The sequence below is a fragment of the Dama dama genome, chromosome 14 (genome assembly GCF_033118175.1).
Source record: "Dama dama isolate Ldn47 chromosome 14, ASM3311817v1, whole genome shotgun sequence".
Lineage (NCBI taxonomy): Eukaryota > Metazoa > Chordata > Mammalia > Artiodactyla > Cervidae > Dama > Dama dama.
This window is the reverse complement of record NC_083694.1, coordinates 76,445,450-76,514,021: the sequence shown is the minus strand read 5'-3', so window position 1 is coordinate 76,514,021 and position 68,572 is coordinate 76,445,450. Positions and strand designations below refer to the sequence as shown.

Genomic DNA, 68,572 nt, shown 5'->3' with positions numbered 1-68,572 from the left:
TATCGCTCCTCGTCCACCACCTCCACTTTGGCGTGCAGGTCACGGCACAGGTCCTGGGGAAACAGGGAATCCGGAAGGGAGACTAGGAATGCTCAGCCCCCAGACCCTTTTCCGCCCCTCAGCCTGGGGCCCTTGGCCACCTCCCACCCTCAGCCAGACCTGAATAGGCTGCTGGACCCACCCCCCACCCCGCCACTCTGAATGGAAGCCCTTCGTTTTCCTTTCTGAATGTACTTGTTATCGCCAGAAAGTTTTCTTATGATAAAAAGAATATGTTATTTGTAAAATTTTGAAAACTGTGTATTAACCAAAAATAATAAAGTAAGAATAATTAGTACTGCCACCAGTTGGAGGGAACCATGGATGATGTCATGATTTACAGATTGCTGTTTAGTCGCTAAACAGCGACTGACTCTGACTCTGACCCCACGGACTGTAGCCCGCCAGACTCCTCTGTCCATGGGATTTCCCAGGCAAGGATGCTGGAGTGGGTTGCCACTTCATTCTCCAGGGGATCTTCCTGACCCAAGGATTGAACCCACATCTCGAGTCTCCTTCATCGGCAGGCGGATTCTCTACCACTTCACCACCTGGAAGCCCTGGTTTATGGATGGTCTCTGGTCTAAGGATGGTTCAACTTATCAGTGGTGAGGCACTGATGCACGTTCAGTAGAAACCATCCTTGGAATTCTGGATTTTTACCTTCCTCGGGCTGACATGCGGTGCCAGCAGGGCAGCCCCATGCTCACCCAGGGAACCATCAACACACTCAAAGCCATTCATATCAGACAACCACTTCTCATCATCAGTGAGTAACAGGAGATACTCAACTCTTCATCATAATATAGGCTTCCTGTGAGCTGATTTCACCCAACTGTCGGCTGCGGGAGTGCCCTGCACGTATTAAACTGGGCCAGGCGAGCTGTAATGTGCAGTGGGTGAGGTGTAGACCACGCACATTCACACTTGGATATTTCACCTGACAGTGATTTATCAGTTCACGGCCACATCCTAAGTCAAAGGAGATCTGTTTCCTTCCAGCCCCTTTGCTCTGCAGTCACTGGTATCTACCTTCTTATTAATGTTAGGAAAACTTTAAAGCCGTCTGCAGGGGAAGCAAGGCAGGTCTGGAGAAGGGGCCTCCCCAGCGTGCTGCCTACCTGCCTGCTGGGCACCATGAGCTGGTCTGCCCCCCCTCCTCCCGGTCACCTGTCGGGGCCCTCCTCCCCCCCGGACCCCCCCCCCCCGTCCCCACCCCCACCCCACCCCCGTCACCGCCCGCCCCCCACCCCCACCTGCAGGGCGCTGAGCGACAACCCGCGGGTCTGCAGCGCTGGGATGCGCTCCGCCAGGTAGCGCTTCTTCTCAGCCTCGCGCTCCTCGTGCTCCTGCTCCCAGCACTCCTTGGCTTTGGCCAGCATCAGGCTCTGTGCAGGACGGAGCGCGGATGAGCATCCGGGCACCGCCGGGGAAGGCGGGCCCCAGGCTGGGCCGGCCCTGGCCCCGCCCCCGAGGAGGCACGTGTGCACAAGGCACGTGTGCGGGCGTGTGTGCGCCACGTGAGGCCAGACCCTGGGACCGCATCTGACCACGTGGGTGCTCGGACCCTGGGCCTGACTGCCCTTCCACCTTCCTTTTATCATTTCCCATCCTTGTGGGACCCACAGTGCCTGAGAGAGAAACCCTTACCAAAACAGAGCCAACCCTTTGTCCCTACGAGGGGTCCTGCCTCCCCCCAGGCTCCGAGCTCAGGCTCTGGGCTCCACTGGCCCCCTCCGCTGCGCCTCCATTCCTCCGCCATCTCCCCCTCCCCCGTCACCCCAGTCTCAAGAGGAGCCCTGCACCCGTCTGCCTCCCAAGCTCTCTCCCCCAGGACCAGGACCCCGCTCACCTTCAGCAGGAGTTTGCGGGAGGCAGTGATCTTGGGTTTTCTCTGAGAAGAAGGAGGAAGAGAGACAGCTGAGGCGGACGGCACAGAACCAGAAATCTGGACCAGCACTGCCTGGTCACCCTCAGCACCCAGAACCCTTGCCTCGGGGTCCCTTAAGTGCCCGTCTGTGATTTAACCCCTCAGATTCAGAGACTCAGCTCCCTGACCAATGAGCTGCATCCTGCAACACACCGAGCGGCCCTGGGGTCTGCGCGCCCCTCCCTCATCTGTGAGTCGGGGTGCCGAGACACTCCCCCCGGCCAGGCCGGCAGAGGGCCTGTAGACAGAGTGAGGTCTGGGCAAGCACAGGCCTTGGGCGGCAAGGATGGCCCGCAGCTCTGGGGCAACTCCACCTCACGTCAAAGAAACAAGCTGTGAGTTCCTCAGTGAAGAAGCTTATCTCTTCAGTCGTCAAACTTTTTGTTGATGTCAACACCATCCACATAATTGCTCTCAGAAAACAGTATTTTCTCATCTTATTAAAAATCTTTGACATCTCTTGCTGACTAGATACGTTCTAATAGGTCTCAGCCCTGTAGGTGCATTCTCCAGGAAAGCGAAGGGGTCAGCTCTCCACCTCTGACTCCCAGGGCTCCTGTCCCGTCCTGGACACAGGATCACGAACCCCACTCCCGCCAGCAGCTGCTGGACTGACCCTAGACCACAGCTCGCTTTGCCATTCGTGTGCATAAGGTGGAAGTGATGGGCCATGAGCAGTCCCCATGGGAGCAAACGAATGGGCTTTGGAACCTGGAGCAAGCTTCTAATCTGCCGTTCAGTGTGGTCTGTCTCCTCTTCTGGGAAAGCCTGGGGTCTGACTGGGGTCCAGTCAGTGTGGTTGCCAGGGGTGGACTGTGGCTAAGGTCATCGCCAGCCTGAGTGTCCACTGTCCCTCACCCTTGCAAACGCTTCCCAGCAGTGCTGTCTCCCCACCACATGGGGAGCTTGGGGCCACCTTGCACTCTGTCAGTCACCAGGGACTCACATTCATACAAGCCTCAGCAACACTCAGAGATTCCCACAACTGCTGAAAGCCAGGCTCTCCAATTCTCACTGAGAACCTCTGACCAGCGCCCGTCCATCCTGCTGCTGATTTCTGTCGGCCAGCCCTGGGTCCACAGCTGCCCACTGCAGTGCCCACCCTGGCTGAACAGAGCCTGTGTCCTTAGCAGCCTGAACAGACCAGGACTGCCGCGGGGGCGGGGCAAAGACCTGAGGGGCGGGGCAAGGGCCCTGGCTCCTCCCTCAACGTCCTGTGGGTAGTGGGGGCGGGGCATGGACTAATCCGAGGAGGATCTCCTCCCACCCTGCAAGTGTGGCTTTGCTCAGGACCTGCTCTGCAGGGACAAGATGGCCCGCCAAGGTTGGAGCACTCTCAGACCCGGCGAGGCAGAACTGCTGGGTGGTCAGTGTGGGTGCAGTCACACTGGTCCCAACCTCAGGACCACCTTCAGGGAGGGGCATCATGCACAGGGCCCCCACCCCCCGACCTTGAGGCGCCCCACATCCAGTGAGTTTGCTCAGCCGCTGGACTCCCCCTCCCCAGGGGTGTCCCCAAGGGCTTCTCCCAAGCCCTCTGCTCTCCCTAAATGCCCACCCCACACCCCATCACCCAGCTGAAGATGCAACCAGGACGATGATACCCCGGGTCTCACTCACCTCGCTGCGGGCATCCGTCACAGGAAGGCCAGGGGCAGAGGGGAGCAGAAAACAGAGTGAATGTGGACAGTGCTCAGCTTCCAGGGGGACAGACCACGGGGACAAGCTGGGACAGGGCTGCTGGGACAGCGCCCCAGAGAGAAAGCAGACACCACGCAGAGGGGCCACTCCGAGGAGGAAAAGCCACAGGCTCCGTGGGCTGCTGGAGCCCCTCGTTGGGAAACACCAGTCATCTTACGGTGGGGAGAATGGGGTCCTCGAGGGGGCCCGGGCTGCAAAAGCTTCCGTCCTGGGTGCTCGGACGGAAGCTCGGCCGGAACCTCCCCAAGCTTTGTTCATCTACTGGGTGATATTGTCACGGCTTATGGTCCACCCATTTCACCAGCACAGACAGACTCTGAGATGCAGGCAACCCGGAGGAGTTCTGCTCAAACCCTGGGAGCACTTGTGGGGGCCCTGAGGACCCCAGCATGCAGCACTGTCCCTGTTTTAGGATCTGGCCTCCCGGGGAACTGCTTCAGGGACTGAACAGATGATCTGAAGTCTGAGGCAAAAGGACACGTCTTCTTGGACCCTGGGAAGGGGCGGGGGACTACTTACACTTCTGGCATGGTGATGGACGTTTGGCACCTGGGGTGGAAGGAACCACTGATGAGTGAGACGCACCATTCCTGCCCCACCCGCACTGGCTGGGCCTGGGGCTGTCAGCCGCCCAGCCTGGGAGAGAGAGTCCACAGCAGGAACAGACATACCGCGCCCCAGTGGGTCAGGAGGTGGCACACACTTGTCCATTCACTCTTTTTCTCTCTACTCATTTCCTCGTTCATACACAGGGGACAGAAAACTCATGAAGGCAATTAAGTAACAGAAGAACCGAAAGCGGTTCTGCTGGGTGGGTGTGTAGGGTCAGGATCTGCAAACCGCAGCCCACAGGTCAGGAATGGCCTGTTTTTGCTTGAAAGATTGTAAAACAAAGAATATGTGTCAGAACTATATGTAACATACAAAGCCTAAAGTGTTTCCTATCTGCTCCTTTCCAGAAAAAGTTAACTGATGCCTGTGGGGACCCGAATGGTATCCAGGGAAGAGGTGTTTGGAGGGCGCTCACTCAGGGGCCTTGGATGACAGGGTAAGACAGACTGTCCTGTGGGCAGCAGGTGGTCATGGATGGCTCAGAGAGGGAGGGTCTGCGAGAGTGACCACAGAAAACCAGAAGCTGCCGCCTGGCACATGTCCAGGGGGTGCCATTCATGTGGACAGTGATGCACCCAGCGCAGGGCTGTGGGGGGCACTGCAGGGAGAGGGGCTCAGGTCAGGAGGAAGGGCAAGCCCTGTGTCCCACTCTTGTTTCACCCTGAGCCTCTGCAGGCCCATTTTCCTCTGCAAAATCAGGGATCAGAGAAGTTATTTTCCACTCAAAGTTTAGTTCTTGAACCCATTGTTCAAGCCAAATCACTAGAGCAGCCAGCCCTGGTTGGGGGGGGCGGCGGTTAGCCCAGGACCCCCATGCTCCACAGTGGGGTCCTCTGCCTATGGAGCACAGTTTGAAGCCCCCTGACCAGTGATCCTGGAACCCCTTTTAGCCTGACAGTCAGATCAAGGAAGGAGTCCTTGAGCCATAGAAGGGGCATGTTCCAGCTGGGCTGACCACACTCGGGGCCAGCCTGAACAGAGCGAATTCGGTGCAGGGGGTGGACACTGGGCAAAAGATTCAGGGACGACCGGTGGGGGCAGCTGCGCAGGACAGGTCAGGAGTCCTGAGCTGGGTTGGAGGGGGGAGGATGGGAGGGAGGGGGGCTGCGCACAGGGTCGGGAGTTTGGATTCTGTCCAGGACCTGGAGTGAGTGGGGGAGTGCAGCGGCCATGGGATCTCCTCCAGAGCTGTCCACCTCTGCCTCAGTCCTCCCTGCTCCCCTGTGCCCGTGACACCCAGGTGGGGGCTGCCCCCCGCCGACTCCCCCATCAGAAAGTCTGTGGGCCCCCTGCCGCTGGGTTGCAGGAATGTGACCCGAAGCCTCAGCTGTCACCTTGGGGCATAGAGGGGAGTGGAGCAGTCTGCACATTCCCGAGATGCTTGGCTGAAGTTAGATTTTATCGCCAGCTGTTTATTCTGGGGCCTCTGAGGAGGTCCAGAGCGGAGGGCGGCTGGGGAGAGCACCCCCTCCCTGGCTGTCATCCATCACAGCCCCCGGTGAGCAGCCCCGGGGACACAGAGCCCCCCTGAGGTGGACATGCTGCCCTCGGGCTGTGCCCATGCCTCCCAGGGGCCCACTGCCTGCCCGGCCAGTGCCGGCCCCCTGCCCAGCCACAGCCCGCCCCCAGCCTGCCTGCTGACAAATGCCAGGCCGAGGGACCTCTGTGCTGCTCGACACCTGTGGGACGGGACTCCTTGACAGGTCCCCTGGAAAACAAGCGGGACCAGTGATAAGAACTGCGGAGGAGGCAGCTCTGCGGTGGGGGTCGCATGCCCAGCCCCCACGGTGGGGGGAGATAAGGACCGCAGGAGTGGAGGCTGAGGCCGCGTGTCTGTGGCCATGAGGCATGTGAGTTGCGTGTGCGTGGCTGTGCACGTAGGGAAAGGACTGAGCACTCCCCTCGGGTTCGTGTCCGCCCTCACCCCCGGCCTCCCTAACCTTGGACCCCAGCTCAAGGGCTCTGCAGGCCTCCAGACCCCCAGCGAGGCTTGTGCCGCTCTGTAGCCCGCAGCGCTGAGCAGGAAAGCCCGCCCTCAGGGCCTGGGGCAGGCTCCCAGCCAGTGGACTTCATGCCCCGCACCCCAGTTAGAGAGCCCACCCAGGTTCCAGTCCCCGTGCCCCCCTCCAACAGCCCCCTCGGGGCCCTCTGCCTTCGCTCTCTGCCCTGGAGCTGGCTTGGCACTCTGCCTGCTCCAGTTGTGTCCACTGTGCAGACAGCAACGGGCGCTGAGCGAGTCACCAAAGACGGAGAACAAAGAGGCGCTGGGGTTTCCCTGGTCAGCGGTTGGGGAGGGGAGGGAGTGCAGCCTTCCAGCGCCTGGGTCCTGCCCCCACCCCCACCCCGGCTTCTCTGCCTCCCACCCACAGCATCGCCCCTGCCCTTGCCCCAAGCTCTCCGTCTGCGCCCTCTGGCCCCAGAGCACCCTGCTCCTTCCTGGGACCACAGACGGGGTGACCGCGTGGAAACTAGTCCTGGAGGCTCTGCCCTGGGGCTCCCAGGGGCCTGGAAAATCCAGCTCACGGCTCCCAGCCTAGACGGCCGGCGGGCTGTCCCTGCAAAGCCATCTCGGGCAGTCCACCGATAGCCCAGCCGCGCAGGCGGGAGCCACCCTCCTCAACGTCCAGGCCCCGGCCGGCTCCAAGTCTGAAGCCCCAGTGCCGTGGCCCAGGCGGGGGACACTCACCTTCCTTGGTCTCCAGGGGTGAGTCTGGCTTGCAGCTGACTGCAGACTGTGGGGGCAGAGCGGAGGGCAGGCTATGAAAGCTGCGCTCCGCAGCCACTGGCCGGTAAAAATAGAATAGGCCTGTGCCCCTCCCCTGCCTGCTGCCCCTGCCCACCACACATGGCCTCACAGACAGGCCAGGGCAGCTCACGGCAGCCGGCAAGCTCCAAGACGCTCGTGTGCCAGCTCAGGGGCACATGGAGCCTGGGCACATGGCACCACACCCAGGAGACGAGAGCCCCGGAAAGGGGGAGCCCACAGACCAGAGGGGCTCCAAGCGGGAGTGGGGCCCTGGGGAGCTGTCTCGCTGACCCGACATCCCTTGCAGGGACGTGTGGAAACTAGGCCCCGGCTCGGGCTCCAGGAGGGCCAGAGGCTTGCTGTTTGGGCATCACCTCAGACTCAGGTATGTGCCCCAGAAGGGCGTCTGACCCTGGGGCTTAGGTCATCAGGGCTGGAGGTGCACCGAGGAGCCTGGACCCTAGCTGACCCTCGGGCTGGTGGACTTTGAGGGTCCACAGATGCTCCACACCCTCTCCTGGCAGGTTTCCCAGATGGCTCCCCACACCCGAGCCTGGAACTTGGTGGCACTAAACCCCCTCCCCTGGCCCCCCACCCCCACCCCGCTCCAGTCACATGCCAGCAGCATGGGGGGGAGTGCACCTGTTTACTGGCTATTTTTAGAATGATGGATGAACACCTAATACCCACCCTCTGGTCAGAGGAAGACAATGCCTGCTATGTTAATCCAGTGGCTATTATTGTTGGTCACCTCATGGGCCAAGAGTCCAGGCCGGGGCAAAACAAGCAGGACGCTGACCCTCACAGAGACCAGGAGAGGCTGTGCCAGCAGCAGGAGGATGGGAACAGAGCTGGTGGGCCGGAGTGTCCTTGGGGACATCCCCAAGGGCCACGGTAGGTACAGAGCCCGCCCTCTCAGGCCAGTAGAAGTGACTTTGATTTATCTTTTGTCAGGTCACCTTCAGGAAGCCTCCATGCAAGAAGGCTGCCAGGGAGAGAGCCGGGGTCTGGGAGGTTATGTGGGGTCAGGGTTCCAGGTAGAGCGGCCTGGGTGGAAAACAAAGGCAGGCGCAGCTGCGGTCGGAGAAGGAATCTGGGAACTGGGGGTGAACTTATTGTGTGGGTTTATCATGTTTATAACTTTTGCAATAACTTTCATACAAAACCTTAACATGTGCAAAGACAAAATGAATTGTCTACTTGGATTACCCTGCTTTCTGAAAAGGAAAAACAAAGAGAACAGACTGACAAATAGAAGAACGGAAACAGTCAAAGCAACCTAAAAGGTCGGCTACCAGGTGACCTCAGAAAACGTGCTAACCGCGATCCGCTACATGGTCCCTCCCTTGTGGTGCCCCGGAGGGGCTTGATTCATTCTCAGGCTTCGTGCGAACCCCTGTCCCGGGCTCCAGAGTCCCACGCCCACCCACACCCTCACCCCACCAGCCTGCAGTGTCCTCAGCCCCACAGTCTCGGGCCACCTGCCGCCCACACCGTGCTGCAGGGCCTGGCCTTAGGCCGCAGCTCCGAGGCCCCGCTCTCTGCTTCCTGTTGGCGCCTCTGCGGCCTGTCTCCTGCCCTTGCTTAGAGTTACCCTGAAAAAGCCCCCTCTTCTCAGGGTTCATCTGCCCAGACGCCAGGTCCACTGCCCCCCCCGCCCCCCACCGCCTGCACCCCGCCTGCCGACAGCACAGCTGTCCCGGGGCTGTAAGCCTGTGAGGCTCTGGTGCAGACGTGCCCCTGGCCAGGGAGGACCCTCCGCAGACACAGAGTCAGGACCGGTGCCCTGAGCCCAGGAGGGGTGCGGGCAGATTCCCTGTGTTGGCTGTGCAGCGCCCCTCCCCACCTCCTACTCCCCACCAACGGCTATACCAATGAAAATGGAAACATGCCACCTCCTCGGCCAAAGGGGCTTTGAAAATGTGATTAACCAAGGCCTTGAGTCCGGGAGATTCTACTGAATCGTCCATAGGGGCCCCACCCAATCTCATGGTCCTTGAGAGCCGGAGGGTGAGCGGCAGCTCAGGAGGAGGGGTAACAAGGAGGCAGAGGTCAGGAGGGGGACCCCCGTGAGGTTGGGACGTGCCTCCAGAGCGAGTTGCCCAGGACACCCAGTGAGGCTCAGGTGGGCTGTGGAGCTCTGCAAACGTTAGGACGCTGAATTGTGCGGCTTTGGGAGCAGCAGGTAGGCTGGGCCCTTGGCTGGGGTTCAGGTAGCCCTTGAGGCCCCCAGGACCACATGGGTTTGGGGGCTCCAAGAGCAGAGTGGCCCAGCACAGGGGCCCCAGAGCGCAGCAGGCACCCAACGCGTCCCTGGCCAGAGCCCAGCCTCAGAAGGGGGTGGTCCCGCTCCTCATCCCCCAGCGCGGACCCCAGGATAAGGTGAGGACCCCGCAGTGGGCCATCCACCCTGTGACCCCCTCTCAGCCTCCTTGCCTCCACACACTCGGCTCCTGGGGCCACAGAGGCGTCTCAGAGGCCTTTTCTCAGTCCACTTGCCTCCAAGTATCAGAGGAGCGTTGCCTCTCCCAGGAAGTTGCCTCTGACCACCCTGACTACACTTGGAGCCTCCTCCAGCCTCCACAGCCCCAATGCCTCCTTCTTTCCCTGCACGTGACCCACAACACGGAGGTCATCTACCGACTCGTCCAGAGAAAACTGAGTGTCAACTCCACCTGCTACTCCTGGTCGTATGCTCAACACCTGGCACAGTGCCTGACACACAGTAGGTGCTTAATCCATGCTCGTGGGGTCAATGAGTGGACACAGTGCCTGACACACAGTAGGTCCTTAATCCATGCTCATGGGGTCAATGAGTGGACACAGTGCCTGACACACAGTAGGTCCTTAATCCATGCTCGTGGGGTCAATGAGTGGACACAGTGCCTGACACACAGCAGGTGCTTAATCCATGCTCGTGGGGTCAATGAGTGGACACAGTGCCTGACACACAGCAGGTGCTTAATCCATGCTCCTGGGGTCAATGAGTGGACACAGTGCCTGACACACAGTAGGTCCTTAATCCATGCTCGTGGGGTCAATGAGTGGACACAGTGCCTGATACACAGTAGGTGCTTAATCCATGCTCCTGGGGTCAATGAGTGGACACAGTGCCTGATACACAGTAGGTGCTTAATCCATGCTCCTGGGGTCAATGAGTGGACACAGTGCCTAACACACAGTAGGTCCTTAATCCATGCTTCTGGCGTCAATGAGTGGACACAGTGCCTAACACACAGTAGGTCCTTAATCCATGCTCGTGAGGTCAATGAGTGGACACAGTGCCTGACACACAGTAGGTCCTTAATCCATGCTCGTGGGGTCAATGAGTGGACACAGTGCCTGACACACAGTAGGTCCTTAATCCATGCTTCTGGCGTCAATGAGTGGACACAGTGCCTAACACACAGTAGGTCCTTAATTCATGCTCCTGGGGTCAATGAGTGGACACAGTGCCTGACACACAGTAGGTCCTTAATCCATGCTCGTGGGGTCAATGAGTGGACACAGTGCCTGACACACAGCAGGTGCTTAATCAGTGCTCATGGGGTCAATGAGTGGACACAGTGCCTAACACACAGTAGGTCCTTAATCCATGCTCGTGAGGTCAATGAGTGGACACAGTGCCTGACACACAGTAGGTCCTTAATCCATGCTCGTGGGGTCAATGAGTGGACACAGTGCCTGACACACAGTAGGTCCTTAATCCATGCTTCTGGCGTCAATGAGTGGACACAGTGCCTGACACACAGCAGGTGCTTAATCCATGCTCGTGGGGTCAATGAGTGGACACAGTGCCTGACACACAGCAGGTGCTTAATCCATGCTCGTGGGGTCAATGAGTGGACACAGTGCCTGACACACAGTAGGTCCTTAATCCATGCTCGTGGGGTCAATGAGTGGACACAGTGCCTGACACACAGTAGGTCCTTAATCCATGCTCGTGGGGTCAATGAGTGGACACAGTGCCTGACACACAGTAGGTCCTTAATCCATGCTCGTGGGGTCAATGAGTGGACACAGTGCCTGATACACAGTAGGTGCTTAATCCATGCTCCTGGGGTCAATGAGTGGACACAGTGCCTAACACACAGTAGGTCCTTAATCCATGCTTCTGGCGTCAATGAGTGGACACAGTGCCTAACACACAGTAGGTCCTTAATCCATGCTCGTGAGGTCAATGAGTGGACACAGTGCCTGACACACAGCAGGTGCTTAATCCATGCTCCTGGGGTCAATGAGTGGACACAGTGCCTGACACACAGTAGGTCCTTAATCCATGCTCGTGGGGTCAATGAGTGGACACAGTGCCTGATACACAGTAGGTGCTTAATCCATGCTCCTGGGGTCAATGAGTGGACACAGTGCCTGACACACAGCAGGTGCTTAATCCATGCTCCTGGGGTCAATGAGTGGACACAGTGCCTGACACACAGTAGGTCCTTAATCCATGCTCGTGGGGTCAATGAGTGGACACAGTGCCTGACACACAGTAGGTCCTTAATCCATGCTCGTGAGGTCAATGAGTGGACACAGTGCCTGATACACAGTAGGTGCTTAATCCATGCTCATGGGGTCAATGAGTGGACACAGTGCCTGACACACAGCAGGTGCTTAATCCATGCTCCTGGGGTCAATGAGTGGACACAGTGCCTGACACACAGTAGGTCCTTAATCCATGCTCGTGGGGTCAATGAGTGGACACAGTGCCTGACACACAGCAGGTGCTTAATCAGTGCTCATGGGGTCAGTGAGTAGACAGACGCAAACTTGGAGAGGAGCCTTCTGACCAAAGACGGTGCAGGAGATCAGCTCTGGGCTCAGGAGGTCCCGCTGGTCCCTGGGGAGCCCGCGGCCCCAGGCAGGGTCGGATGGGAGCTGCTCAGTCAAGCTCTGGCTCCCAAGCATCCAGGCCGCAGCCGCCCCCTCTCCCGGGGCGGGCAGTCCTGCCTCTCACTACCCTTGACACAGGGGCGAACTGCTGTCCCTCCAACGAGGAGCTCAGAAAGGCAGAGGGGCAGCGCAGGGCAGCTGTGCCTTTGTTGATGTGGCACTGAGCTGTGCCGCCCTGCAGCCCGCACCCACGCCGAGGCCAGGAGCGCCCGCGGGACGTGGTGCCAAGGCAGACAGAGGGCCTGCCGGTGACAGGCGAGCACCTCCTCCCTGCCTGCCACGCCTCTATAACATAAATAAAATATTTTATGTTGTACAGTCTTGTTATGTAAACTTATCTGGGCTTACATAAAAAATGTCACATGGGCTTATTTGTATAATTATTATGTAAATTAATCAATATTAATTTTTTCCATTTCCATTTCTAATATGGTAAATATTGGTAATCATGACCAACAAACAAAAGGTTTTTAGAGTCCTCAGTAAATCTCATAAAGAGTTCTTGAGACCCAAAAGTGTGAGAACCACTACTCTTTTTTAAAATTTTTTATTGAAATGTAGACGATTTACAATGTTGTATGTTTCCAGTGTATAGGAAAGAGATTCAGAGAGAGAGAGAGAGATACCTATATATTCTTTTTTCACATTGTCTTCTGTTATCAGTTATTACAAAATACTGAGTATGGTTCCCTGTGTGACACAGTAGGTCCTTGTTGGCTATCCATTTTATATACAGTGTCTGCATATTTTAACCCCAAACTCCTCACTTATCCCTCCCCCTCAGAACTACTATTCTGTTTTTAGTAGATTATTAATACTATTATCTTGGCTAATTTACTTTATCTATAAAATAAAGATAAAAAAACAATATGATCAATAAAAATGTGAAGTATGGTTTTTAATCCTGTCAAGTGGCAACCAGAAGCAGGAATAATCAAGAAATTATTTTTAAAAAGTTTTTTGATGTGGACCATTTTAAAAGTCTTTATTGAATTTGTTACAACATTGCTTCTGTTTTCTGTTTTGGTTTTTGGGCCATGAGGTATGTGGGATCCCAGGTCTCCAACTAGGGATCCAACCTACATCCCCTACACTGGAAGGCAAAGTCTTAACCACTGGATCACCAGGGAAGACCCAGGAAATTCTTTAATATCCAAGTTATACAGTGTGGACTGGCCATTGGTAATCCGGGAATTTTGTGGCTTTGTGGTTTCATAAAATGCCCCTGAAATGACAAGTTAGGGAGACTTGGAGAGGAATCCTATGAAACTGGGATTTTATTTCAGATTTTTGGGTGAGAAAACTCTGTCCAAATTCTAACTCTTGGAGAGTGTGTGTGTGCCTCGTTCGTGGCCCACAGACCAGTACCTGAGCGCCTTCTCTCCATCCACCCAGCCCACCCTGCTGCTATACAGTCAGCCGTCCTCAATCCGGCCCAAACCCTTCGCCTGTGAACCTTCCCTGCTGCGAATACCTGTCCACCCAGGTGGGCTGGGCCCGTCTCAGCACTAGACCCAGAGAGGACAAACACAGCTCATCTGGCAGAAGTGCTTGCAATGCAGTCACCGTGACCCCCATGTCGCTGCTTTGACAGCGGTTTATCTTCTTTAAAGTCAGGTCCCTGAATCTCAAAGTCCTCCTAAGGCTCTAAGTGGTTAAGGGGTTCTTCACTTTGGGGGGCTTAGAACTTTCACTGAAAACTTTTGAAATCTGTAACTTGCACACACGTCGTTTGGAAGTCATCCCTTTCACATGCACAGCGAGTGGGAGGCTCTGTGACCCTCTGAAACCCACTCCAGGACACACAGGGGCTCTGAACCAGTGGCGTGTCCCCAGGGACTCCTAGTCCTTCAGGGAGTGCGGGAGCCCTGCGCCTGGCTGGGGTCAGGGGTGACGCTGAGAAAGGGCTGCAGGGGAAGCCAGCAGCAGAGGGCGATGCTGAGCAGGGCGGTGTGGGGGTCGGTTCCTGACACCCAAGGAGAAAGAAGGGGAAGAGAATTCCTGCTGCTTCTACATCGAGGATACTAAGGTTCCGGGAGCCCTCATGGAGGCCGGGGAACCATGGCATTTCAGAATCTGTGACAAAATGGTATTCATTCTCACCGACACCTTTCCCCATGGACAATCACCTCAATAATTCAGGGGGTCCACGTGAGACACACACTTGCTACAAACAGCTGTCATCCTCTCTCTGACTTCGATAAACATGAACGCATCACAATTCAGACTAAAATCTAGACAGAAGGGAAGTCTTCCCCTACTGCTTTGTTGTTCACATGAATATATTAAAAACTCCCAAAACAATTGAAATAACGTGTGTGCTTTATGAAAAAACTAACGTGGTGTGATGAATCCTGAGAGGAAACTTAGCTCATTAGGAAATATAGAAAGGAGTTCATCAGGCAGCCAAGGAGAAAGGGCATTACAGACCCAAGGTATCTGTGTCTGTGTCTGAGACAGACACAGACAGCGGCAGGAAGACTTGTGGGGCAGCTAGGACTACCGGCAGTTTGCTCTCGCTAGAGTGTAGAGGACTAGGCTGGCGCCAAGCAGGAGGTGGGCTGGGAGAGGCTGTAGGGTGATTGCAAGTCACAAAACCTGGTGTGCACCCACGTGCCAAGGAGCCTGAACTCTGTGCAGTCAGCAGAGGTCCGTCAAAGGGCTGTAACCCAGAGTAACCCAAAAGTGTAACGCAGGAAGGTGTGCATTTGAGAAAGTTCATGCAGGCTGCAGGATAAACCTGGACCCGAGGGTGGAAGAATTGGAGACCAAGGGACCAGTTCAGAGGCAGTCACAGTAATAATAATAATAAGCAAATATAGCAAAATGTGAATATAATATAAATCACATTCAATACAACATGCTCAGTTCCTCAATCGTGTCCAACTCTTTGTGACCCCACGGACTGTAGCCCCCCAGGCTCCTCTGTCCATGGGATTTCCAAGGCAAGAATACTGGAGTGGGTTGCCATTTCCTTCTCCAGGGGATCTTCCTGACCCAGGGGTCAAACCCATGTTTCCTGTGTCTTCTGCATTGCAGGCAGATTCTTTTACCTCTGAGGCACCAGGGAATCCCAACAGTACAATAATAACAGTAATAGGAAAGCAGCTACTGGGGAGGGAGCAGCTGTGCTGTGGAACAGAGGAGAGTCCAACTGAAGAGAAACACGCCACCTCTGTGTTGCGAGTTGTTTTATTTGGGGACCTTGAAAGTTGGGCTTCCCAGGTGGCTCAGTGGCAAAGAATCTGCTTGCCAATGCAGAAGATGTGGGTTCAGTCCCTGGGTCGAGAAGGTCCCCTGGAGGAGGAAATGGCAACCCACTCCAGTATTATTGCCTGGAGAATCCCATGGACAGAGGAGCCTGGCGGGCTCTGGGGTTGCAAAAGAGTCGGACACAACTTAGCGATTAAAACACAACAAACAACTGAGGGTTACAGTCCGGGAGACAGCCACTCAGAGAGTGCCAAAGAATTGCTCTGAAGAAGTAGCAGAGGAGCCAGGATACAAAGAAATGTTTCTTGGGGAAAAAACCCCAAAACCCCAAAACTTGTAGTTGAACATCAAAAGGTTCCTGCTAATCAGAGAAACCAGACATTTCAAGTCAAGGACTATTGCCTTTCTATGAATGGAAAGATATGAGCATCCTTGCTTGTTGCCATTACTCCTGAGACATGCATCTCAGCTAGCCGGGTCAGCGACCTGGGCCCTGGGGGTGCCCCATAGGAGTGACCGCTGCAGCGGCCGCTGGCTAGAGGGACATGCTGTCACAGGAATGTCAGGCAACATTTTTTGTGAGGAAGACAGACCCAAGAGGCCATCGGGAGGACGATCTCCAGCTCCAGCCGCTGACCGGTGTGCATTGGGGGTGAGGGCAGAGGCCGCAGGGAGGAAGAAAGAGTCTAGACTGATTCTCTGGCTCAGTCAACAGCACAGCTGAAAGGGTCCACCCTGGAGAGATGGCGCCTGGGACGCTCGGGGGACTGGCCGGGGCCTGTCCGGCAGCTGAGGGAGGGGTGGATGTCCTGGTGCAAAGCTCAGGGGACTCGGTGCCTGGAGATGGGCGGGGTGTGGGGACAGGAGAGGGGGAGGGGGAACCCCAAGGGTCAGGTGTGCAAAGGGAAGGGGGACAGAAATCAGAGGAGGAGAAAGAGATGGACGTGGGTAGGGTGAGGTCAGCAGGGGCCTAGACGGCAGGTGGGAGGACAGCAGTCATGGACACAGGTTCAGTCAAGAGCATGGGCGTCATACCGGAACCCAGGATGGAGCGAAGCTTACAGACAGAGGGTGACCCCCCACTTCTGTTCTGGACACGCGGGCAGCCAGCCTCAGATGGGCCCAGAAGGAGATGAAAAATTCTGACCTGGGAAAGGGGGCCATCTCCAGGAAGCACTGACGTCTGGGGGCTGCAGAGAGGCTGAGGGCCTCCAGCCCCAGCCGCAACCCCGAGCTTCCGACGGCCTTTGCATGCTTCCAGGTCCTATCTGTAAATGCACAGTGAGGACCACCACATGCCAGAGGAAAACTGAGAAACAGAATATCTCTGCCATATCAACAAACCAGGATGTCACATCACCAGGGATTGCAGCCTCCGCAGACGGCGAGCTGGCAAGCCCTGAGGGACGCAGGGAGGAAGGAACACTGCCGACCAGCAGCCACCAGCTGCAGCCACCCCACGGTGAGCCTGGAGGAAGCTCAGGATGCGAGGACACTGCGCGGAACTCCCCCGGCAGTGCAGGGGACCACAATCCACCTCTCTTCTGTCCTCAATGCAGGGACATGGGTCCGCCCCTGGTCCGAGACAGGCCCCTGTGCACCACAGCTCCCGCGCCCACGCTCCAGAGCCAGAGCTTCTCCAACAAGCAAAGTCCCGCAGTGAGACACCCTGCACAGAAACAGAGTAGCCTCTGACTTCCACAACGGGAGAAAGACTGAGCAAAGCAAGGAAGACCTGGCGCAGTCAAAAATAAATCAATAATTTTTTAATTAAAAAAATATACAAGATACTGACCCCAGATAGGTGAGGTACATATCAAAGGAGTTTCAGTGAGCCCAGTCTGCTACATCTTCCCACATGTAGAAAAGCCCTGCATTCCTTAACTTGGGATATCTGGTTTCTTTAATTAACAATAAATTTTGATGTTCAGACTACCTGCCCTTTATTGCAAAACTCCCGTATAACCTGGCTCCTACCCTCGCCTCCTCGGAGCAGTTTCTCAGAACTCTCTGAAGTGCTGTATCCAGTCCTGATTTTGCCCCAAAGGAAACTTAACTTGAAACTTTCATGTTGTGCAACTTTTTTCCAACAACATCTACTGTGAAAGAGAACTGAAACACCCAAAAGTAATCTGGAGAAAACACAAAATGCAAGGAACAGAGCAAAACTTCCAAAACTGATAGAGAGAGAGGAGATACCGTGTCCATGGAATGGGGGAGAATGCTATAGAGAGAAGAAAAGGAACATTCTGGAAATAAAAAGAACTCTCAGAAGTTAACAATACGATAGCAACAACAAAGCATTCCATAGAAGCACTGGGTGGGAAGGTTGAAGAAATCTTCCAGAGAGCACAAAGAGAAACCGGTCAGGGAAAATAAGAAAGTTGAAGGACCATCAGGGCCCAACACTTTACACCTGGGGGCCTTGGCACCTCAGAAAGCAGAAGAGTCAGTTATGAAAGACCCTGAGCCACACCTCCAGGACTCAAGCTCCCAGCTTCACAAGTACCAAAACGCTGAGGATCAGCAGCCCAGCTCCAGAGAGAAACGTTGCTGTTTATTGTTTAGCTGCTGAGTCGTGTCCGACCCTTTAGCAACCCCATGGCCCGAAAGAGTTCAGAGAGAAATGTGATCACACGCAAAAACTTTAGTCGCCTCAGGCTTCTCAGTAGCAATACCAGAAACCAGAATACAAGAGAAAATGTCTTCAAAATCCTATGGGATAATGATTTCCAACTAGAAAGACACAGGTGACCAGCCAAACTATCAACTGACTGTGAGGGTGGAGGAAAGATTTTTTTTTTAATTTATTTTTTATTGAAGGATAATTGCTTTACAGAATTTGGCTGTTTTCTGTCAAACCCCAACATGAATCAGCCATGGGTGTGCATATGTCCCCTCCCTTTTGAACCCCCCTCCCATCTCCCTCCCCACCCCACCCTCTAGGGTGATTCAGAGCCCCTGTTTGAGTTTCCTGAGCCAGACAGCAAATTCCCGTTGGCCATCTATTTTACATATGGTGATGTGAGTTTCCACGTTACTCTCTCTGTACATCTCACCCTCTCCTCCCCTCTCCCCCTGTCCATAAGTCTATTCTCTCTGTCCATTTCTCCATTGCTGCCCTGTAAGTAAATTCTTCAGTACTATTTTTCTAGATTCTGTATGTATGTGTTAGAATACAGTATTTATCTTTCTCTTTCTGACTCACTTCACTCTGTATAATAGCTTCTAGGTTCATCCTCCTCATCAGGACTAACTCAAATGTGTTCCTTTTTCTAGCTGAGTAATATTTCATTGTGTATATGTACCATAACTTCTTTATCCATCTATCTGTCGATGGACATCTAGGTTGCTTCCATGTTCTAGCTATTGTAAATAGTGCTACAGGGAACAATGGGATACATGTGTCTCTTTCGATTTTGGTTTCCTCAGGGTATATGCCTAGGAGTGGGATTGCTGGGTCATATGGTGGTTTTATTCCTATTCCTAGTTTTTTAAGGAACCTCCATACCGTCTTCCATAGCGGCTATATCAATTTACATTTCCACCAAGAGTGCTAGAGCGTTCCCTTTTCTCCATATCCGCTCCAGCATTTATTGTTTGTAGACTTTGGTGATGGCTGTTCTGACTGGTGTGAGGTGATATCTCACTGTAGTTTTCATTTGCATTCCTCTAATAATGAGCAATGTTGAGCATCTTTTCATGTGTAGGTGTGTTTAAATATGTGAAGCTTCAGAGTCTTGTGTCTCTTTTCTCAAGAAGCTTCTGGAGCCCGGGTTTCACTGAATGAACATCCTGCAGAAGGCGAGGGCTGGGTGCCAGGCAGAGGTGAAGGGTGTCTCCCGGGACAGCGAGAAAGAAGGTTCCCAGGTCCAGCAGGACCTGCGCAGGTTAGAGTGGGGGTGCTGGGGGGTGGAAGGAAAGGAAAGGGGGAGGGGAGGAAGGGACTCTGAGTTCTGATGTCCTGAGCACTCTCTGCCAACGGGAAAAACGGAGGCTCATTGCATCGTGGACACACAGGCGACCAAGCAAGCACAAACAAGGCAAACCTAAGCGTCAGAGGAAATCGAAGTGGGAGAAACAGGGAGCGCCATTCATAATACATGACTCTGGCTCAGTTGTGAAAAGTGTCTACAGAGTCCAATTACCTAAAGACTATTAATTTGACCAGATTAAACTCATCAGAGGACACAAGGCGCACAGAGGAGTGCACCGTGCCATGGGAGGGGGCTGGCGACTTGGCCCCCAGACGGCCGGCAAGGGGCAGGGTCAGCAGGTGGATGGCTGAGCCGTGAGCCCTGCCACCTGACCCGCATGGGAGCGGCTGTCCTCAGGGTTCCACAGGGACCCCGAAGCCCTCGTCTCCCCAGAGTGAGCAGGTGCGGCCCTGCATCTCGAGAGCACTGCCGTCTCTCAAAGGGAGTGAGCCCCAGCCGGCTCATGCAGCCCCTGGACTCCAAGCTCGCCTGTGAGCCGGGGTCTGGCATCTCCAGCCCCCGGAGGAGACATCCGAGGAGTGCAGGCGTCCAGGGCTCCGAGAGCCTCGCAGGGGACCAGGCAGAGCGAGTGCTGGCCAGACGCCCCAGGCCCCAACCAGTCTGGCCATGACGCCCTGTGTGTACTTTGGAGGGCACGGGTCCCACCTCAAGGCACTTGACCCTCGGGAGGCTGAGCGGTCAGGAGACAGACCTGTGGACCAGTAACAACCACCAGAGCTACCGGCCAGCTGCACACAGGTGAACTTCAGAGCCACCGGAGCCTGTGTGACGAGTGCCGCTGACTCATCATTCAAGGTTCTGTTTCATCATCAGAAAATGTGACCTGGCAAACCCAGAGCCGTGGCACACAGGACTCAGGGCTGGGGTCCCCGGGGCACCAGCTTGTCAGTACACTACCTTCTTTATGCGTGTTTCGGTTTACAGACACCCTATCCGATACGTGCCGCTGGCTCATTGACGTTGAACTCGGGGCCAACAGCCTGAGAACTCACACCCAAATGAAGCTCATGTAACACGTATTTTCTCCATCAAACATGTCCTGGCTTCTTCATGCTTAGGACAGCAGACAGCCCTACAGCACCAACTTCGGGGCCATCTTAAACGCTGGAGTCACCCACAAAAGCACAAATACGCAAGAAGCATGGCATCAAACACTTGTTTGCAGCATGAGATGGAAACCAGAAGGCAGCTGTCACCTTGCGGAAGCTCTGCGGGGAGTGGGGCCTACAGGGGTCTCGCAGTTCTCACCCACCTGGCACAAAAGCCCCACGAGTGCTGACTGGGGGTGATAACATACATTTTAGCAAGTGGGCCGCTTTGCAAATACAGATAATGAGGAGTGACTGTTACTCAGCCCATTTTATGGGTCAAGAAACAGGCTCATCAGGGTAAACAGCTGGCACCTGACCAGCGAGGGGCAGAGCCTGGATTTGGAGCTGGTCCAGAGAGGATGCTGAATCACCCAAGGCCACACAGCTACTGGGGGCAGTGCAGGGCTGAGCTCCGGCCCTGGACTGGGAACAGCACCCTCTTCACGGAGCGCCCGATCACCTGCACTGTGGACTCTCCCCTCCCCTGGTTTGCTCCACCGGGACCTGAGAACACAATGGGGAGAAGTGACTGGGTCAGAAGAGGCCCTGAGGCCGCTGCCACCCGCCCAGCCCTGGCACCTCCATGGTGCCTGCAGACTGGGGCAGCAGGGGCACCTCCCTCCCTGACGCTGGTCCCCCCCGCCTGAGAGGCCCAGGAAAGGGAAGGACAATGGGGCGATTGAGCAGGCGCCCTGAAAGACAGATTGTTCCGAGAAAGAGCATTCCGGGCACCAGCCAAGTGCTCGCGTGTGTGGAATGTCAAGGAAAAGCTGAGTAAACGCGGCCGTCTGGCTGGGGCCCTGGCCCCGCCTTGAGGTGCTGCAGGCTCAGTTAGGCCCCAGGGGTGGACTCTGGCGGGGTGGGGGTGGCAAGGAAGCAGACAGAGGTGAGCGTGGGTGGGAGGGGAGTGCTCTGGGACTCCGGCCCCACCCTCTGGCAGCTTCTGGACACACTCAGACACGCACCCCAGGTCCTGTCCCCACGCCGGCACTGCTGTGAATCCCAGGGTAGCCTCTCTGAGCTCTGCCTTCTCATCTGCAGAGTGCCCTCTGCACCCAAGGCCACGGCGAGGGCCAAGGGGGAGGGTTAGACGCTCAGCATCTCCCCCATTCAGGTCAAAAGAGGCCACCTCGAGCCCCGCCAGGAGCCAGCCCCCCGCTCCCAGCTCGCTGCCCAGTGCCACCCTGCTCCCGAGACCCCCAGGTGACCCACCAAGCGTTGGCCCCAGTGTGAGCACCCAGCCTGGTCCACCCGAGAGCTGAACTTCCGAATATCCCCAGGGCCCGGGGAGGAAGGAGCTGGCGAGGGCGCACAGGAGCTGCTCATCCGCTGGCGGTCCGTCCCAGGAGGAGTCTCTCTGGGACTCTTGTCTTCCTCTCGGGGTGCTGGGGTGGCAGGTCAGGGCCCACAGCCGCCTCACATCCCAGATCAGCCTGCAAGGCTGGGGCCAGGAATCAGCGCATGTGTACACCCCACAAGGGCCCAGGCAGTTAATGCAGCCTTCCCGCTTTATTACTGAATTATTTACAGTTCTTCCCACACACCCGGCAGAGCCCCACCCTCATCAGCCTTCAGTAAAACGCAGTGACAGCACCCCCATCACCCCAAGTCTCCCAGGCAGGGGCATAAACGCCCGAACCTTTGCTCGGGCGCCCCTCGCAATGCATGTCGCGGTCCCTCCTGCGGGCCTCCAGCCCCGCCCCAGCCAGTTCCCGGCCCACAGACCTGGGTGCAGACCCCACAGCAGGTCAGCGTTGTGTGACTTTGAGCAAGCGACTAGCGTCTCTGAGTCTCCGCTTCTCTCTCTGCAGAGACGGATCCTCTCTGCTCCCAGCAGTGGGGAGACCAAACGAGGCTGCAGGGACAGAACCCCGTGACGCCGTGCACCTGCACACAGCGGGAAGTCCTAAGTCTGGTCCCTGCGCGGTGGGCGGCCTCCCCTCCCAGTCCAGTCCTTGGAGACCACTGACCACGGTCCCCAAGGTGAGCGATGTCCTTGGAACCACTGTAACTTTCCCAAGGGAGCCAGTGTCAGCAGAGGTGGAGAGGGGTGACTGGACAGCTGGAAGCCTTCGGCCTCACCTGGCCATTCATCCGGGACTTAATGTCTGCCAAAGATAAACAGGCCCACCCCCCCGGACACCCACGTCTGCTGACGGAGGAGCTGAGTAAACAGGCTGGGCCGGGTGCTCCCTCCCAGTGCTGGCAGAGTCCAGCTCTGAACAAAGGCCTCTTGGGTGCTGCTAACAACTGAAGCAAAGGCCTGAGTGCCCAGGGGTCCTGCTGGGGGGAAGGGTGGGCTGTTTTAAGTCCCCCAGTAAATGACGCTGGGGCCGTTTGCATCATACATGTAAGCGCAGGCCCAGTCCAGGGCCCGTCAGCCTGGACGGGGTTGTGTGTGCAGGACGGGCCTGTGACCCAGGGGTCCCCGTGGATGGGGTGGGCTGGTGGGTTGACAGCCTGCCCTTCTGGGGGGCTGCCACGCCTGCGCTGTGAGGAGATGCTGCTCTCGGAGACAAGGAGAGCCCCTCACTACAGCTGGATGCCCCACACACAGCCTGGGCCTCCCACAGGGGCGCCTGGGAAAGGGGGCCCTCAGGGAGATGCCGAGGTGGGCACACGTGAGGCTGGCCTGACTGCTTCAGGTGGGGGCGGCCGCAGCAGCAAGGCCAGGCCTCCCCAGAGCACCAGGCACAGGTGTCGTCTCAGCCTCCAACAGCTGGAGGCCTGGACGTGCCTGGCTGGGCCTCTGCCCCAGGGCATCGCAGGACAGTGGTCAGGTTGTCGGCCAGAAGGGGCTCTCGTCTGAAGGTCCAACCACGAGGGATCTGCTTCCAAATGTACGTGATTGTCACCGGGGCCCAGCTTGTTGGCCATGCTCAGTCCTGCGAGGCAGACCTGCCCAACACAGCGTTTCCTTCAAAAGCAGGCAGGAAGAGGGATGTCACTGGCGGTCCTGTGGTTAAAAAGTCCAGGCTCCCAATGCAGGGGGCATAGGTTTGATTCCTGGTCAGGGAACTAGGATCCCACAGGCCACATAACATGAGCAAAAAACAAAAACATTTAAAAATAAATAATAAAACTTAAAAAGAAGCTAGGATGAGTGGAGGCAGTGAGCAAGATGGACACTCAGGCCTTCAGGAGCCCTCACTGCGTGTGGGTGAGACATCCGTCCGGTCTCCAGGCCAGTCACTCTTGAGGGGCAGGGTCCACACGAGCCCCTCGGAGGCAGAGACCAGCGGGTTGCATGGGGTCTGCCCGCCAGCGGCGCTCCCGAGCTGACTCTTGGAGGAGCAGGGGGCTCAAGGAGAGCACGGGTGTGGGCAGGAAGCCAGAGCCAAGGGGTTTCCACATGTGTGTGTGTGTCTGTTGTGTGTGTCTGTGTATATGCATGTGTGTGCACGTGATTATGCGTGTGTGCACACGCTTGTGCATGTGTGTGCGTATGTGCATGTGAGTGCCTGTATGTGCATGTGTGTGTGTGTGCGTGCATGTGTTTGTGAGCTCGCAGGGCTCTGGGCCTCTGGAGAGGGGCCTGGTTAGCAGTGCTGGTGGAGAGTGACCACGGGGCTATGCCCGCAGATGGCCTGTGCACCTCGAGTGCTGGCCTCTTTACAGGCACTCTCCCCACACGTCTCACGGCGATCCAGGAGGCAGACCATGTCAGAAAGCAGACACGGCCGGGGTTCGCACTAGGGGCTGTGATCAGGGCTCAGGCTCCAGCTGCTGCCCGTTCGCCTACTCGTGTGGCTCCAGACCCGGCCCACAGCGGTGCTTCTGCACCAGCCCCTCACCCGTGTCCCCTCCTGCCCCCCAGCTCCCACCACCCCTCTCTCCGTCTCCTGCGACCTCCAGCCTCCTCAAGCAGCATGCCCACACTCCCCGGCTCTCATGAGGGCCCAGCCATGGCGCGTCACGGATTCTTCTAAAGAATATGCTGTGATGCCTCTTACATGTGGAATCTAGAAAACACAACAAACTAGCAAACATAACAGAAAAGGAGCAGACTCACGGAAACAGAGAATAGACAGCTGGTTACCAGGGAGGAAGACGGGTTGATACAAGGGAAGGGGGTTAAGAGGATGGAACTATTATGCATAAAATAAATAAGCTACAAGGATATATGTACAAGGGATAGAGCCAGTATTTCATAGTAACTATAAATGGAGTGTGACTTTTGAAAACCGTGAGTCACTATATTTTACACCTGAAACGTAATTTTTTAAAAGAGAATGCACTTCAAGTGTACTTCATGCACTTCAATTTAAAAAAAAAAAAAGAAAATTTAAATTAAAAAAGAATATTCTCAGAAAGAAACATCCAGAGACACAGAGAGATTCAAATAGGCAAATGTTCATTGCATGCTTATATACACAGAGATAAAAACAAAAAGGATGTGGGGTTGTCCAAGTAATGAGGGGCTGGATGGCAAATAAACAACAGCAGACCATAAACACACAGGCATTAAAATACTTAATGTCATGGTCTCATAACTCAGTGGATTTATACATTAAAAATGAAGATATAGAATACACACAGTATGACCCTGTGTGTGAAAAGTAATTACATATTACAAATCACGTGATAATTAAGTATTACATATATTTACACAGGAGTAAAGGTAGAGGGAAATACCACGAGATGCTAACAAAGGTTATCTCTGAAAGATGGGAACACCAAGGTGATGTCTGTTTCCTTCTTTATAACTTTCTGTCCTTTCACATTTGCCTCAGTGAATGGATGTCTGTAATAAAATAAAGGATTATTTATAAGAACAGCAGTTTGCAACAGGTTCCCCCTTGCCTGGAGGGAGAAGCAGGGACCAGGCCAGGGGCCCCGAGTCAGCACCTCCTCTGTGCTCTCTGCTGCACCCGCGCTCTGCACCTCTGGCCCGGCTACGTCTCCCCTGCATTCCCTGACCTTGGGAGGCAGAATCGGGGGGGGGGGGGGGGCGGGGGGCGGGCTCGGCACTGATGAAGCGGAGGCAGAGCTGACTGGGGAGCCTGGAGACACCCCCTCCTCCCTGGAGCCAGGAGTCTGTGTGTCCTGAGGATGAAGGATGCTCCGCTGGCGGAGCAGGGGTGACGGTGCCCCTACCCCGTAGCTCACAGCCCAGGACTCTGCAGGGTGCCCTTCCCAGGGCCCCAGGCCAAGGGTGGGCCTGACAGCTGGAATCAGGAAAGGGGGCGCCAGGCTTCCTGACCCTGGGCAGTGTGGGAGGGGGGTAACTGACGGCCCAAGGGCCCGGGCCTGCGGCGTTCCAGTGTGGAAACCAGGGGGGTCCCCGCTCACTCCGGTAGCAGGTGGACCCCTGCGGGTCTCAGGGCCAGGCTGCGTAGCACGGGGTCCGCCAGCGGAGCCCAGGCCTCACCCCCAGGATGGGCCCTGTGCCCAGGTCGTGAGATGGAGCATTCGGGCCAATACAGGACATGCACTGCCCTGTCCCGGGCCCCTCTGCTGCTCCAGGGGGTCCTGCCCAGGGCTGCCCCTGCAGGCTCACACAGACCCTTCCAAGCTGAGGGGCCCCTTGCTGGTCCCCTCCTGGAGTTGGACCCAGCGCTGTGTCAAGGCCTGGCTGCAGCCTCTGTCCATCAGCGCCCTCCGCACAAGCCCCCCGACGCCCCTTCTCAGCCCCCGGCCTCCGCTCTCACCCTCACCGCCCGCCTGCGAGCCCCTCTCCCCGGCCACTAGCCCGTAACCCCACAAGAAGGACTCATCTGCTGTGGATTCAGGGCACACACCCAGGGCCCACCCCCAGTTAGCTGCTGGGATGCCTAGTAGGTCACATAACCTGTTTCTGAATCCACAGCCTCCGTGGCTGGATGACTCCTTGTGCTGACGTGGGCCCGTGGAGTCAGCTCAGTCACCGTCATGATGACAAGGCACCTACTGAGTCCCAGGGACTCAGGACAGTGGCGCATATGAACAGCGGGAGTGGCCACCCCAGGCGGTGACGGGGGCCATGGCTGAGGAGCAGAGCAGCTCTGCGGTCTGGATGGAGCAGGGAGAGTCCCCAGGATGGGGGGCAGTGGGGGTACAAGGGCCCCCGCCTGTCCTGCGCAGGGGTCCCGGCTGGGAGTGTGGGGATGGGCAGGAGATGCCTGATGGTGCAGGGCGCGCCTCCAGGGAGCTGGGACGTCTTCCAGGCACCAGGTTCCGATCAGGAGGGTGAGCCGTGTCCCAGGCGGTACACTCCGGCGGCCGGGAGGGGCACCCCAGACTCCTGCAGCGAGGTGCACAGTGGGCCAGGGTCTGCCAGGGCCCCTGCACAAGGCCTGCTGGCCCCACCACCAAGGCGCCTCTGCACCCCCAGCTCTGGGAGAGGGCCTCCAGGTCAGCGTGCAATGCCCGCTCCCCCTGCTGCAGACCCCCGCTTCCGGAGGCTCCCTGCTGCCACCCCCAGTCCCCGCCACAGGCTGGTTCTTGTCGGCGCCTCCGCCCCACCCTTCTCACCTGAACAGGGCCCCCTGCCCCCGCCTGCCAGGACTCGCCCTGCCTCACTTTCCCACTGATGACTCAGGGCTTGGCAGGGATGAGGCCAGGGCGGCCGGGCAAGCAGAGTGGCGAGGGCCCCACCCAGGCCTCCTGTGAGCGAGGTTTTTTCCACCCCGTGCCTGTCTGTAGGGCATGGCCGGGCCTCTCATTGCCCCCGGGAGGCCCTGACCCCACTCAGTGGTCCAGCTGAGCACTCCCAGGGGTGGGCACAGGGCCCAGGCTCCTCCCCTTGGCAGAGCGTGAGGCTACCCCTGATCCCAGGGAGACCTTCTTCCCCAGCAGACGCCCCAGGAAGGTCTGAGCCCCATGCCCTCCAGGGTTCCTAGTGCTTCTTCTCTTCCACACAGCCACCAGCTGCTCCAGCATCCCCCGTGCTGGGGCCCGCAGCAGCACACCTTTCAGAGGGGCCGGGATCTCCTAGCAAAGGGAGCAGCCCAAGTGGGCTTGGACAGGAACCAAAGCATACTTGGAACCAACAGGGCGGTGTTCCCCAAAAGCAGGGAGCGCCAGGAGCTGAAACCACCCCACACCAGCCGTGCCCCTCACTACCCTGCACAGCCAGCCTCCCGGGATGATCCCCCCACCGGCTCTGCTGAGGACACCCCCCACTGCACCTGCCTCTCAAGGGCACAGCAGCAACTGCTCGCCCCCTGGACTCGGCTCAGACCAGGTGCTCCGTCTTCACTCCCCCAGGGCCTGCCTGCAAGAGGCTCGTGTTTGCCAGACGAGTGTGTCCCACACCCTGATCCCATCTGATCACAAACACACTCCCATTTCTGAGTGTCTGGACACCTCCCTCGGTTTGCTGGAAAGAGCAAGGATCTATCTTAGAACCTGCTGTTTTACAGCAGGATGAAGCCAAGCCGCTCACATAGCTTCAGTCCAGGATGTAGTGGCAACACCAAGCTCTCTCGCTCTCCACCCACAGACAGCTGTCAGCCTCCACACCTTTCTCCCGAGGCTCCCGGCAGACATCACCGACTGAGCACAGCGCGTGAGCTGGCCCGGGCGAGGGTGCTTATTTGCATCATGGACTGGGTGGACAACTTGAGACCACAAATGAGGCATCTGTAAAAACGCCTTTGTACCTTTAAGTTCTTATTTGATTGTAAGATGAGGTTCACATATCGGAGAAACGAGAAGCTGCAGAGGGCTCTGGGGGACGGGGACAAAGGACAGGGGTCGTGACCGGGTGGGAGGAGAAGCCTGCGGGGAGGAAGAGAGTTGGAAGCAGCTTCCAGACTCCTGCAGCAGACACTCGATCTTCCTGCCCCATCGGACTCTGAAGCCGCCACACCGCAACAGGGAAGGCCGGACGTGGATCAGCCAATGGGCAGTCTCTGTGTCACTCAGGGCAGTGCTGTCTCTACCTCCATTTCTCTTTTGCTGAAACGATTCCTTTTAAACCATCGCGCGGAGAAGACGTGATGTCAGCGGAGCAGGCCCAAGTGTGTGAGTGATGAAGGGACGAGCCCTGCCGGGGAGACTCAGCCGCCTCCCAGGAGGACAGCAGAGGCCCACAGCGGCCCGTGCAGGCCCCGTGGTCCCACTTCCAGCACCTCTGAGGCCGTGTTCTCTGGACTGCAGGGTCTCTGCCTCCCCAGGCTGGAGACTTCAGGATGGGGTTTAGCGTGGGAAACTAGAGGCGAGGAGAGAGATGTTCCCAATACCAGGTATTTGTCTCACTCAGAGAACAGCGTGGTCACTGCCCTCTGCAGGGCATCAGATTCTGGGATAGGTGTGAAATGGTAATGGCTGAGCCTCTACCCACCCCACCACCTCCAGGCCTGGCACGGCAGTGCGGGGAAGATGGACAGGAGGGGGGAAGAAGTGTGCAAAGAGAGGCCTGGAGGAGTGGGGGTCCTGAAAAGGACCCAAGCAGCAGACGACCCCAAGAGTGGGTCTCGGGCCCATCAGCTACCCCCACCGATGTGAATCCAGAGCTGAGCCTGGGGGGTTCATCTCGTGGGCCCCAGGCGGGCCTCTTGAGTCCTGAGGCACTGGCTCAGTGCCCCTAGGGGGCCGCCCTCCTGCAGGCACGGCACCAAGCCTGAGGCGGACAGCCTGCAGAAGAGACACCAGGGCCACAGTGGGCGAGGGCTCTGCCGGGCCTCAGAGGCTGGGCCCAGGGCGGGCACGTCCTCATAGCCTGAGCGCCCGGGGCCAACTCCTCATCCTCAGCGCCCCCGTGGCCGACCCCTCCTCGCTGGTTCCCGCTGACCCATGACTCCAACGCCTCCTCCACAGGGGTGTCCACAGCTGCAGCCTCGCCTCCCTGGAGCACAGTCAGGAGCACAGTCATGCCCCAAAAGCCAAAGTGGGCCCGGAAGCTGGAGAGGAAGCACAGCCGTCAGGGCGGAAGCAGGTGCGGTGGGGAGCGTGTCCACAGGAGCTGTTTGTCCAGGGTCCCTGGACCTGCTCCCGCATTTCAGGAGAACACGGGGTGTCAGTACAACACCCTGTGACCCCCGCAGGGAGCTGCTCCCTCCGGGTCCCTGAGGCCAGGGGCACCAAAGAGAACCAGCTCAAAGGCCACGGGTCTGCCTGTCACCAGCCACTCAGGGCCCCCCACTTCACTGAGAGGCCGTCAACGGGGGGGGGGGGGGGGGGGGGGGGGCGGGGGGCGGTGCTGGGCTCCACCTGCAGCGGGGAGAAGCTGCGGGACAGGACAGGGTGGAGGGGGGGCGGTCCCGGAGCGTGGCCGGGGGGAGGAGAATGTCAGTTTCCTCCAAGACAGACATACTAGACCTTCCTTAACCTGCTCCCGGTTCCCAGGAGAGGGCCTGGGTGGGGGAGCCAGGGCTTCTGGTTCTGCCCCTGGTCCCTGCCAAGCTTTCCTGACCACAGGCCCGCCCCCTGCTCCTGCCCCTGCCCCTGCCCGAGGGCCCAAGGAAGATCAAGGCATCACAAACAACAAATCATGGCCGGATCCACTCACCACCAGGGCCCCAACCCCTCCTCCAGCCCCCTTCTCCGCCCAGCCCACATGCTGGACACCAGGGGCAGGTGGACAGGCCCACCTCCCTTGGCAGAGTGGCCTGCCTGCAAACCTCCCAACTCTCCTGGTTTCCCAAACAGCTCAGCCCTAGGACCCCCCAGACCCACCCCTGAGGACAGGTAGTGGAGGTCCCAGTTACAGCCCAGACTCTGCCAAAGTCCCACCCTGGGATCCGTGGCTTCTTGGTTACCGTCCCAACCCTGAGCACCCTGCCACCGAGGGAGTCTTCCTGCCACAGTTCCCCGCTCAAACTCCAGGGCAAGAGTCATCCCAGCAGAAAGTGGGGGCAAGCCCATCCCCTTCTGTCCCACCCCCACCCCGGCTCCCTCAACCCAGAAGCCCTGCCCTGGCAGGGGTGGAGGCCCAGCGGCCTGTCCGCCAGCCTCCTCCGGGAGTCAGGGCAGAACCAGCCTCTGGAGGCCGGCTGCCCGGAGAGGGAGGTCACAGTCCGGCCCCCTGTCGGCGCCCGGGGGAGGCCGACTCTTGGCTCCAGGCTGGACTCCTGGGCGCTCCCCTAGGTTTCTCCATTCCCGCTGGCCCTCGGACGGCCCAGCCTGGAGGGGGCACGCAGGTTGGGGGCCCCCATTTCCTCCGGAGGGGAAAAAGCCGACAGGAGGTCCAGAGAGGAGGGGGGCTCAGACCCGAGGGCTCACCTGACACGACCGACCTCGGGAAGGCCAGGCGCGCCCCAGCGCTCTAGGACACCAGCGCCCCGGCCCCGAGGCTTTGCCGGGCGCGCACGGTCTGGATGGCCTGCTGGTTCTTGAACTTGACCAGGCCGAGGGTGATCTGCGCGTTCCAGCCCGGGTCCTCCGGCGGGCAGCGGAAGTCGATCTCACCGCCGCCCTCGGTCACCAGCGTGAAGTAGGTGTGGCGGCCGGTGCTCTCCACGCACTCCACGGCCTTGATGCGGGCAAAGCTGAGCTCCTTGGGCCGGCCGCCCGCGCCCTTGGCCTCAAAGAGCTGCAGCCCGCGCTCGGTGAGCACGCAACGCTTGCGCTTCCACTGCTGCAGCAGCCCGCCGCTGCGCTTCTCCAGCACGCCCTCCCGGAGCACGGCCGCCGTCATGGGCGCGCGCGGGGCCGCGGCCAGGCCGCGCTGCGCCCTGCCGGCTCTCCCCACCGCCCGGCCGGCGCGCCTGGTGCCTGTCGGGCCCCGCCTCGGCCCTGGCCGCCGCTCCGCGCCGCCCCGGCCCCGGGCCCCAGAGCCCCCTAGCCCGTTCGCTCTTTCGCCCGCTCTTCCTGGGCCGTCTGCGCGCGGGGCGGCAGCTCTTGGGATGTGCCCTCACATGTCCGGCGCCCGCCCCCTGCCTCCTGCGCCGTCGCGCATTCCAGTGCGCCCGGCCCGCCCTCCGCTCCCCTCCCATCCGCTCCCCTCCCGTCCGCTCCCCTGCGCGCCCGGTCCGCCTGGGGGCGGGGCGCGGTCACCCTGAGGGTTCTGGGCGTGGGGCGTGGGGCGTGGGGCGGGGGGCGGGGTAGGGGGGACCGAGGGGGCTGCTGTCCCACCGCTCGGGCCTTCGAGCCTTTAGTCCGCCGCTCCAGGGGACCTCCGGGCCTTGGACTCGGCGGGGGTGGGGCGGGGGGTGGGGGAGGGGAAGGAGGGGTAGTCGTCTATTGAGGCCTAGCTGCTTAGGAGGGGCCAGTTCCGTGGTCGCCCACCGGCACGGCTGGGTCTCGCCGGGGGCGGGGGATTGCCAGACAGCTGCTGGAGCTCCCCAGGCCACAGGAACCCTGCCCCAGTTCTGACCCCCTTCCTCGCTTGGCCAGTTGCCCACTGGCATTGCGCAATCAGAAAAGTGAGGACGGTCCTGGGGTTTGGGCGGGGTGGGGTGGGAGGGGGGATCGGGCTAAGCTGGGTTCCTCCCCCTTGGGCAGATTTCCACGTGTGGGGGCCCCAGACAGGCTGCCCACAGCGGTCTCTCCTTGGACGGCCCAGCTTCCCGCGCTGCCTCCATCCCCTTGTGGTTTAGGAGGCAGGAACCTGAGGCCCCTCAGCCTCCCTTCCCGGGGGAAGAGGAAGCACCGAGTCTGCGCTGGGACCTGGGACGGCCACTGACAGGGCCGCGCTCAGCCCACTTAGACCTGGGCCTGGGGGAGCCAGGCCTGGCGGACGGGGCCTGCTGCCTCTCCCCCCAGGTTCAGTCCGCCGTCGCCCACCCCGACCCCCAGCTGAAGGCTGCCCTCTCTCTGCCACCTGCAGAGCTGCCTGTGGACCCCACCTTTGCGGTTGCTGTTGGTGTGCTGTCGCTCAGCCGGGTCCAGCTCTGCGACCCCAACTCCTCCCCTTGGCTGTGTCCTGCCCACTTTCATTATCTTTCAATTTCCTCATCTGTCAAGAGGGAAGGCTAATTGGCTCTGATCTCAGGGAACTCTAACGAGCAAGATAACATCTGTGAGGAGCACAGGAAGGAGGCTCAAGAAATATTCCAGGGAATTCCCTGGGGGCCCAGTCGTTAGGACTCCAGGGTTTCACTGCTGCGGGGCCTCTGTCAGGGAATTAAGATTCCGCAAGGTGCACGCCGCTGCCCCAAAAAATTAATTGAAAAGAAAAAGTCATTCCACTCCTTCCGCCACTTTTACTGACTTTAGAGGAAGATGGGAACCCTGAGACGACTAGGCTCTCACGGGTCATCATGCATACCCCATATTGGCCCGTTCCCCCAGGACTTCCCGTCTCTTAAGGGCCTGTTCATACCCTTGTTAATAGTAGATTATTATGGGAATAGCGATATGTAGCAATGATGGTGTGCCCACACCCTCTGTTTGCACCCTCCTGCCCAGTGACGCGGAGCCTAACGGGGACAGAGCGTGTCCAGGGGAGGGGAGGCACCGCCACCCCCCCCCCCCCCCGACAGCATCCAGGTCAGGGGCTGTCAGTTCCCACCCACAGCTCTGCAGCCCCCCTGCTTAGGAGACATGCACGCACACGCCCACACGCGCACGTGGGCTCGCTAGCCCCCAGCCCTCCCGGAGAGGGCGTGGTCAGCCGTGAGGGAAGAGAGGCCTTCAAGACTGGCAACGTCTGAGGTGGCAGAGGGGGGAGGTCAAGTGAGGGCCGCGGCCGGCCTTAGGGACCCCAGGTCTCAGCCTGTCTGCCGGCCACACCCTCCTGGGGCGCCCAGGCCCCGCCCCTGTTCCTCCGTAGGCGTCTCCTGGGGGCGCCCGCCTGGCCGGCCGAGACCTGCATAATCTGGAATTCTCCTGAGCAGCCAGCTCCAGACCAGCTCCACTCCGGCTGGTTTCCTGTGGTCACCCCTCCCTCTCCAGGCCTGGGACACACTGGTGCTCTCTCCAGGCCCAGGTGATTTCACAAACTGGCTTTAAACGTTTGCAGAGCACCCTCACGTGTCTTTGAGTCACTTGACCGATGAGATCAGAGAGGCGGAGCAACCTAGATGAAGTCGCACAGCTTCTAAATGACAAAGTTGGGCGAGACAGGGGAGAGGACCTCCCCTGTGTCGGCATCTGGGGTACAGATTTCCTTTTAGGTGGGAACCAGCCACCCGCACTCTCCTCTCCAGCTGACTGTGGAGGAGCGCCAGGCCTTTGGACACGGGAGTTTGGGCCGGAAACAGACGGGAGCACTGGGGCAAAGGCCCGGGGAGGGAGCTCAGCAGGGCGCCCCCTTGTGGAAACGTCGGGTCATTAGCAACTAAGCCTTGGTTCCCAGACCCACAGCTCCCGGGGGCTGCTTGTAGATCCTTGGGACCTGGGAGACCCGCCCTCCAGGTCTGTCAGGGATGAGGAGAGACAGCTCACTCTAAACCTTTCCCCGAGCTGATCTCTGCTGGTGGCCCCGTCTGGGAGAGGTTCAGACCCCAGCTGGATTACTTGAGCCTCTGACGGCTCCAGAGGGGCAGGGGGCTAGCGCTGACACCCCCTGTTTGCCAGAGCATCTGGACCCCGCCCCCGGGAACTGCACCCCAGGGAACACGGCCCTGGGCACAGCGCTGGCGCTCAGCTGCTGGGGCCTGGCTGGGTCCTGAACACACTCCCTCAGTTCTGGACCTGACCCGACGTGGGACTGCTGCACAGAACGTCCCTGCGTGCCAGCTCCCTACCCTCCGCAGGCATCTGCTCCGGTCTGCTCCCTTTGTCCATCCACCCCGGTCTGCTCCCTTTGTCCATCTGCCTGCAGCAGCTGCAACGGGCTGGACTGCAAAACGGTCCCAGGGACCAGCGCCCTGGAGATGCTCTGAGCTGCAGGGCATCCAGTCTGCTCCAGGGGACTGCCCAGAATGGGATGGAAAGGAAGATGGGACGAGGTGGATTGGAGGCAAGAACGGGGCCGGAGAGGAACCAAGAGTAAAATCTCTGCTGTTTTCTACAGTATTTACTTAATCTTATTGTAAATTCACTTTAGTGCTCATTGATTGTGAGGCTCAGTCCATAGAACAAGCCCTGAAGATTAATTTATTTATGAAGAGAATGTATATTAACGCCATACAAACTTAAACTGAAGGGAGCAGAAGTTGCCCCTTTGCTTATAACTCTTCAGAGCCTGAGGCCTGTGACGTAGCCCTGGGGGGCTGCCCCTTTCTTCCTGACCTGAACCCTGCCCCTCTCAGCTCACCGGCCTCTTCACCAGCCCTCCCCCAGGGCCACCGGCTCCTCCCCGCCTGGACCGTGGCCCCCCAGCATCTCCGGGTTTGTCTTCTCCCCTCACACAGCTCTGTACTGAGGCAGCACCTTCTCTGGGAGGTTGTCCCACCACCCTGCTGAAACTACCCCACACAGTCCCGCTGACACACACAAAGACACACAGTGACACTCACAGACACAAAGACAGACGCACAGTCATACAGACACACATTCATACCCTCTCTCTCTCTCTCTCTCTCTCTCACACACACACACACACACACACACAAACAGTGTCTGCTTCCCTGCCTGATTTCTCTCTGAAAGTCTTGATGTTTTTCTTACTTACTATCCACCCCCTACTAGAATGCAGGCTCCATGCCAGCAGGGAGTTTTGTGTGTTTTCTTGACCCTGTGGACCCAGCACCCAGCATGTCGTCTGGCACACAGTACGTAGCTGCTGAGTGACTGGATAAAATGGAAATGGAACCAACAAAAATTGGAAGGAAGAAAGATAACACAAGAATTTCCCATTCTTTCATCATCAGGAGTCAATAAACACTACCTACAGTAAATGAACCGATAAAGTGAGGTCCAGGTATATTATTTTAACTGACAGTAACAGCCCCTAGGTGGTCACAGGGGATATCAGGGCAGTCTGTAGTGGTGGATACACAACATCAGATACATGACACCTGGGACAAGTCCGTTCCCTCTCTGACCTCAGCCTCTGGTGTCTGGCGGTGTCTGGGGGGGACGCGCTGTCATCCTTCTGGAGAGACAGCAGGAGCGAGTCTTCTCCCCCACAGTCTCCTCTGCAGCCCCAGGACAGGGAGGAAGGTAGGTCAGCTTGCAGCCGGGTCCCCCCAAGCCCACCTGTCTGGGGACATCCCCCAGCTGGCCTCTCCCAGAGACGTCTCCTGACTGCTCACACCCCTTTGATAGAGAATGCTTTGTTCTAGAGCTTTGGAGTTTCCTCAGATCTGTTTTTCTAAAGGGCAACATAGGAAAAAAGAAACCAGATCAAGGCTTCACGTCTCCATGGATCTGGGTTTTACGGGCAGCGTTGCAACAGCCTTCAGGAGGGCCACGGCCTGCAGCTGGCCCGCCTGGACTTGCTCCCGGCTGAGCGCTCTCTGTGGAAATCCCCTCCCACGCTCACCCTTTAATCACTTTCCAGCCCAGTGACTTTCCTGATTCACCCAGGCTCCCTTTCGTCTCGAGAGTGCCCACTGCCCCTCTCCGATCCCCGAGTCTGGGCTTGAAGGCGTTTGATCCCTGTTTGGGTTGGGCGGAGGCTGCCCTCAGGCTTCAGGTCCTGGCCTGCAGGGTTCCCTTTCCCACGTTGCCGTGGCATCTGGGTGCCCCTGCCAGAGGAGCGCGGAGCAGCTCACCCTCGGGGTTCTGGGTCCGGGTGACCCCCTCAGAAGCCTGGCCACTGCCCAGGGATCCAGAGGCCTCAGCCAGCCTGCCGGCACCCACTGGGCAAACTCGGACACGTCGCCTGCTTCCTAGTTTTGTTTTTCATTGCCTTTTAACAATACTAATGGATCTGAAGTATAAGTAACACTTGAATGCACTGTTGCTGTAAAAAATTCAAGACAGAGACCTCCTTGTTCAGTGGTTAGGACTTTACCTTCCAGTGCGGAGGCTGTGGTTGGATGATCCCTGGCCCGGGAACTAAGATCCCACATGACTTGTGGCTAAAAAATCAAACCCAATACAAAAGCAATATTGTAACAAATTCAATTAAGACTTAAAAAAAAATGGTCCACAAGGAAAAAAAAAAAGTTCAGGACAAGAAAGTATCTTCTTCTACGCCTCCAGTCCCCCAGCCCCAGAAACAAGAGTCCCTCAGCTTGGTCTTGGCTCACACACATTTGCACCCGGCAGAGTGAGGGGTCAGGACCCCGCAGGCTTCTACCTGGCCATGTGCGGGGTCTGCCCCAGGGATCGGAAGTCCCCGTCCCGCCCTGGCCCGTTCTGCACTGTCAGGTAGCTATTCCGTCTCCTCCTAAAGGGCAGCCCCGTCCATGGACTTGAAGTGGGTAGGGGTGATGGAGGGGAAGGGAGCCAGGTCCCCACAAGTTCCTTCTACGTGAGAGGACCGTTTTCCCTGCTTGCCTTCGCATTTCCAATGTTGTGTAGTGAGGATTATGAATTTTCAACTTCATTACTTTGATAAGTGAGATGTTCCTATCGGGGCCTTTTGTCAAGATCAGTCAGAGGCGGCTGTAGCTGTCCAGCCTGGGACTGGGGTCCAGGAGAAGTGAGGAGGGGAGGGGCTGGGGGAGGGAGGAAGTTCCCTGTGTGTTCGTGAATGTGATCCTGGGGAGATCTGTGGGGAGGAGCATCGGTGTGGGCCCTGGGTGTGAGCTGTGTTCTGCCAGGGAACAGGGTGAGCGCGGGCTGGGAGGAGAAACCCAGAGTGGTAGTGGCCTAGGACCAGCGCTTGAGCCCTCCGAAGGGTCAGGATGAGGTCACAGGGTGGAAGGGCCCGGGCTCAGCTGGAGCAGAAAATGCCCACTAAGCACTTTATTCACCATTACTGGCCTCCAGGAGGAGGCTCAGCAGGCCCATAAATGCAGGACATCAGAGCCGGCTAGTGCCCTGGAAGCCACAGCCTCAGCACCTCCCTCCACTGGGAGCCCACAGGAGGCACTGGGTCTCAGGCCCCACCCAACCGCCGAGCTGGAATCTCAGCTTTGTAAGATCCCCAGGAGGTTCTCAAGCCTGAGAAGCACTTCTGTGGACTTAATCGAGGTCACATCTCCATTCACACGGGAGAGGCTGACGCCCAGAGGGAGGAGGCGGGCCCAGGGTCACACAGCTGGTTCCAGCCTTGGCTCCGTCACTTACACACTCACTACTTCTCGGTTTCCTCTTGTAGGATAAAGGGGTAACATGACTACTGCTTACTGCTGATGGAGGGGTCAAGTCAGACAGCACGCAGACCCGTGCCGGGTACGCAGGGTGTGAGTGCCAGCACTGCTACAGTTCCAGCACCACCCCGCGCTGCCCGGCCCACGGCGGTCGGGGAAGAGAGTCAGGTAGGTGGTGCAGGAGGCGGGCCTAGACCCAGCTCCTGCCTTTCCATCCTGCTCTGCTGTTTACCTTGAGCCAGATCCCACGCCACTCTTTGGTTCTTGGCTTCGGTTGGATCGTTTGTAAATGGCAGTAATGACAGCACCCACCCCAGAGGGCTGAATGCATTTAAGGCCTTCACAGAGGCCGTGGCCCTAAGTGCACAGGATGTGGAATGAAACCCACGAAGTGTCCAAAATTGCGAGCGGCGAGCTGGCCTTGGCAGGGGGGTCTTCTCCAAGGGAGTGGCCCTGCTTTGCCCTTGACTCAGTGCAAGCCCCCCGTCCACTTCTCCAGCCCTGGGACCCCCACCCTGACTACACTTCTCCTTCTCACCAGGCCCCTTGTGCCTCAGTCAGGACCCCCAGGAGGCAGGGACATCTGTCCCCAGAAGCAGAGTTAGCATCTCTGCAGGACTGTCAGCGGGGGTGCAGATGGGGAGCTGTTCTGGTGATTCCGGGGCAGAAGCAGCAAGTGCCGGGAGGTGGTCTCCAATTATCAGACCTACCCGTTCAGAGACAGCACCAGCTGCCGGGTGGAGTGCTGAGGACCCTGGAAAATGGGGCTGGGAGGCACCCACGTCTTGGCCTGCCCCAAGGCACCGCCTGCAAGGTGCAGCCCCACAGACACCACCTCCTCTGGGACCCCCACTTTGTAAGCAAGGTAAGTGTGTGCCCATAGCCCAGCCCCTCTGGCAGCTGGTGTTTGCCGCAGAGTCAGAGTTTGTTTGCAGGGTGCCCAGCAAGGAGACTGGGCAGCTCAGGCTGCAGAGACAAAGGCTTTCAAGCAAAATTTTTTATTTTTTGTGATATTTATTATTTGGCTGCAGCACGTAGAATCTATACCGTGGTGCGCGGACTCTCCAGATCCGTGCGGGCTTAGTCGCTCCGCGGCACCTGGGATCTTAGTTCCCTGACCAGGATTGACCCCGGAACCCCCTCCTTACACGGTGGATTCTTAACCGCTGGACCATCAGGGAAGCCGCAGGCGAGGGTTTCAGAGCCAGTGCTGGGGGAGGGCTCTGGGATGCCTGAGCAGCTCCTGGGCCTCCTTCTGGTTGCTGGTGAGGCGACAGGGTGACATTCCAGGACTCTCAATCATCCACCTTCTGGTTCCAGCCAGTCTGGGGTCTCTGTGCTTGTGTTCAGCACAGAGCTGCCATCCTCCAGGGTAAGGGTCTTAGTTTCTACAGAACAGCTCAAAGATACTCCTCAGATTGTAATCTACCTCCTTCAGGGGGAGCAGGGGCCTGGACCTACCTGGTCCTGGTCTCTGACTGGCGAGTCTGCTCTTTGGAATCAGGGAGGACCCAGGAGACAAAGCCTTTCTCTGCAGACAGGAAACGGGGGACCAGGAGGGGGTGTACTGGGAGGGCCCTGGGGGTCCTGCTTGGTCTCAGCACCCCCTTGCCTTTGATAGACCTCAGTCCTGACAAGAAAGGGAATAAAGTGATGGGTAGAGAGATTCATCATGAACCCGGCCAGGGGACTCAGGTTTAGGGGGCCTGGCCTCACTCACAGCAGGTGGGCCTCCTCCACCCGCACCACGCTGCCCTGAGGGGCTTCCAGGCCGGCAGCCGGCCTCTGGGAACAGCGTCTGCCTTAACCCAGCTTCACCCCGGAGGTGCGTCCGGCCCCCTCCCCACCCAGGCTGCACCGGGTCATGCAACCACAGTTTCAGCTGGTGTTGCAGGCTGGCCGATGGCCTTCTGCTGTGGCTCCACCAGAGGGCAGCCTGTCCCCGGCTTTGGGGCCCAGATGCCCCACCCAGCTGTTCCTGTAGGCCCTCCCAGAGTGGCCGCTCTGGTGATCTGTTTGCGGAACTATCCATCCTCACCCCATCCCCATCCCCACTGTGCAAACCCTTCTGGGAAGACATCTGGTCGCCCACATCCCGGGCTGCACAGAGTGGAGGTGCCAGGATGAGGGCACCTTGTCCCAGGGACCTCACCTCGCACTTCCCTGCACTCTGCGGCGCTGACTGGTTTAAACCAGTCCTGTATGTTCAGGACCCATGTACATGTCAGGGGTTCCTCCCCGGGGTCTGGTCCTATGGACATGGTGCACAGACTTGCTGTTGTTAAAGCAGCTGCTTCTTGTTTTGTAAATCCAGTGTGGGCAGAGGAGCCCAGCCCCCAGCATGAGACAGGCCGCCCTCAGACGAGCTCATACAGAAGTTCACGTGTCCATTGACTTGGTGGAGGAGGAGACCGGAACTCATGCGTTAAAATGCTAATCCCCAAGGGCATGGCGTTGGGAGGTGGAGCCTTTGGGAGGTGCTTAGGGCTTGAGGGAGGGGCCCTGGTGAGTGGGATTAGTGCCCCCCCTGAGAAGCCAGAGCCCCCGCCCCCTGGTGAGGTGACTCTGTCTGTGAACCAGCAGGCAGGCTCTCCCCAGACACTGAACCTGCCGGCACCTTGACCTTGGGCTCCCAGCCTGGAGAACTGGGAGGAGTACAGTTCTGTTGTTTAGAAGCCCCCTCAAGCGCCCCCCTCTGGACTGTGGCATTCTGTTATAACAGCCCGAACAGACCAAGGCAGAAACTGGTGCCAACCAGTGGGGTGCTGCTGTAATAAATACCTAAAACTGTGAAAGTGGCTTTGGAACTGGGTGATGGGTAGAGGCTAGAGAGGTCTGGGAAAGTCTGCTCGAAAAAAACCTACATTGTCATGAACAGACCTTGAAACAGGATTCTGGTGAGAGCCTAGAAAGGAGAGAGCATTGGAGAAAGAGCCTAAGTCGTCTCAGGGCAAGAGGAAGAAGTAACTCCAAGCAGAATGTTGTAGACATACGGATGACAAGAGCCATTCTGATGACAGAAATGAGAGGCGTGGTATTGGAAAGGGGACAGGGGAACCCCTGTTATAAAGTGGCAAAGAACGTGGCTCAGGCATATTCAGACTCTGGTATTTTGTGGAAGGCAGACCTCAGATCAAGGGTATTTAGCTGAGATCTCTGGGGAGAGTGTGGACAGAGCAACCTGGCTTCTCTCCGCTACTGAGAGGGAAATGCAAAAGTGCCCGGAGGGCGACCTCGTGAGTGCACACGAAGCCGACCTTAAACATCAGCCTGCCCGGCTGCAGAAAGGGCATTCAGGGTGCGGCCAGGTGACCTCCGGAGAGATGAGGACAGGTCGGCCCTTAGGGAAGCCGGGTGCAGTTCCCTAGGACACTGGGGGGTGGCCCAGAAGGTGACTCAGAGACCAGGGCTGCCTCCACCTGGGGTCAGCTGAGGGGCCCCTCTGTGGGGTCTGGCAGGGGCAGGGGGCACCTGCTGTGCCCTGGGGGACAGGCCCTCCCCACCCAAAGGCAGAAGACTGGTTTCTGGCTTTGTGGTCCAGAGGCGCCTGACCCACTCCATTTCGGATTCTGTTGTTTCTGTTTCTCCCTTCCTAGTTCTCCCTCAGAAGAGGGATGCATGCCCGGCCTCTGCACATTTTCAGAAAAGAGGAATCAGCCTCAGCATCCCTCAGCCCCGGCCAGCAAACGGCTATGGGAGGAAAGTCCAGACTCTGGGGCTGGAGGGAAGGAACTCCACACGTGAAAGGCGCTGAATCTGGGGGCAGAATGCTGCTGCCCGCCCCCCCACACGGTCACACGCTGGAATCTGGGAGAGCGGCCTCTGGGAGCTGCTGCCCCGGGAAAACCCCCGTCCCTCCCCCCATACCATTGCACCCTCCCTGCAGACCTGAGCTTCCTGGATCTGACACAAAGCTCCTGTGGCCGAGCTGCCCTCTCACTCAGGCGCTTCCAATGCTGGAAACAGTTCTGAGCACAGTCTGGAGGCCTGGCTCACAGCTCTTACGCCCGGATGGGGCAGCAGGATCGGGCTGGCTGGACCCCATGCCTAGGTTCAGTTAGAAACGGACACTGGGGAGGAAGCAGACACTTTCCCTCCCCAGGCCTCCTGCCAACTTGGTTGCTCCCATCAAGTCCCCCCCAGAGCAGGACACCAGTCCCCCACCCCCAGAACAGGACACCAGTCCCCCCACCCCCAGAGCAGGAAATGGCTCTCCCACCCCCAGGGCAGGACAGATGCCAGCTCTGTTCCGACAGCTTTATTGACAGGGTGCAGGGTCAGCTTGAGCACAGCCCGCGCTGCAGCCCTCGGTCCAGGCAGCGCCACGTGGCATCACCCTCTGACCCTGGGGTCAGCGGGCCTGGCCCCGCCCCGTCCTCCTGCTGCTCCGGACCTGGGGCCTGGAAGGGGTGGGCGGTGTGGCCAGAGCGCGACGGTCCCAGGAAAAGGGTGGGGGCAGGGCCCAGGTGGGAGGGGGCAGGTGTCCAGGTGAAGGCAGGCCGCATGTGCCTCCCTCCGCGTCTGCAGGTCAAGCCGGGCATACTGAGGATGGGCCCGGGGCTGGGCTGCGCTGATGGGTGCAGCCTGACCCCCCCGCCCCCCCGCAGCCTCAGGACCGAGGCTGGGCAGAGACGCGCCCTCAGGTTTGGGTGGCCATAAGGTCAGGGGTGTTTCATCAGGGCCCTGCCACACAGAAGCTCGAGCCCAGGGAGGCCAGACCACATCCTGAACTGGGGCCCTCGGGCCTGGCTTGCTTCCCCGCCCGCCCCCACAACCTCTGAGCTGGGGGGCACTGTGGCCCACAGCCTCGAAGGTGATAGGCCAGGGCAGGTGGCCCCTCCATTTGGGGCCCATCTGCACATCCCCCGTGACTGCCGGGCGGGGATGCCCCAGGCCTGCCCTGAGGGACACCAGGAGGCCCCCCACGAGGAGCACGGCTCTCCCCAGGCAGGGCCCCGATGACGATGACGGACACTCAGCTTCTGAGGGCGGGGGGGGGGGGGGGGGAGGGAGAGGGGACACCCAGAGTCAGAGGCCCCGCTGGTGACACGGCGGGCCAGGTTGGGGGGGTGCCTCCAGCAGACGCCCAAACCCAAGGGAGCCAGACACCCCGGGTCGAGTCCTTAGTAACGCGTGCAGGGCTAAGGGAGGGAGGAAGCCTGGCGGTCTCGAGGTCGTCAGGGTGGGGGGCGATGAGAAGCACAGCGTGGGCAGTGGGGCGTGGGCGCGGGGGGCTCACTCAGAGTGAACCAGAGCCCCAGCCCCCTGCCCGAAGCCGAAGCCCTTGGGCCCGAAGTTCTTTGCATAGCATCCTGCAGAAAGAAGAGGGGTGAGGACTCCCACTCCCACCCCAGCACCTGCCAGGGGCTCTGGAGCAGTGAGGCGCACAGCAGAGCCCCCCCAACATCGACGCTGACAGTGAGGAGCGTCCTGGCTACTGCCCTGCCTCTGAAATCCCAGGAGAAGCGCCACCTGTGATCCGAGCTAGGAGGTGGAAGGGAGCCCAGGCCCCGCCCCGCCCCGCCCTCTGTCCACGGCACATCCCCCCGCACCCCCACCCGGGCTCCTTCTCGGCTGGCTGCACACAGAGGCCTCAGGAGACGCTTGGGAAGGGACTCCAAGGCTGGAACTGGCCATTGCGTATGGGCCTGACTGATCTGATCTGCCCTCCAGGAAGGGAGGGAGTCGAGGGAAGGCCGCTCACCTTTGCAGTAAATCTCGCCATCCTTGTCAGCCAGGGTGGTGGACTCGAGGCCTTTGCCGCACTTGGCACATCGGAAGCAGGACTTATGCCAGGACTGGGGAGGGAAGGAAAGAATTAACTCTGCCGCCCCAGCCCATCCCCTTGGAGGTGTGACAAAGACACCTGTGGGGTCTGCCCAGCCTCCCCCACCTCCTGGAGGAGGTGCTGGGGCCAGTGCAGCAGCTGCCCCACGAAAGGCAAGCGGGGCCCCCCAGCCTTGTCCCAACTCCCGCCCGGGACCCCTGGTCTGGGTGTGGGCTCAGACCCATCTGGCCCGAGTTCCAGGCCAGTGGCCCCCTCATTCCTCACGGAGGACGTGAGGAGCAGTCACACATGCTGGGGCCTGGCCGCAGGGCCGGCTTTTGTGGTCAGCAGGCCTCTGGCGTTCTCGAGGGCGCTCACTGCAGCGGGAGGCCACAGCCAGGCAGGGGCCTGGTGCAGAGGCAGTGCCTGGCACCCCGGAAGGAGAAAGGGTCCACGGAGCTCCAGGAGAAGGCCGGGGGCCAGAGAAGCCCCGCTGGAGCTCGGAGGTCACACGGCCAACAGCCCCTCAGGGGAAGGCAGCCCCGGTCTGCACCCGGCGGGGGCCAGCCAGACCCTAGGTCAGCCGCCAGCTCCCAGCTGACAGCTCTGCATAGCCCGAAAAGCCGGAGGCCAGCAGCGGCAGACGGAACAAAACAAAACAAGGCCTTTTAAGGGCAAGGAGGCTCCCTCACTCAGCTGCCCTTTCTGAGCTAGAGATGGGAAGGGAAAAGGCAGGCTCTGGGCTTCCTGGCAGCCAGGCCCATGCGTGTTGACTCCTGCCCAGGGCTCTAGGGGCCTCGGTGTTTGCACTGAGGGCACCCTGGCCTTGGCTCGTCCTCAGGGAAGCCCAGGCTGCCCCCCAGTCTCCAGGCAGACGGAGGACTGACCACCACCACTGTCCCTACAGACACAGTCGGGCCCCGCTGGTGGGGTCAGCACCTAAAGTCCTGCTCCTCAGCCCTTCCTCGGGCACGGATGCTGGGCTCCTCACCGCACCTCTGCCCACAAGAGAACCCTCCTCCCTAGGGGAGAGACTCGGGTCCAGAGAGGCCACAGACAGGCTCCAGGCCCCGGGACACCACAGCTGACCACGTGGCCCCGGCCACATCTGTGTAAAGGCCCAGCACCGTCTCCAGGCCCCTGCTGAAGAAGCCTCTTCTGCGGCCCTCTGACAGCTCATCTGAGGCCACCCCTCCCTGCAGCCTCTCTGAGGGAGGGTCCCATTGCACTTTGGTGACTGGGGGTGGGGGGCTACTACTGGAATATCGCAGTGGGGGGCGGGCAAGACAGCCAGACCAAGTTTGCCTCCTAGGAGGCTCTGACAGGCCTCAACCTTGGCTAACTCTGCCATGGGGGCACATGAGTGGGTTTCTGTGGATTTGGGGTGGTTCTTAACATTTCTGTATCACAAATCCTTTTGAAAATGTGATGAATGCTATGGATCTTCTTCCCAGAGAGAGATGAGACCCCACACAACTATGCACATTCTTTTCAGAGCTGGTGTCCATGCACCCTTAGCAGTCAGGAGACCCCGACTCTGGAGACATGGATCGATCAGAAGCTCCCTATGAAGTGCGCTATTGTTGTCCAGTCAGTCAGGTGTTTCTGGTTCTTTGCATCCCACTGGACTGCAGCATGCCAGGCTTCCCTGTGCTTCACTATCTCCCATAGTTTGCTCCAACTCATGTCCATTGAGTCGGTGATGCCATCCAACCATCTCATTGTCTGTTGTCCCCTTCTCCTCCTGCCTTCAATCTTTCCCGGCAGCAGGGTCTTTTTCAATGAGTCGGCTCTTCGCATCAGGAGGCCAAAGTACTGGAACTTCAGCATCAGCATCAGTCCTTTCAGTGAATATTCAGGACTGATCTCCTTTAGGATGGACTGGTTGGATCACCTTGCATGGACTACTATAAGATCTACTGTAAGTCCTGCTACGGCAAGAAGTACGGGACTCTCAAGAGTCTTCTCCAGCTCGATTTGAAAACATCAATTCTGCGGCACTCAGCCTTCTTTATGGACCAATGGTGAGGCTGCTATGATGGGGGATTCAGCCCTCTGGAGACTGGGAGGCACAGGAGACAGCCTCAGAGACAAACGGACTCCTTTTATGGTGGGCTCTGAAATGAAGGGGGAGCTACATGCAGGGCCCAGGCTCCCCTGAGCAGTGGGAGCACACTTCAAAGCTTCAGAATGCACATTTCAGGAAAGTGTGTGCCACCCCTCACCCCCCACCCCCACCCCCGGCACGCCCGGCCTTACCTTCCCAGCGCCAATCACCTTCTCGGCCGCATAGACGGCCTGGCTGCACCGCGGGCAGCGCTCGGAGCCCCCGATCTTCTGGGCAAACTTGGACGTGTTGGGGTTGGTGGTGGGCCTGTGGCCGGGGGCCCTGCTCAGGGAAGAGCATGCGGTGAGGGGAGGTACAGAGAGTGACACGGGGTGGGAGGGACAGGCCTGGAGGGCACCACCCGCCTGCACCTGGCCCAGCCCGCCCCAAGGCTGCCGCTGCCAGGGCTGCAGGGTCACCTCCCTGACGGGGGACGCACCGAGGACCCGAGGGTCACCTCTGCTGACAGGGGACCCACCAGCGGCCCATAGTATTCCTTCCTCAAGAGGTCAGACTCCCCTCGGTGCCAGTTAGAACGCCGGAGTCACTGACAGCTCGTCTGCTAAGAACTGGCCCCCTCTGCCCCCAGTTCCTGCAGCACTATTACTAGAGTCTTCCCAGGAGAAATCAGCTGACAGGTCGCTCCCATGGGGTGACAACCTTGGCCAAAGTGTGGAAAGTCACCGTCACTTGCGACCATCCCCCAGGGCCAGGGGCTGGCGGGCTGACTGCCAACACCCCGCTCACAGCAGGTCAGTGGTCAGGGGGTGCTGGGGGCTTAGTGACACCCGTCTCCAGGAAGGGAACTGACACCCGGTGAGCACGGCTGCGAGGTGGTCCGGCTCAGACCCTCAGTGGCTGTGGGGCGCCTTCAAGTCACTGAGACTGGCTAGGTTTTCTCATCTGTGGACAGAGGAGAGGGGCCCAGCCGTTCTCAGGGCTCCTCCCAGTGCATGGAAACACGGCTGCCACTCCGCACGGGGAGGGGCCTGGCCGCTCCAGCCCCTCTGCCCCTGCTGCTCTGCCAGGGCCTGACGCACAGTAGGACCTCTGTTCCGGGCGGGGGTACTCACTCCTCGTGTCTGATGCCGAGCGACTCCCCCTTGTCCATGCTCAGGGTGCCCGCGCCCTGCCCGTAGCCGTAGCCCTTGGGCCCGTACTTCTTGCCATAGCAGGACTTACAGTAGATCTCCTCGCCATGCACGGCCACGGTGGTGCTGTCCAGGTTCTTCTTGCAGACCACTGCAGGGGCCACAGGGCCAGCGGGTCACGGCTAGCCCCTGCCGCCAAAGATCCCTGGGACGCTGTGCATGCAACATCCTGACCTCCCAGGAGCCAGGGGCCTGGCGATGGGGTTGGGGTGGCCAGGGAACTGGGAGGGGAGGAGGGCCTATGGATGCTGGCCCAGTGCCTCTCCCAGAGCTGGGTGGGCTTCCTCGCCCCCACACCCTGAGAACTTCCCGAGCTCACAGGGCCAGCGGCCTAGGCCGACCCCATGCCCCAAGGGGTGTGCCGGGCCTTACTGCCCTTGACAGACACCGTGGGTCCCAACAGAAGAGGAGAAGCAAGAAGGGCAAGGCTGTCCTGCCTCCCGCGATTTGATTCAGAAGGGACGCCTGTGGGTGCAGGGGCAGGGGGCAGGGTGGAGACGCTCCCGGGGGAAGGTCACGTTTATTCGGTGCCCAGCGCAACTGGCTTAGAAATGAGATAGAGGTTGTGTTCATCACGACAACGGGATCTGAAGTTTCTAGTTGGAAATCACTTGGCCACAGGAGGTCAGATGCTGGGAGAATTCCCTGACTCTGGGGTGCAGGGAGATTGGAATGGGGAACACTGGAAGGCCTGCAGAGCGCCCGCAGCCTCCTGTGGGTCTCAGAGCAGCCCCGTGATCCAGAGTGAGACAGTGTGGAGCCCAGGGTCACACGGAACCCAGGCTAGCCCACGTCCAGGGAGCGTCCTGGCCAGGCTGTGCCTTCCCAGCCAGCAGATGTGTCCCCACCAGCAGATGATGACGGCGCCCCCTGATAGATGGCTGAAAATTAAATGAGACCTCGCCTGGGAAGTGCTTAGCACAGTGCCCCGCGCACAGTAGGTCATCATGAACATTGGCTGCCCCAACAGTGTGACCCAGAGTTAGCGCCCTGGGAACACAAGGGCGGGAAGGGCCAGGCCCCAGAAGACCGTCAGTGTCCAACCCCCAAGTGCTTCTCTCCAGAGACTCACGTCCTGTTGATGTAGGTTTGGGCCTAGGATAATGATCAGGTTCCACGAAAGCCCTGAGATGGGGGTGTCACTGTGCCCACCAGGACCACGTCCTCAAACACGTCCTTCTGAAGAGGGACCCCTGGAGGAGCCAGCCTCTCCTCCTCTCGAGGAGCACTCAGCTTACCTCCGTGCCCCTTGCCAGTTCCTTTGCCTTTAGGTAGATTCCTCCCCGCCCCCCCCCCCCCACCCCCATGTGGCTCTTGGGATCTTAGTTCCCTGAGCAGGGGCTGAACCTGGCCCTTGGCAGTGAAAGCATCGAGTCCTAACCACTGGATCTGCAGGGAATTCCCAGCCTTCCCCTTGCCTTTAAAGGCCAGCTCTCTGCCCCCACCCCCACCCGTGGGCCCAGGTTGGAGACTTCAGGCTAAATAAGGACCCTCTGGTCCTGCCTGTGAGATCCCCATGTTCTTCCAGCGTGCGGGCAACCAAATATGGGCTGTCCTGCCACCTCCCCAGGGCTTGGCTCCGGCCTGGAGGAAGCGGGCACAGCCAGCCAAGGGCTCCAGCATTCCCTTCTAGGGTGGGAAGCCCGGAGTCGTTCTGAAACTGCTTCCTGTAAGACCCAGAGTGACCTGGAAATTCCTAAGACTAGACGGGAGGCGGCAAGCGAGACTGAGCGGCCTGGGGACTGAGGTCTCCTTGGGCTGAACTTCCCTGCAGGGACCTGGGGATTCAGCTCAGAGGGGACTCCGGGGTCTACGAGTGACACCTCCCAAAGGCCTTGCCATCTGGCACCTGCAGGCTCCCCCAAATTCTCAATGAGGGGGAGTCTTGAATGATGGCCTAAATGCATTTCTACCAAATCATGTTAAGCAGAAACCAACCAAAAAGAAGAACTTAGGCCGAGGCTTGCTCTGCTCTGCCAGCCAGGAGCCCTTCCCGGGCGGGGTCAGGCATGAACCACAGCCTGCAGGCAAGGGGATGCCACTGTGGCTGGGGCTGTGAGCACCCTGGGGCTCTGGGTTCTGGGGCACAGCCCCGTTCCAGCAGCTGTCCCCTCGGGGCAAGGCTACACCAGCTCTGCCTTCCCATGGGCTGGCCTGCCCCAGGACAAGGCTGTCACAGCTCAGAGACAATGCAGCCTAGGGGCCGGTGCCCACAGAGCCAAGGCCTCCCGGGCTGGGGACTGGCTGCCTCTTCTTGGACACCAGGGCGCACGCTCCAAGCCCAGCCCAGCGTCTGTCCCATCCCCCCAGCCCCGCACCCTTGGCTTCCCTGACCGCCCCGCTGGCGGCCGCTCCTCCCCGGCAGCTGCCGTTGGTGATCAAAGCCACATGTGATGGTGGAGAGGGGTCCTTGGGGCCAGTAGTATGGACCGTCTCCCTGGCCAGCACCAAGCCCTCTTATGCCCTCTGAGAAAAATAAATGGCCTGAAAATTCCTGAGCACAGTGAGCTGCTGATGAAACGGCATGGCTGTCGGCCTCCTCCCAGCCGGACGCCAAAGGCTCCGCCCAAGCTCACTGCCCACCCGCGGCCGGCACAGCCCTCAGTCAGCATCGGCGGGCGCGGGGCCTGCGGGGCCTGCTCTGGAGGTGGCTTCCAGCTGGCCCGCCCACAGCCAGTGGGAGCTGGTGCTCCTTCAGGGGCAGGTGGCCCCGGGGGTCTGGGTCCCGCTCAGGAGCATGGGCTCCAGAAGCAGTGAAGCCACAGTGCGGGGGGCAGGGCCCGGTTCCCGGACCTCCCCGACAGTTTGGGGCCACCCTGAGTCCTAGGCTTCTTGCTGGGGATCCCCTGCACTGTCTGTGTGTGTGTGTGTACATGTATGTGCAAGTGTTCATATGTGTGCACACACGTGTGTCTATGTGCATGGGTGGGTGTGCGCATGTGTGCACACGTGTCTGTGTGGATGTGTCCACATGTGCATGGACGTGTGTGCATGCACATGTGTCTGTGCACATGTGCATGGGTGTGTATGTGTGCATTTCTGTGTGTGCACATGTGTCTGTGTGGATGTGTGCACATGTGTGTGTGTGTGTGTGCATGTGTGTGTGTGTCAGGGAGCGGCTGTCGTTGACTGAACACTCACAACTGCTCTAAGCGCTCCTTTTGTTTTCTGACCCATTCCTCTCAGTTCCCACAGCCCTGCCCCATGAAGTAGGTGTTGTTTTTCTCCTCTGTAATGTGGAGAAAATGCAGAGAGGAGGCACCTGACGCTCAGCACCCAGAGAACAGAAAGGAAATTCACATGTGGACTCTCACCCACTGGTTCTGAAGGCTCAAGGCTCAGCTGACACACTCCTGCCTGCCCAGCGCTCTGCCTGGGCTCAAGGGAAACAGGTCACCTCCTCTAAGCCCCTCGGCTGTGAGCCCGTCAGTCAGGAGCCTGCGGACGTCCCCCACCTCCAGGGCCAGGCGCTCAGGACACCTGGGCCCCGGCCGCGGCTTGCACCCCGGGCACCTAGGCGCCTGCCTACCAGGTGGTGACTGGGGCCTGTCTCCTCCCGGCCGTCAGTACGACGTCAACATCCCCTCACCCGGACCGTTGGGCGGAGGTGGGGGCTGAGGGGAGAGGCCTCCCACCCAGAGACGCCAGGGGAGCCCAGCCCCTCCCCAGACGCAGCTGCCCATGAGGCTGCTGCCGGTGAGTTTATGTTTAATTGATGGTTAGTTGACATGTCTGTGTCCATTGCCCAAGGACATGAACTCAGGCAAACTTCGGGAGATGGTGAAGGACAGGGAGGCCTGGCGTGCTAGGGGTCCATGGGATCACACGGAGCCGGACACGAATGGGCAACTGAACAGCAAATAGTTGTTGCTGACTACTGTGTCATGAAGTGCCAGCTTCGCAACGCAGAGGCTCACCATTTTCAGAGTTACTCGCCCGTGACCACTACCGTGTCCCTTGTGCTCCGCAGTGCTTCCTCGGAGCTTTCTTATCTGACAAGCAACAGTCTGCACCTTCTAATCCTCTCCCCCTGTCTTGCTCTCCCCCAACTAGAGTGTCCTCCACATCTGTGGTTTCTGTGGACTTTTAACAAAGGGTAATCTGGGACCAGGGGTTGGTGAAACTCTGGGCTAAAAGCGTCTTGCTCTTAATTGCCAGGATTGTGGTAGGGAGAGAGGCAAGACAAAGTGAGTGGGAAAAAAAAAAAAAAACAAAGTGAGTGGGAAGTTTTCCCCACCGGGTCTTTCCGGCTTGGCGCGCAGGTCCTGGTGTGTCCACCCCCTCCAGCTCAGCGGGCCAGCCCCCCACAGCTCCCGCCTCCGCCTTAGAAAACAGCTTCTGAGGAACACAGGGGCCCTGAAGCACCTGCCCACCCCACTGCGCTCCAGCCAAATGTCAGGCTGTTTACGACCATCCCTCCCAAGGACCGTCCCCCAGGGGCTGACAGGCCGGTCATCCCCATGGCGACAGCCGGTCTGGGCGGGCACTCACTGCACAGGAAGCAGGACTTGTGGAAGCTGCTGCCTTCGCACTGGACCTCTTCGGCAAAGTACACCGTCTTCTGGCACACCCCACACTTCTTGCCTCCTCCCCAGTTCGGCATCCTGGAAGTGGACACAGAGAAGGGAATGAATTTTCCAGGGAGGCGGAGACCCGGATGGCCCAGGACAGCGCCTGGGGCAGAGGCCTCCCCAGACAGCAACCTGGGGGCTTCCCACCCCAGAGCCCACAGGGGACCGCTGCGCAGTCACTCTATTTTCAGCCCCCTCCCCGGCCCGCTAGGACATAAACTCGCACAAGACACAGGCTGGTGCGCAAACAACAATAAACCCTTTGCTGTGTGCATCCACGTGCTGAGTCTCACAGCAAAAGAAGCAGGTGAGCTAGAACCCATAAAACACGAACTATCTCTGTCGGGCCTCAAACAGGCAAAACTCAGTGTCAAGGGAGGAACACATGTGTGGGAGAGCTACAAAGAAAGACAAGGGTGAGTATCAGAGACTACTATCCTAGATTTGGCACCTCAAAAACAGAATAAGAGGGCCGCCACGGGTCATCACATGGGGGCTCCTGTTGTAATTATTCTTTGAACTTCCATGTAGGTTTATAAAAAATATATATATTTATTTATTTGGCTATACTGTGTCTTGGTTGTGGTATGCAGGATCAAGTTCCCCAACCAGGCATCAAGCCTGGGCCTCTGCACTGTGAGCGAGAATCTTAGCCACTGGACCACCAGATAGACCCCAGTTCAGTTCAGTCGCTCAGTCGTGTCCGACTCTGCGGCCCCATGGACTGCAGCACGCCAGGCCTCCCTGTCCATCACCAGCTCCTGGAGCCTGCTCAGGCTCATGTCCATTGGGTCAGTGATGCCACCCAACCATCTCATCCTCTGTCGTCCACTTCTCCTCCTGCCATCAATCTTTACCAGCATCAGGGCCTTTTCCAATGAGTCAGCTCTTCACATCAGATGGCCAAAGTATTGGAGTTTCCACTTCAGCATCAGTCCTTTCAGTGAATATTCAGGACTGATTTCCTTTAGGATGGACTGGTTGAATCTCCTTGCAGCCCAAGAGACCCTCAAGAGTCTTCTCCAACATCACAGTTCAAAAGCATCAATTCTTCGGTGCTCAGCTTTCTTTATAGTCCAACTCTCACATCCATACATGACCACTGGAAAAACCATAGCTTTGACTAGACGGGCCTTTGTCGGCAAAGAAATATCTCTGCTTTTTAATATGCTATCTAAGTTGGTCACAGCTTTTCTTCCAAGGAGCAAGTGTCTTTTAATTTCATGGCTGCAGTTGCCATCTATAATGATTTTGGAGCCCAAGAAAAGAAAGTCTGTCACTGTTTCCATTGTTTTCCCCATCTATTTGCCATGAAGTGATGGGACCAGATGCCACGATCTTCATTGTTTGAACGTCGAGTTTTAAGCCAACTTTTTCACTCTCCTTTCACTTTCATCGAGAGGCTCTTTCTTCTTCACTTTCTGCCATAGGGTGGTGTCATCTGCATATCTGAGGTTATTGATATTTCTCCCGGCAATCTTGATTCAAGCTTGTGCTTCTTCCAGCCCAGCGTTTCTCATGATGTACTCTGCATATTATTTAAGTAAGCACAGTGACAACATACAGCCTTGATGTACTTCCTTCCCAATTTGGAACCAGTCTATTGTTCCATGTCCAGCTCTAACTGTTGCTTCTTGACCTACATACAGATTTCTCAAGAGGCAGGTCAAGTGGTCTGGTATTACCATCTCTTGAAGAATTTTCCACAGTTTATTGTGATCCACACAGTCAAAGGCTTTGGCATAGTCAATAAAGCAGAAGTAGATGTTTTCCTGAAACGCTCTTGCTTTTTTGATGATCCAGCAGATGTTGGCAATTTCATCTCTGGTTCCTCTGCCTTTTCTAAATCTAGCTTGAAGCAACCTAGATGCCCATCAGCAGATGAATGGATAAGGAAGCTGTGGTACATATACACCATGGACTATTACTCAGCCGTTAAAAAGAATTCATTTGAACCAGTCCTAATGAGATGGATGAAACTGGAGCCCCTTATACAGAGTGAAGTAAGCCAGAAAGATAAAGAACATTACAGCATACTAACACATATATATGGAATTTAGAAAGATGGTAACGATAACCCCATATGCAAAACAGAAAAAGAGGCACAGAAATACAGAACAGACTTTTGAACTCTGTGGGAGAAGGTGAGGGTGGGATATTTCAAAAGAACAGCATGTATACTATCTATGGTGAAACAGATCACCAGCCCAGGTGGGATGCATGAGACAAGTGCTCGGACCTGGTGCACTGGGAAGACCCAGAGGAATTGGGTGGAGAGGGAGGGGGGAGGGGGGATCGGGATGGGGAATACGTGTAAATCCATGGCTGATTCATATCAATGTATGACCAAAAAAAAAAAAAAAGTTAAATATAAAAATAAATAAATAAATAAATCTAGCTTGAACATCTGAAGTTCATGGTTCATGTACTGTTGAAGCCTGGCTTGGAGAATTTTGAGCATTACTTTGCTAGCGTGTGAGATGAGTGCAATTGTGCGGTCGTCTGAGCATTCTTTGGGATTGCCTTTCTTTGGGACTGGAATGAAAACTGACCTTTTCCAGTCCTGTGGCCACTGCTGAGTTCTCCAAATTTGCTGGTATATTCAGTGCAGCACTTTCACAGCATCATCTTTTAGGATTTGAAATAGCTCAGCTGGAATTCCATTACCTCAACTAGCTTTGTTCCTAGTTATGCTTCCTAAGACCCACTTGACTTCACATTCCAGGATGTCTGGCTCTAGGTGAGTGATCACATCATCGTGATTATCTGGGTCGTGAAGATCTTTTTTGTATAGTTCTTCCGTGTATGCTTGCCACCTCTTCTTAGTATCTTCTGCTTCTGTTAGGTCCATACCATTTCTATCCTTTATTGAGCCCATCTTTGCATGAAATGTTCCCTTGGTATCTCTAATTTTCTTGAAGAGATCTCTAGTCTTTCCCATTCTGCTGTTTTCCTCTATTTCTTTGTATTGATCACTGAGAAAGGCTTTCTTATCTCTCCTTGCTATTCTTTGGAACTCTGTTCAAATGCGTATATCATTCCTTTTCTCCTTTGCCTTTCGATTCTCTTCTCAGCCATTTTGCCTTTTTGCCTTTTTTTACTTGGGGATGGTCTTGATCTGAACCTCTGTCCATAGTTCTTCAGGCATTCTGTCTATCAGATCTAATCCCTTGAATCTATTTGTCACTTCCACTGTATAATCGTAAGGGATTTGATTTAGGTCATACCTGAATGGTCTAGTGGTTTTTCCTACTTTCTTCCATTTGAGTCTGAATTTGGCAATAAGGAGTTCATGATCTGAGCCACAGTCAGCTCCTGGTCTTGTTTTTGCTGACTGTATAGAGCTTCTCCATAAGCTCTATAAGTCCCCGAATGTAGGTTTTATATGTTCTTTTGTATGTAAGATTTAGCTCACCAAAATTTTTCTTTAGCTACATCACAGGGCTTGCAGGATCTTTGTTCCCTGACCAGGGATCAAACCTAGGCCCTCGTATTGAATGTGTCAAGTCTTAACCCCCCGGAAATTTCATCCCCCCCAAAAAACCCAATTTTTTTTGAAAAAGCAGGAGTCAGACACAGAGGGCACAACGGAAGTTTTAGAGTCCATTAGGGTGGGGGGAGGGGGAGCATTTGCAAAATCCGACTTTCCAGCGCCACCCCCAACCTGATGAATTATGACCTCTGAGGATGGGGCCCAAGAACAGGAATATTTAACAAGCACCCAGGTGACTCTGGGACAAGTTGAGAAGCTCGAGGTTGGTTCTGAGCTGGGGTCCTGAGGCAGGCAGGCTTAGTCCTTTCCTGACCCTGCCACTCACTGTTGTGTGTTCCTTGGGCAAGGGAGCTAGCCTTTGTAAACCTTCGCTTCTGCATCTGTAAAATGAGGACAAAAGCAGAAGCTACATCACGGGTTACTTCTGGGGAATCAGGGAGGCACAGCTCAGTGCCTGACACAGGGTGAGTTCAGGAACCCAGGGCTGCAGGGTCAGAGCCCAGGGTCAGGGACAGCGACCCTTCCAGCTCTTTGGACAGAAGTGCACGGGGGGAGGGACTCCATGGGAGGACTGGGGTGCTGGGAAACAGTGGGAGGGCTGGGGAGGAGTACCCTCCTTGGGAACTCAGGGATGGGCACCCAGGGCGGTGCCGGCAGCTGGAGACTCGGCAGGGGCAGGGGGCATGGTCCCTACCACCGGGGGCTTCCCATCTGATGTAGTGCAGGGAGGAAGCTTGCCCCCAAAATGTCTCTTTGCCATGTGGATTATTTTGAGCTGAAAACAATCAAGGCCCAAGAGATTCAGGAAGAACCATCAACCTTCCCTCAAATGCCTGAAAGAATTTCGATACAGGGCCAGTTCCCCAAATACCAGTTTCCAGAGATCTCTGTGAAGAATGCGGGCCAGGTATGGTGGGGAAACCAGGCAGACCTAGGAGACCAGTCCCGTTATCCCTGCCCAGCCCAGCAAACACTGGTTTCCAAACATTTGCTTTTCCTTCTCCATGTCAACTGGCTTTCTCACCTCTGAAGTTCCAAACCACTGCCCCAACTTCCTCTTTTGTCTTTAGCTGAGCATGGTATTTAATGTGAGGGTTTGGGCCACTTTGGGAGTTACTCAGTTTTTTGGGGTCTCTTCCATGTAGACATGTTATTAAGCTTTGATTTTCTCCTGTTCATCTGTCTCAGTTCAAGGTAATTCTTTTCAAGTCAGAAGGAGCTAGAAGGATGGAGGGAAATTTCTTCCCCAACATTGGACACAGGTGTCAGCTCAAGGAGGAGGTCCAGTCCAGGTTCACTACCACATCCCCAAGTCTGCATGTGTCTAGCACACAGGTGTTCACACAGGTGTCTGAGACGTCAGCCCCCCTAATGCTCAGAGCTGCAGCCCAAGGCCCGCAAAATGCTCAGTAGGGTGTGCGGGCCAAGAGCACCCCTCCTGTGAGTGAGGGGCACAGAGAGCTGGGGCGCTCACTCTTCACGGCCTCTGCTCTGTCTCCCCGTCCCACTGCTCTTGGGGTCACCCCACCGAGGACTTCCACTGATCACTGACCTTGACCTCTGCCCTGAGCCCAGGCTCACACACCCAGTTTCAGGGGAGCGCCAGCCGCCTGAGCTCATCACCTTTTCTCTCCAACATGCTCTTCTTCCTGACTGTCCATTTGTTGCTGGAACCATAATCTTCTCTGATCACTAAGGAATCTCATCCTAAACCCCAGAATGGGGAGGAGCTCTGTACCCAACTCCACCCACTCACCCCAAGCCCTGACCTCCCTGCCTCTCCAGGCCTCTTCTCACCACTGAGATTCACTGGCCCTCAACAGCCCCCTCCTCCTTGGGAATGAGCCCGATTTTCATCCAGGGCATTGGACCTAAGCTGACTGCCAAGGTTCCTGGCTCAGGGCTCAGCTCCCATACGCCCAGGGCCTGTCCCTGAGGCCCCGATGTTCCTCCGGCCCCCTGTGGCAGGGCTGCAAAACCATCTCCGTGACGGACAGTCAGGTGGGTGTAGTGTGGTCATTACAGTCTGCCTAACCTCCAACAGCCTCCCGACCCTTTTTTGTTGCAGAACCCCATTCAAATCAGGCAGCCCCCACTCCCTTGAGTAACCCCCAGGAGGTGCTCAGGGCAGAGCCTGGACCTGAAAGTCACCCAGTGACTCCAGTCCCCTGAGGGGTGGTGCAGGGACAGCGTGAGCAGGGCAGAGAGTCCTGGGGGATGAGCCAGTTCCTATAGAGACACACGGGTTCACTCCTGCCTCTTGACGGGTGCCAGGACGTGACCTCCGAACCCCAGCTCTCAGCATTCGGCAGACAGCCTGCCCCGAGCCTGCAGACCCACCGTGTGCCAGGTGGTCTGCAAGCGCCATCCACCCTTCCTGGCCACCCAGAGGCGGGGACCTGCCCAGAGCACGGATGAGGACTGGGGCGGGGGAGGCCTACAGTCGGAGCTGCGGTGAGGCTGGCCACCCAGCCCCATGCGGGCCCTCTGTGCTCAGCAGACGGGGCTTGGGGACATGGGGACCCAGGGGCTCCTGCCTCACCTTGTCCCACCCCTGAGCCCACAGGTTTCATCCTCCAGCTCCGGGACACCCCTGACGACCGCAAGGTGGGGAGACATTCCCAGCAGTGGTTTGTTCCCGACACAAAAGCCCTCCTCCCTCAGGAAACCCGCCGTCCACAGGCTGCCCTTGTTCTCCCTGGCCCCGCGTCAGGGCCCATGTCCAGCAGGGCCCGGGAACCCGAGGTGGGAAACTCTGCCCAGGCCACCTCCCAGCCAGGGCCCCCAAAACCATGGGGGGGCCCCCTTTAGGAACCCAGGGGACAGACAGGGCTCAGCACCCTGGGGTGAAGAGCACTGACCCAGGCCATGGGCTCCCCCCTGCCCTCGTGAGGACCCCTCGGGAATCTATGGGTTGGGGGGCTCAGCTGGGGGCCCAGCCACCTCTTCCCACAGGGGAGGTTCCTGCTCTACCCATTCCCTCCCGCCGAGTTCAGCTGATGGAGCCCGATTGCCTTAAAAGGAAACCTACTTCCCAGACCATCTGGAGTTCAATAGGGACAACTGGCTCCCTCTCAGCTGCCTCCTCAGGTCTGGGGGCAGAGGCCCCACAGGAGACGGGGATCAGGGGTCAGGGGTCAGGCAGTTCAGAGGTCGGGAAAGGGGATCTGGACCCATTTCTTCCCAGCCGAAGGGTCAGGCTCCCTTCCTCTGCGCTTCTTTGTGCTCATCCCTAGGTCAGACCATCCGCTGACTCAGAGTCTCGTTCTGAGGGTCAGGGGGAAATAACAGCAGCGGCCCAGGGCCTGGTGCAGGGGTCCCGTTCCTGAGGGCCCCCCAGGGCTGGACGTGCGCTGTCCTTGCCCCAGGCCATGTCTGCTCCGGGTGCCGCCCCTGTGATCACACCAACCCTGAGCCCCGGGTGTTTTGGTTTGTCTACTTCACCGCGTCTACCATCTCCACTAAGCACTGGGCTTCATCTCCTGCAGGATGGCTGGAGACACCCGGGCAGCTATTCCCCTGAAATGTCAGGGCCTTCAGGGCCGCCATAAGCTAGAAATCCAGGACTGGATTCTTCCGACCAGCGTCCGGGTCGGCCCGCTGGTCCCAGCCACGTCCAGCTGCAGCATGAAGACCGGCCAGCGGCTCCTCTGTCCTGGGAGCAGAGACCCGGCCGGGTTCGGGCCGCGGAAGACAGAGACGCTCATGTTCCGCCAGCGGCGTGCGAATGTCAGGCTGAGGTGACGCCCAGGGCGCTCACGGTTCATGTCTAAGAAACCACCTCGCTGATGTCAGCCCTTAACCACTGGCCGCCAGCGTCTGCGGGAAGGTCTCCCTTCCTCAGATCAGTGACCTGACGGCATTCCCCGCCGCGTCTTTGTCCCCCGTGGAAAGCCCCAAACTTCTTTGTCCCAAAGCCTTCTGCTCCCCAGGGACAGAGGGCAATTCCTGGGCACAGAGCGCAGGTGCCCCCACTCACAGTCTGGCCGAGAACTGTCAGGTGTTTTTCCACTTGGCCTCGCCGGGCTGGGCGGAGCCTGGCGGGGCGGGGCGGGGCCTGGCGGGGCGGGGTGGGGCCTGGCCAGGTGCACAGGGGAGCTGTCATCCTTTCCAACCTGCTGCTCAAGCCTTCCCCAGCCCCCCACCGGAGGGCAGCCAAAGAAGGAGGGGCGCCCGGAGAAACAGTCCGGGAAACGGTCCTGAAAGGAGTGGTCAGTCACTGCAGGGGCGCAAGGACCGACATGGGGTGCAGGCCCGGCCTCAGCGTCACACGGTTCCTGGAACTCTGCAAGCGACTCGGCTCGCCAGCACCCCTGTGCGGACCCCACGGTGCTCCAACCCCGTGTCACCCTGCTCCCTCTCTCCCCGCTCTGAGTTCTCTTCAAGTCCAGGCCCTGAGGCCCTTGTGGGGCGGTGACTGCACCCCTCTTGCCTTTACCAGCAGGACACTCCCCGCAGGGTTCAGAATCTGAAGGTCAACAAAAGTAGAAACAGCGGGCTAGAATTTAAGCATTTCCAAACTGTCACAGGAAGCCCGATATTGTAACAAGATCCCACAGATTAACCAACAGATAAAGTTCATTTGCTTTCATCTGGGATGACGTCAATTTAGTAACAATTGGTTACCCACGCTGAAAAGGTCTGAATTATTTTCCTGGATTAAATTTTTAAAAGCAAAAACAAAGCACATGAGCCCTTAGCCCTTGTAAAACAGGCTGCTAGCAGCTGACACGTCAGGCAGCCCCCGCGAGCCCTGCAGAAAGGCGACACCGCAGATGGGGGTCTGCTCGCCTCTAGTAGGAGTCAGACACTGCCTCCCGCCCAAGGAAGCCGTGGAAAAGCTAACTGCCTCCGTATTTACTCTCTTTACCATACATGGAATCACTCGGCGATGACGTCAGATGAATTCCTGGGGAGCTGCGTAGTGCAAGCCCAGCGTCACCGCAGAAATTCCTGACCACTGGGTCTGCAGGCGCCCCCCTCCCCCGCCCCCAGCAAATCCCTGACCACTGGGTCTGCAGGCGCCACCCCTCCCCGCCCCACCCCAGCTCTGCGCCTGGCTTCTCCTCCATAAGGCTCTTTTCTTGCCAACCTGACACCGAAATCCACACACACACCAGACTTGGTGAGAGTGCGTCCCCGGGACCCAGGCCCCAACTTCCGGGGGGCCCGCCCCTCTCCCCACCCTGTAGAGGACCCAGCGATGGCAAGTTCTAACTTGACTTCTTCCACACTCACACTAGCAGAGCTGCATCCTCCCTAAGCAGTGTGGAAGCTGCTATAAAGCTCTTTGTAAAGCATGTCTGTCTTGGGAGTGGTGGGTTTGTCCCTAGAGAGCTGATCAGAGACAGGAAAGGCAGAGTTACAGGGAGGCCGGGCATGGGCCTGAAAGGTGTCTGCCTGGGTCTCAATGGCAGCTGCAACCCAGAGCGAGTCACTGGTCACCTCTGAGCCCCAGCTTCCGCCCCACCTCACATGCTGCCCCAGACGAGATGGCGAAGGACACAGGCCAGTCCCGGGGCCGGGCAAGCACAGACGTCAGCCAGCTGTTCTCTCGGGAAAGGCCAGCTCTCCTGCCAAGAGTCGTGACTCTTTCCTTATTTGCCGACACGCAAATAAGTGTGGCAAGTGGCAATCTTTATTCTCCTCAGTGCCTCAATATATCCAATGCATGACTCCCGTGTCCTCTCCAAGCCAACCTCACAAGAAGCCGGCTTACAGAAACTTCAGCTCCAGCAGCCTCTCAAAGAAGCCTCCCCAGTCTGCCTTCCATCAGGAGGTCCACGGTTAATGGAAACCTGACCTGGGCCTTGGTGCCACCGGGCCAGCATGGGTTTGCAAGGGTCACACGTGCCCAGCAGGGCAGCTCGGCTACGAGCCCACGTCCACCCGTTCACTCACCAGATGTTCACTGCCCGCTAACCAGGTGCCAACACTATGCTCTCGGCCAGGGAGGCCCTGCCAGGACCACAAGGCTGAGGCCTGCTGTGCGAGAAGGGACACCTGGGCCAGGAAGGCAGGCGCTGGGCGGCCCAGGGGCAGGGGAGTGGCCCTGCAGACCTGTGCCCACAGCCGTGGGTCTGCTCTTCCCTTTCTCCCCAGGGGCCCCCAGACCCTTTAAAGGCCCAGCGCTGCCCCTCCCCCTCCAAGCACACCCTCCCCGCAGTAAACCTCCTTCCTTGTTCGCCTCCTCCTCCGCCCCAGATTTCCTCCCTGCCGGACCGGGTCCTTCCCTGGGAGATGGCGGGCAGTGCAGGCTTGGATCCAACCACAAGGATAATCTCTCTGGAAAGAGGTGGCTGGGGCCCCCAGCCGGAGCCCACCTTGACCCTCAGGGGCTGACAGTGAGTGGCGGCAGGGGACACGACCCCCAGGGAGTGCCCAGATCCCAGTTGCTCTCTGAGAAGACAGGGGGCGGCCAGCTCCTCCCGCCTCTCCAGCTTCTGGGAGGCAGGAAGGCTGGGGGAGAAGACAACCGGCCCCGCCCTCCCAGGACCGCGGCCAGAGAAGCAGAGCCCCGGATCCAGGCGGGCAGAGTATCCCGGTCAGTCACCTCTCCAAGTCGAGGCCCCACTTCCACCAGAGCCCCGCGGGCCTCCAGGAGCTACTGCGACAGGACCCCCAGGCCAAGTCCCCCCAGCTGGGAGGGGCTGCACACCCGTCCACGCCCAGGAGCAGGGGCGGGCCCCAGGCCTCCGGGGAGGGGCGGAGCCCACCCCCGCTCCCGTCTAGCCCCGGGTCTCCACCAGATCACAAACCGCGGGACCAGACGAGCGTTTGCAGCAAACTCCAAAGCTGTGAGCGCGGAGGACGCGCCTGCCTGCACGCTGTTTGTTGGGTAACGGGCTGCAACTTGCTTCAGGTGTGCTCACAGCGCACCTTCCTGCCCCCGGCCTTCGCGACTGAGGCCGCAAACACCGTGGCTTCCTCCAGGCTTGGGTGGTGGTCCCTGCCCCGCGCCAAGTCCCGGAGAGTCAGGGGTGAAGGGGGCGGGGCGACCTCCATTTAGCCCCTCGCAAAAGGGGCCCGCCTGGCACAGCTGTGCCCGGAGAGCGGGTGCGAGTTTCCCCTTTTGCGAGGGGCACGGATGCCCTCATCCCCCGCCGCACAAGGAGCGTCAGTGCGCGCAGAATCGCCCATTGTCCCGCCGCGGGACCCGCCGGGGGAGGGAGCCAAGCCGTCCCAGGGCAGAGGCACGTGCGGGCCCTTTGCGTCCCGGCGCCCGGGGCAAGAAGGGGCCCCGCGCTAACTGGAAAGAGAGCCGCGGCCATTTCACCCCTCTCCTCCGCCCACGCCCACCCAGCGCCCCTTTTTCTTGAGACCCTCCCTGTAGCATCCCTGGAGGCGGCGGCGGGGCTGGAAGGCCAGGGGCGCCTTGCGCGCGCGTGCAGGCGCTCCAGCGGGTGGGGGACCTGGGCGCTCGGCGCTCCGGCGGGTGGGGGCCTGGGTGCTCGTCGGCGCGTGGGCCGGGCGTCCGGGTCCGGAGCGCACTCACCTGGCAGCGGCTGAGCGCGGCAGGCGGCGGGCAGGCGAGAGGGCGGGCTCTGGAAACGAGGCTGGGCGCGCCGGCCCGCGCGCAGTTTTGTTCCGCTCGGGAAGGGCGTGTCCGGGCCGCGCCAACCCACAGGCTTTGCACACCGCACTAGGCCGGCGCCGATGTCACCGCCCCGGGCTGATGTCACGGCGCAGGGCCGCCCCCAGGGCCGGGCCGCGCCGGCTGCGCTCCGGGAATCCCCTGTGCGCCCCGCCGCAGAGGAAGCAGCGGCTCACTGTGCCCGGAACTTCTCAGCGGTCCCGGCCGCCGGACGAGGGTGGAGACACACGTGATCCGTGATCCACGAGCCAAGAGCCCAGATAAACGTGTGCCACAGGAGAAGGGGGGTCGTCGTGTTTGGTGTCCTGGTGGCAGGATGTCAGGGACACGGGGAGGGGGCGCCGCGCCCCGGTTAGGGCAACCCCCCTACCCGGAGGTTTGATCCCGCCCCTTCCGCATACCCGCTGGGCCCCAGGCTTGGACAGTCCGCTCCTAGGCCTTGGTCCCCGTCTGTGAAGGGAGTATAATCCACAGGGAAGTGGGCTTATGACGGGCAGGGGAGATCCTATAGGCTTAGCACGCCTTCAGTAGTGCCCTTCTATGCCGGTCACCCCGCCTCCAACAGCTCTGTCCCCTCGGCCTTCCCCAGTCGAGGAGCCCCCTCCGCCCCCCAAACAGCAGCTCTGAGAAGTGGGTGTGACGCGGGGCTTTTCTCCGGGCCTCGGAAAGCTGCCTTGGGGTAGCTGCTAGTGACTGGGCCACCCAGAGCGCCCGCTGCGGGCATCTCAGAGGGCACAGGGGCGCCCAGCTCTTCCCTGGGTGCAGGAACAGCCCAGAAACCCAGTGGCTTGGACGGGGAAGGAGCAAGGAGTACCCAGGCCCCGGGCAGGGAGGATCTTGATGGGGAGCAGGGAGCACCAGGCTTTCAAGGAAGGTGCCATCCCGTCCCTGACGATCCTGCCAGCCTCTGGGTCCCAAGGCTCACTGCCTTTGAGGCTTGTGGATCTGGACTCAGAGGGTCATGGAAATCTGAGACACTAGTGTGCCCAGGACCTGGGGCACCTCCAAAGACAAAGCACTTTCTTTTTGTTTGTAGTTTTTGTAGCTCATTCACCACGTTTCTAAGTCAAAAGGGAATGCCCTCTGATCCTCCAGGCTGGATGGCATGGTTGGCACTGACTGCAGCCTGAGCAGGCACATGGCACACTCTTGGGTGCCCACTGCACTGTGGCTGTGTCCACGGGGTGGGTGCCGTGTGCCCCTCCCTGCTGCCCTCTTGGCTGCAGCGTCTCTGGGAGAAGGACGCCCCCTCTGCTCAGGGCAGTGCACTGGGGGCAGGCCCCTCCCCGAGGTCACCTGAGGATACGAGAGGCTGCTGGACCAGGGTCAGAACCTCAACACTCACAGCCGTCCTTTAAAGCCCAGGCAGCTGAATCAACTCTTCCAGGAATAAAGTCAGGAATCTTACAGTTCAGAAAATGAAAGATTTGTCTAAGCTTTTCTTACTTTCTACCCTAAGAACATCTTTCCCTGGGCCAGGCCCTCCGTACAAACAGGGCCCTCCCAAGATTGGGAGCACCGACCCCACCGGGATTTCTTGCAGATCAGGCCCTTTTCATCTGACCCAACCTCGATGTAGGAGGAAAACCCAGGGGGACTGCTGGTCATCCCACACCAAGCGCGCAACGCAACAGGCATGTTGCCCTGGAGAGCAGCAGCCTCAGAGCCCGTGGGCCCACTGCCCAGACGTGCCCGTCTCCCGGGAGCATCCTGCCTCCCTTTGGCTGCCCCATCCCATGGAGCGCAGCTTTGGAGTCTTGCCTAGGATTGTACAGGAGGGCCTTTCCTTCTTTGGTCTGGGTCTGTCCTGCCTGGGTGGGGAAGCTGCTGGAAGACTTCCCAAGTGAGGACAGTTAACGTGTGCTGGGAAGTGGCCTTAGGGCAGGTCTGGGGAAAGGCCAGCACACCTGGATTCTCCTGCAGGCTCTTAGAGAACCTCGTAAATGGGGGGCTGTGTGCCGAGTCCTGCCCTCGGGATAGCTGCTGAGAGCGGGGAGCCGGTGCTGCTTCACAGGGAGCTGAGGCAGCAGGATGGCCCCAGGCCACGCAGTGACCCAGCACAGGTAACCCTTCTCTGGGGGGAGACCACAGGGTCAGTGAGAAAGTAAATCCTTGCAGGGCTGAGCGTCTGCCGGGAGCTGCACGGGCACATGGGGGGTGAGGAGGACAGAGGCAGACGAACGCAATGACCACACGCCCAGGGCAGGCACAGCCACTGCACAGCCAAGCAGGCCCTGAGACAGCAAGACCCGCAGATGACCGGGGCTCTGATGCTCCAAGGGAGCCAGGGCTGAACCCGTATTGTGAGTCTCAGCTCCATCATCAAGGATTTAAAATAATGATATTGGGACTTCCCTGGTGGTCCAGTGGTTAGGGCTCCTAGCCCTCACTGCTGAGGTCCCAGGTTCAGTCCCTGGTAGGGGAACTAGACCCCACACGCCATAGGTTGCAACCAAAGATCTCGTTTGCCCCAAATGAAGACCTGAAATAAATAAATGAATATTAAAAAAAAAAAAAAAAACTGAGATCAGATTCATGCTTACGAGAGGCAGGGAGAATTGGATGAAGGCAATCAGAAGGTATAAACTTCCAGTGATAAGATTGTAAGGTATAGTTCAGGCTGAGGTAGAAAAGGAAAGAGGACCTCAAGGTAGGTTACCTTTATTCAGCCAAGGAGGGGCGACAGTCAGCCTAACGACCAAGCTGAGCGCTGGGAGGGATCAGGGAGGCTCCATATTTATAGGGAGGTTTGTGGAAGTGATAAGGGAAACGTTAATCAGGCGGGATGTTTTGGGTATTCTTTAGTTGAGATGGCATTTGTAGTCTGGTAGGGGATGATAAGTCTTCTGGGCAGGTGTAGGGGGTGGAAGGTTTCTGCAGGGGGTGATAAGTCCCAGATAGATGCAACCGGCCTGGAGCATCAGGGTGGAACCAAAGTTCTATTTTGTTTTCTCTGAAGTTAAATGATTCAGCAAGGGCCTTTGAGACTGTTGTTTTCTTTTCTAGGCCCAAAAGACTCCTTCATTCCAGACCCTGAAATCATAAAAAAGTGGGGAAAAGGGCACCGTATCTCTCTGGCTACTTCCTGCTGGATAGGGGCAATGGTTTGGGGTCTGGAATGGAGGCTCATCCTAGGGCCCAAGATCTCCTTTTTCTGAGCTTGGGGTGAGGCTCTCGAGAAGAATGGTCTTGACCTGATCTCGAGAGATGGCCCCAATCCATTCTTGGAGAAACCTTTGAAAGAGATTGAAGAGACAGGGTCCAAATAAGAAGAATAGAATGATAAGTACCAATGGTCCCAGAAAGGGAGCAACCAAGGGAGGATCTGTTGGAACAGGTTTTGGGGAGTGTAAAGGTTTTGTAACTCTTTCCTGCGGCATTCAACTCTGTCTCTAAGTTTTTTGACTCTACCCTGGACTATGCCTGTTTCATTAACAAAATAGCAGCAGTCCTCTCCTAGGAAAAGGCAGGTCCCTCCTTTTCTGCAGTGAGAAGGTCTAGGGCCACAGAAGCTGATGAGTTAATTTGTCTTTGGATTGAAACGAAGGACTCTACTACCTGCTCCATGTCTTCATTAAGTTCTTGGGACAGCTTGTAGTAGAAATGGGCAGAGGTCAAGATGCCTCCAATCCCAGCGTCTAGGGCTGCTGCTATGCCAGCCCCAATCAGGAGGGGGGCTAGGACAGCTCATCTTTTTCTGTGGGGAAGTTCCCCTTGGGGGTAGACAATTTGTTCTACCTCTTCTTCTTTGAGGAATGTTAGGCCCCAGGTCAGGAAGACCAAGATGCAGGGTCCAGAGGGGTCCAAGGGGACACATGAATATGCATAGGTCCTGCAGAGATTGAAGATTCCCGGATTGGTGCAATTATTTGTGCTGTTCCAGAGAACCCAGGTGGAACAGAAGGAGGGAGTGGACTTTGTAAGACCAGTGTAGTTGGGACTAGAGTAGTTGATACAGGTTAGGTTTGAAGAGGTTGATAGTAGGATGTTGTCAGAGGCTGGCCCAATGAGTTGTGTAGTTTTCTGTTGGGAAGGGGAGGTATAGTTGCCTTGTAACAGCCAGGTTGAAGGTGAAGGAATTGCTATGTGTGGTGAGGGAGACAGTGACATGCATATCCAGCACTGGGATGTGTGTTGTGTGTACTGGAAGAATTGGAAGGAAGAATTGAGAAGGCGGGTAAGGTGTTGGTTGCCAGAGGGAGGTTTTAGGAGAGGCCGTAATTGGGAAATGAGGTCTAGGCGTTTGTAAGGCTCAGGGGTCGCCTATAACCGGGAAATTATGTTCTTTGTGACTTGTTCTTGTTTCTTTTCCCGATTTTGATCTAGTACCCCGCCCCCGTCTGAGTACCCCCAGTGGGTAATGGGATAGAAACATATGTTTCTTCCATTTGGCTTATGGCAGGTACTCACGAAACTCCCTCTCTTTTGTACTTTGACAGTGAGTAGGGATTTGGACTTCCCGCCCCCGAGGTTCATGGTGCATGGTTTTGGAGCTGTATTATAACACGAGGACTGTACGTAGGAATAAATGTCTGAGCAGGGGCAGGGAGTGGCCAGAAGGCTGGGGAGCGCAGCGAGGATAAGGAACCAGAGGAGTCATGGGCTGTTGGTTAGGCAGTGCAGAGGAAATAGCGCCCTAGGAGCAGAACACAGCCAGCAACGTAGGCGATGCCCACGGAAAGACGAAGGATAGGCGGCCAGTCCTGAGGGGAGACAGTTACTAGGCCTATAGCAAGGATTAAGATTAGGAGTGCAGTTATAGTTAGAGAGACAGGGAGAGGCCAGTCAGGGCGAGGGGCAGAAGGCCCCGAGTTGGTGGTTGTTTGAATCTGAGAGGAACAGTGCTCATTAGGATGTAGAATGATGTAGAGAATGAGAGTAAAGAAATCAATTTCGTCTGGAGTCAGGTTGTGGAAGGTTCCCTGGAGCCACAATTGAGACACCAGTGTAGTCACGTCTTTGAAGGAGGTTCCTGTTGAGGCGCTGATCCAGAGGTCTTGTAGTAGTTGGGTCAGGAACAGTTGTAGGTTGAAGAGAGTCCAGGTCATTCAGTGTCCTCTCCGATGGTTGACAGGGGTTGTCGCCGGGTGAATTTTAAGGAGGTGGGTCCTGTGAGGGAGACCTGATAGGTGTCATTTAAGGAGGGCAGCGCAGGATTAGAGGTGACCCGTTTTAGGCGAGAGAGGTGTACCCAGGAGGTGACCTTCTCGAGTTTAGCTGCAGTTGGGGTAAGGAGGATGATTTTGAATGGTCCCTGCCGCTTTGGGGTTAGGTCACCCTGGGGATTATCAGACAGATAGACCGTGTCTCCAATTTGTAAAGGGGGCAGGGAGGCTTGGGGGTCAGGGGCAGGCAAATTGTGGTTGACGAATTTTCAGAGGGCATTGCGGAGTTGGGCCAGCAGAGGGGAGTGTAGGAAGCTTGGTATGGGAGGAGGTTCAGGGGGGAGTCCAGGAGGGAGCATGGGCCTTCCATACATCACCTCAAAGGGGCTCAGCCCCAGGGGCTTTCTGGGCAAAGCCGGTATTCTGAGGAGAACAATTGGCAAAAGTTTAGTCCAGTCCAGATGTACCTCGAGGGTTAGTTTGGTAAGGGTTTCTTTGATTATTCTATTCATCCTTTCTACCTTTCCTGAGGACTGGGGATGGTATGGAATGTGAAATTTCCAGGGTGTCTGTAAGAATTGGACAAGTTTTTGGGTGATCTTGGATGTAAATTCTGGGCCATTATCAGACTGTAGGGATGAAGGCAGCCCAAACCTGGGGATAATTTCTGTGAGGAGGATTTGGGCCACGGTGTGGGCTCTTTTGTTTGTAGTGGGAAATGCTTCTACCCATCCCGAAAAGGTGTCCCCAAGGACCAGGAGGTATCTGACTCTCTGGACCCGGGGCGTATGAGTAAAGTCTATCTGCCAATCTTGTGCTGGGAGGCTGCCTCGCATTTGATGGGTTGGAAAGGATGTCGGTTTAAGGTTGGAATTGGGGTTAGTACGTTGACATGTTTGACAGGAGCGGGTAAGGTTATCTAAATATTGTTGGTCAGCATTGGATATGGGGAAGTGGCTACGGAGGAACTGTTGGAGTGTCTTGGATGAGGGATGAAAAGGTGAGTGTAAATAAGAGAGGATTTCTCTGGTGGTGGGAGGGTCAGGTGGAGTCAAAGATAAGATGACAGGGGACTGGAGGGAAGGGTGGGACAGTGCTATCTCCTTTGCCTCCTGGTCTGCAGCATTGTTGTAGGCTGATATGAGACTTCCCTTTCAATGTCCCCTACAGTGGAGGACGTTGGCTTTGTTTGGTAAGAGTGCTGCTGCCTCTAGAAGTTTGTGGATCAGGTATGAATTAATAATGGGGGATCCCTTTGGGGTTAGGAAACCTCTTTCTCTCCATATTAGGATGTTTGAGTGAAGTATGTTATAGGCATATTTGGAGTCTGTATAGCTGTTAACCCTTAGCTTTTTAGCCAGAGTTAAAGCTCTGGTGAGAGCTATCAGTTCTGCCTGTTGGGAGGTGGTGTGAGGTGGCAGAGGTGAAGCTTCAATTTTCTGGGTTCCGTGATTGTGACGAAGGTCCCCCTGGATGATGGCATATCCTGCTGCAAAGGGTTGGGATTTTTGAGAGCTGCCATCCGAACCAGTGTGGGGTGTCTGGGTCTAGGATGATCTGTTAAATGTTGGAAGGGGTTTTGGGTCAGATCTTCTGTTAGGCTGCA

General features: G+C 57.8%; 3 protein-coding genes and 1 long non-coding RNA gene across 4 annotated transcripts in view; all 4 read right to left on the bottom strand.

Annotated features, from left to right (window-relative positions):
- TNNI1 (troponin I1, slow skeletal type) overlaps positions 1-7,326 on the bottom strand; it is a 9,869-nt gene extending 2,543 nt beyond the window's left edge. The window contains exons 1-8 of the mRNA XM_061159821.1: positions 7,271-7,326; positions 7,142-7,211; positions 6,806-7,014; positions 5,179-5,323; positions 4,256-4,306; positions 1,892-1,933; positions 1,296-1,427; positions 1-53 (exon numbers count right to left, since the gene is read on the bottom strand). The exon at positions 1-53 is cut by the window's left edge and continues 37 nt beyond it. Of these exons, the coding sequence (XP_061015804.1) occupies positions 1-53; positions 1,296-1,427; positions 1,892-1,933; positions 4,256-4,306; positions 5,179-5,323; positions 6,806-7,014; positions 7,142-7,211; positions 7,271-7,326 (758 nt within the window). The remainder of the gene's footprint in view (positions 54-1,295; positions 1,428-1,891; positions 1,934-4,255; positions 4,307-5,178; positions 5,324-6,805; positions 7,015-7,141; positions 7,212-7,270) is intronic.
- Positions 7,327-24,557: 17,231 nt separating this feature from the next.
- LOC133069504 (uncharacterized) lies at positions 24,558-27,321 on the bottom strand. Its single transcript, XR_009695894.1, has 2 exons — positions 26,015-27,321; positions 24,558-24,967 (listed from the first exon to the last, which is right to left on the bottom strand). It is a non-coding gene; the product is annotated as an uncharacterized LOC133069504 (long non-coding RNA).
- A 478-nt stretch (positions 27,322-27,799) lies between these two features.
- Positions 27,800-31,013, bottom strand: PHLDA3 (pleckstrin homology like domain family A member 3). Its single transcript, XM_061161154.1, has 2 exons — positions 30,370-31,013; positions 27,800-29,048 (listed from the first exon to the last, which is right to left on the bottom strand). Exon 1 carries the CDS (start codon positions 30,782-30,784, stop codon positions 30,413-30,415), a length of 372 nt encoding a protein of 123 aa, XP_061017137.1. The 5' UTR covers positions 30,785-31,013; the 3' UTR covers positions 27,800-29,048; positions 30,370-30,412.
- A 10,408-nt stretch (positions 31,014-41,421) lies between these two features.
- On the bottom strand, positions 41,422-61,919 carry CSRP1 (cysteine and glycine rich protein 1). Its single transcript, XM_061161153.1, has 6 exons — positions 61,763-61,919; positions 50,695-50,807; positions 46,126-46,294; positions 45,205-45,334; positions 42,883-42,976; positions 41,422-42,490 (listed from the first exon to the last, which is right to left on the bottom strand). The coding sequence occupies exons 2-6, from the start codon at positions 50,804-50,806 to the stop codon at positions 42,414-42,416; spliced, it is 582 nt and encodes a 193-aa protein (XP_061017136.1). The 5' UTR covers position 50,807; positions 61,763-61,919; the 3' UTR covers positions 41,422-42,413.
- Between the last annotated feature and the right edge of the window lie 6,653 nt (positions 61,920-68,572).

Coding starts and splice junctions, on each gene's coding strand:
- PHLDA3 (XM_061161154.1), bottom strand. CDS start 30,784: ATGACGGCGGCCGTGCTCCGGGAGGGCGTGCTGGAGAAGCGCAGCGGC.
- CSRP1 (XM_061161153.1), bottom strand. CDS start 50,806: ATGCCGAACTGGGGAGGAGGCAAGAAGTGTGGGGTGTGCCAGAAGACG. Junction 45,335..46,125: donor CTCGGCATCAGACACGAGGA/GTGAGTACCCCC, acceptor TTCCCTGAGCAG/GGCCCCCGGCCACAGGCCCA. Junction 42,491..42,882: donor TGGCGAGATTTACTGCAAAG/GTGAGCGGCCTT, acceptor TTCTTTCTGCAG/GATGCTATGCAAAGAACTTC.